General features: G+C 45.9%; 3 protein-coding genes, 1 long non-coding RNA gene and 1 pseudogene across 4 annotated transcripts in view; all 5 read right to left on the minus strand.

Moving 5' to 3' along the window:
* Window positions 1–3,300: 3,300 nt before the first annotated feature.
* LOC119448746 (oocyte zinc finger protein XlCOF15) lies at window positions 3,301–7,527 on the minus strand. The gene is made up of 3 exons (XM_037711969.2): window positions 7,519–7,527; window positions 7,182–7,359; window positions 3,301–4,801 (listed from the first exon to the last, which is right to left on the minus strand). The coding sequence occupies exons 1-3, from the start codon at window positions 7,525–7,527 to the stop codon at window positions 4,485–4,487; spliced, it is 504 nt and encodes a 167-aa protein (XP_037567897.2). The 3' UTR covers window positions 3,301–4,484.
* An 83-nt stretch (window positions 7,528–7,610) lies between these two features.
* On the minus strand, window positions 7,611–16,164 carry LOC125944735 (uncharacterized). Its single transcript, XR_007466417.1, has 2 exons — window positions 15,542–16,164; window positions 7,611–11,559 (listed from the first exon to the last, which is right to left on the minus strand). It is a non-coding gene; the product is annotated as an uncharacterized LOC125944735 (long non-coding RNA).
* Window positions 16,165–17,782: 1,618 nt separating this feature from the next.
* On the minus strand, window positions 17,783–22,243 carry LOC125944983 (uncharacterized; annotated as a pseudogene).
* A 2,667-nt stretch (window positions 22,244–24,910) lies between these two features.
* On the minus strand, window positions 24,911–28,074 carry LOC125944734 (zinc finger protein 740-like). Its single transcript, XM_049665825.1, has 2 exons — window positions 26,903–28,074; window positions 24,911–25,261 (listed from the first exon to the last, which is right to left on the minus strand). The coding sequence occupies exons 1-2, from the start codon at window positions 27,057–27,059 to the stop codon at window positions 24,954–24,956; spliced, it is 465 nt and encodes a 154-aa protein (XP_049521782.1). The 5' UTR covers window positions 27,060–28,074; the 3' UTR covers window positions 24,911–24,953.
* Window positions 28,075–61,722: 33,648 nt separating this feature from the next.
* The window catches only part of LOC119448747 (cullin-3), a 12,086-nt gene continuing 1,719 nt past the window's right edge, over window positions 61,723–72,089 (minus strand). Inside the window, exons 2-3 of the mRNA XM_037711970.1 lie at window positions 62,528–64,124; window positions 61,723–62,478 (exon numbers count right to left, since the gene is read on the minus strand). Of these exons, the coding sequence (XP_037567898.1) occupies window positions 61,723–62,478; window positions 62,528–64,124 (2,353 nt within the window). The remainder of the gene's footprint in view (window positions 62,479–62,527; window positions 64,125–72,089) is intronic.

The following is a 72,089-nucleotide window of genomic DNA, read 5'->3' on the forward strand; positions in this document are numbered from 1 at the left end:
GTGTGCTTCATTTTCTGAAGTTGCACATCTGAGCAATTAGTGTGTTTTGAGGGAGGGTGTAAGAACCGCTTGCTAGGTGTGCCATTCTGATTGCCCCACTATACTGTCAGTACTTCCTGGTTGGTTCCCTCCGTTCAACTTGTCTTTCCAAGAAAATCTTTGAGCTTGACAACAAAGCGAACAGCTGTATCAACCAGATGCCACGGCATAATTTTTTTTTTTCCCCAGCAAGTTGTCTGTTCGGCTCTTGGCATGAATGAGACAGTCAGGACGAAACAAACCTCCCAAAGGCCCATTCAGGATGATGGACACTGTATACTGTGCCAGCGAAAACTTTACATACGCGAGAGAAGGGAGAAATAAAGTTCCCACTATTACACTTTGCAGTCTCAACCAGAAGCAGGAAAACCAGCCTAGCTGGTCACTCTCGTGAACTTTAGAATGGACCTTCTGTAGCTGCATAGGCTAATTAGTGAGGTTGTAACCCCAGAAATTTGAATTCGTATGCTCCGAGTTCAGAAGTTGGAACTCAGGATTAGATGGCCATAACACTGACACAATCTTGCCATGCAAACTTTGGATCTTAGTACATTATGCAGATGACTGCCACCACTGCATCGTGCACCTTTATAAGATTCATGCTGGTGCAGTTGCTACTTCAATCAACATATTTGCGCTTCCTAAATAGTGCTCACTGACTGCACCGTCTGTTGTAGCTGCAGTAAGCCCACCAAAAGTGATAGCAAAGCAACGGAAGATACTGAAGAAGTGCTGAGATGTTAGTGGAGGAGGAAAGTGAGATGAGAAAGCAAATCTTTGGTAAGCATTGCACCTCTGGCTACTATACAGCGACAATGTAAGCAGTGCCTCACTGCCCAAAAGCTGCATTGGTAGCCCCTCATGTGAACGGAAAGTGGTCGTGATACTGCCTTTGATGAGTTTGTGTAGTCACTGCGTAGCAGCTACTACTTCAGGGGTGGGACTGCCCAAAGTAATTTTGGAGCCATTTTTGGAGCAAGTAAAATTGCATTATGGAGCAGCTTGGCGCAGACAAAATTGCATTTTGGAGCAGCTTGGAGTAGAATAAATTTAATTCGGAGCAGTTTGGAGCAGGCCAATCTAACACCATTGGAATATGACAGTGCACTTCGAAACCGCGTTGAAACAGAATAAACCAGCACAAAGCGCACAGTAGAAGCACGCTTTGTACTAGAATATGAAAGAGTGGGTCGAGCAGCGGAACGGAACATGTTTTCCTGTAAAGCCGAAAACATAGGTGGAACTACAACCGAACTATATATTGTCACGCCAACGCTTATGGTGATAGTGTAAAATGCTCTAATTATGCCATCCAATCAACACGCTAACATAATTTCTGGGTCACCATTCGTCACCGCATACCCAGAGAGCCCCGCAATCAACCCTGGGCTGGTACAACGTAAAACTATTACAATCTGTCTTCATTGCGAGAGCAATTACATGGACACTCCAGACACATTTCTGCCGTCATTGTGATGTTCCTCATAAGTCCAGGGACATTAACATCGTCGTCGCATGCCGTATGCTGTACGTGCGAGTGAAAGAGTGCAAGGGTGAGCCGACGATAGCTTCCAAATCTCGCGCGCAAGGCACCGTGGGGGGAGGAGAGGGAGGGGGGGCGTTCTCCGACGGCTGCCGCGTATGGCGCCCTATCGCGCGAGCTCTATCTTGAAAACGATCTGCCATGGAGACAGAGTGCGAGTGCTCATAGCAACGTGCGCGCAGTGTTTTCACCGCTTAATTTGCGTTGAAGCAAGAGGCAACACTAAGGTCAATTCGCTCACTGCTGCTTCCGCGCTTCCTCACTCCAGCGTTTTGACAGCGAGTTTCTGCAATCATCGAGTAAGATGTGTTCATGTTTGCATGTGCGCGCATGACACCATGCTGTTAATTTAGTTAGTAAGCGAATGTTTGCAAGTTTATACGGATGATAAAACTACTATCCTTACTTCGTGTAGCTGTCAACTAATTTGCAATCGCAATCGATATTTCGCCTTTCGGGCGAAACTGCAACATTTTATTTTAAATCCACCACTAGCCCTTCGCGAAATGTAAAATGGCTCAGGCCTCACCCATGTGGGCATAAAGACAGATTGGAACATTTTAATACTGGCCCTGGGGACAGAGACGCCCGTCTACTGAACCCACTGCAGCGCGCGCCTCTCTAAAATGTAAAATCTCGTTCGCTCGCAGCGCTCTCAGCTAGGGAGCGCCGCACCGCTCAGCCCACTCAACCATAGTCTAGTACACTCTAAATACAGCCGCCCTGGCCATTGTGACAGCAGTGACAACAGCCCGGAGTGGCCGCGCGCGCCGGCCACTAGCCGTATCTGCTGAAAGTTCAGTGTTTTAAGCGCGAAAATCACGAGAAACTGTGTGGGAGGCGCCGATCGCACGGTCTGCGGAATGCGAACGGATGCGTTCTTTTTCGGGGAACGAATCTCTTGGCTGTTCACGGCCACTGCCGGAGTACACGCCCGAAGCGGTTCTAGCGCAGCGTGACGCAATTTCGGTCAATTTTCTCTGTTTGGCGCAGTTTGGCGAAGGAATATGCATTTGTATCAAAATGGCGCAATTTGCGCAGGAGTCCCACCCCTGCTACCTTTAGTCACAGAAGTTGAAGGCAAGCCATCAGCTGCCACTGCTCTGTGGTCATTGTGCCTCGCAGCTTTGCGACCTACTGATTCCTCTTGCTTTCAATGTCAATGAAGGGAGCGAAGTAGTAGCTACTGAAACCAGCAGGGACAAAATAATGCTAAAAAGCTTCTGCAAATCTGTATTAGCACACGACGCTAGGTGCTACGGCATTTGCAGCATCTGCGTTATGGCATCTGCATGAGACAACAGATGCTGACACTCTATCCATCTCAGTGGCTATACAACACCACAGTCGAATGATGCACTACACTACAGATAAAGGCATGTTGTGCACCTGTGCATCGTGGGTTGTTCCTGCACACCAATACAAACATGACAGCAAGATTTAAAAAAAGTTGAACAGAAATTGCAAGTCTCCACAGCACTTCGCAGAAGGCTGACAAAAAGGCTGCTCAACAGATTTTCTAATGCACTTCATTAATGCACTGAAAAGCACACAACGGCATCATGTTTCAACTAAATGCCCCCCCCCCCCATGCAACTGTGCACACTCACTCAGACTAGCTAGAAAACTGTCTCCAAATGAAAAAAAAAAAAAAAAGAAAACTGCACGTACAGTACAGACCACTTGTAATGTAACCGCTTATAGTGCAGGACCGGATATAATAGGGTCTTTTCAGACTGCCGTTCATTTTCCCATAGGACTCTATGGTTACGTGCATTGCTTATTGTGCAGTTGCGAGAGACGAAATAACGGTTATAATGCGGCTGCCTGGAAATTCAAAAGTCAACCAACACGGCAAACGCTTCCCTAAAGCCGCAGTAAACTCCGACGTAACGTGCGCGCGTCGTGCTCTGCGACGTCACAGTGGCGTCTGTACTTCAACGACACGACGCAACCGGCGTGTCTGGCACCGTTCGGCACGTTCCAACGTTGTTGGCGCATGAATAGCTCCATTCCTATTTTTCACTGCACGCGAAAGCGCGTCCACTGCAGTGACTCTCTGCGCATTATCAAGCAAGGTGTCACGCGTGCACAAGCAAACATGAAGACATCTCACTTGATGACCGCGGAAATTCATTCTCAAAACGTTGGAGTGAAGAAGCGCGGCAGCAGCAGCGAGCAAATTGACCATCGTGCTGAGTCTCGCATCAACGGGAATTGAGCCGCGAGAACACAGTGCACAGCGGACTGTGCCTCTGTCTCAGTTGGCTTTCAAGATACCGGTTGGCGCGCTCGGCCGCCAGGAGTAGAGCCTCCCCCCCCCGGAGCCTTGCGTGCGCGAGTTTGAGCCGCGATCATCGGCTCACCCTCGGACACGTTCACTCGCACATGGAGCATACTGCGCACGGTGACGATTTTATCGCCCTCGGACTTTATACAAAACCTCAAGGCAATAGCAACGGCAACGGCAGAAATGCGCCTGGATGTCCATATAATTGCTATCTCAATAAAATCGTTGTTTTGGTTATAGTGCGGTACCGCTTATAGTGCGGATATTCGCAACTCCGGCGACTTACATTATAAGCGGTCTACACCGTACCACCAGAAAAGGTGACAGCAGTTCAGTGGAAAGATGAGAAAAAGGACCTGACAGTTGATTTAATGTAGTTTCTCATCCATCAGGCAGTACACACTGGCATTACATCTCAGTGTTGGTGGCTGTAGCACACCATGCAGTTAATCAAAATGTCCCAGATAGTGAATGTAGGACAGCTGCAAATGAAGAAAGACCTCCTGTGCGCCAAGACATTTTGAGGGCAGTTTGAAAGCAAAGAAGTGCAGAGGAGCGCAAAGGCGTGGCCCGACTGTGAAGCACTACGCGAGAGGGCAGGCAAAAAGGTGCTCACGAGCACTCCTTGGCGTGCCTCGTGAGGTGCTTCTTGAGGTGCTGTCGCAACACAAATCGCTGTCCGCACACCTCGCAGCCGTAGTTGCGCACGCCTGTGTGCACCAGATTGTGCCGGTTCAGATTGCACTTGAGGCTGAACTTGCGGCCACAGATGGTGCAGGCAAATTCCTTTGGTGGCTGTGCCAGTGCCATTGACGACTGCAGTGTGCTTGCGACTATGACATCTGTGACAGGTGTGGAATTCAGGCCTGTCGATGATGACAAGGACTGCTCGCTGTTGGCACCAGTCAGGAAGTAGTCGAGAGAAGGGACTGCGTATCGAGCAAAGAAATCAACAAATGAGACCTTCTATGCAAGTGAGGTGTACATTTGTCATTAAAACACATGCACACAAACAAATCTCAATAAAACTTATTGTTGGGTGAGTTGGTTCATAATGTTTAGGAAAAAGATACTGCTCAAAAGACAGACAAGCATGAGAGCCAATACCCTCTTGTGTTTGTCCGTCTTTTGCGCAGTTTTTTTACTAAACACAAACGATTCGAACAGGCTATGCCCAGCTATAGTGATCGACTCTCAATGCTGCACACTGCAATTCATGAATGTGCTGGCGTTGAGAGTGCAGGCCATTGCCACTCTCCATTCTTGAGATGGTGTATTAGACAGCTGTTGCTTACCAGAACAAAATTTTAATCCTGACTCATCTCAACCTTGGCCTATCACACTTGGAAGGACACAACATTTCAGAGAGAGAGAGAGAGAAAGACGTTTATTAAATCATAAAAAATAGAAAATCGTACGTGTATGAAAAGGCAACCCCAGTGGTTTTTCCGGTGAGGTGCCTAGATTAAGTTAATGGTTTCGCTTCTTATAAGGTAGGTGAGCAAGCTGTCATATATAGCTTCAAAGGATTAATCATGTGCAAATGACGACATGTGCGAATTCTTTTTTTAAATGGCAACTGTACTTCTAGGCTGAAGTAAAAAATATATATCAGACTTCAGCGATTCCTCTTACTCTGAACGCGTGTTTTGCAACAGCAGTTACTCTTTCAACACTCTCACTCTCTCCCCTTTGTTCCATTGCCTCCAAACTTGTGCATAACTCCTGCAACTCTGCAAACCATCGGACTCGTAGGGATCGAGTGCCTTTCCAAGCTTCATCCTAAGGTCGCATGCGGCGACGACCTTTTGCCAAGCTCGTTCTCCGAGAACAGTCACCCCACCAGCAACATGGGGGACATGGCTAGTGCACCGGAGCTACTTAACTGAGCAAACCATGCTTCTCCCTCCTGGCGTTGAGTCACACGCCACTACAACGCGCCCTCATTGGCCTTTCCATTATAGCCCCTGGGTGCCCTCTCCGCCGAACTCTGTTCCACTGAGCACTTCTTCGGCACTTCGCCGCAGCAGATGCTCCACAGGCCCGCTACTCCGCAGGCCCACTGCAAGTTGGTTAAGCGGGACCTTTGCTCTTGCAACTTCTTGTGCTCAGTGGACCGCTGCCTGGCTGGCCTAATGTAGCAGCCGCGTGTACTCCATCAGTTTTTCGGTGAACCTTTTTGCACGCAACCATGACTGTCGTACTATGGTATATCCTAGGTTAATAAACCAGTGTTCGTTGGTGACCTGACTTCAAAAGCTTCTCTGCACCATGTTGGAGAGTCGATAAATGCGGCCATAGCGTCTGTTGTGTGCTGCAAAGTGGAGGAGTGTCACGCCCTTTTCTGACCATCACTCAAAGGGTAAGCTTTGTACAAACCTGTCTCTACATTACTGACGCCCCATGTTGGGCACCACCAACTCAATGCAACAGCAAAAACGACAACACCACACTGAAAACAACGATGATGCTGGTAAGGATGACTGCAACAGCACAATGGGGCCACAGTGATGATGGGAGCAAGATGACCATGATGGCATGGTGACAACATGACACTTTGTTACTGACATCTAAGACAGTGAAGGATTGCCTCAGCAAGAATAAACTTGAGCATGACAGCTCCATTGTGCGCCAACCATGCAGTGTGAGAGTACTGCATGCTGTTGCATTCAAAATACATATGCAGAGACAACCCCTCTTCAGATCACGTGTGCTACAGACCCCACACAAACTGTGTGGGCACTGCACAATGAGTATCATTTGTAATTTTCATTCTGTTTTTGTGAAAAGTCTGTTGCAATAGGGGCAACACCCAGTAAAAGCCCCCACCGTCCCTTCTATAAGTGGAGCAGGTAAGTGGAGTGAATTGCCTGGGGGAGAAAAAAAGAAAAAGAAAGAAGGCATCCAAATTCTGAATTATAAAATTTTTAGATACATTGAGGTTTTATAGACATAAAAACTAATTTATTCTAACAAATGTTTAATTCACAGATGTGTTTTTTGCTGTGAAAGCTTCATGCAGTTGAAGTTCAATGTTTGCTGCGTGCAATATAGTAGATTTCAATTGCCAGTGTTGCCAATGGGTATACATTAATGATCAAGCAATCACATGTCTCAAAATTCTGTTAAAACATTTTCATGAGTTTTCCAAATAAACTGCTGCAAGCATGGGCACTGTCGGTGATAAGGTTTCGATTGAGCCACAGTAGTGGGGATACTTAAAAATTTGCAGACGATCACTTCACCACCATTAAAATGTGCCTGTGTGACATAGCCAGCAGGAGAGGGCAAATGATTCCCAGCACTCACCGCTGTAAAATGGAAACTCTTGCTTGGGCAAAGCTCGATTGACTGCCCCTCCATTTCCTGTAAAATACACACCAATGAATACAGTGAACACGAGACAAGATATGAGAGAGAACAAGCAAGGTGACAGCAGCAAAATATGTAGCAAGGACAAGGCCACCTTAAAGTCATAAAAGCAGTGCTGGAGCGGGGGAAGAAGAATAGGAATTTATCGTAGTTTTGAGACTTTTTCGAGTAATGTGACATTATTCCAGAGGCTTCCCTGAAGGCAAAGACTGACTCCACTATAAGTAAATACAGCTGCCTTCCAATGTGTGCAACACATACACCATAGCTTAACTCCAAGCATGGTTGTTTGATCACATTAGTAACTTAATGAAGTAAATGACAATATTAGCTGATTACAAGGAAAACATTTATGGACACAAGCAGTGGCTTCAAAGTGATAACATTTATTTACAAGGCCAAACCTGTCAATACTCAAAGAACAAAGGAAAAAGAGATGGCAGATCAAAAACTAGCTATACTAACAATGGAAAAAGTCAATTTGCACTTTATCGTGACTTGCGTGTAACAAAAGTGAAATCTCTTCGGCAGATAACGTGACGGTGCATGCTCACACATGCAGATCTATTTATATGCAATTTCAGGCCGGTTCAACAATTTAATGAATGATATTGTTCTGTGTTGCAGTACTTTCTTCACACAAAAGCAATGATGCACAAGTACAACAATGTAATGAAAGAAATGCCTCCTTTCTTTTCTAACGTTTTTGTTACACTTGCATGAGCGGTAGTTAAGAGTTCATCTATGCTCTGGAACATACTATGTGGCCATAGGAAAGGGTACCATAAGGAAGAAGGTGGCTCAAATACACGCCCCATATCAGTTCAAATGTTTGATTTTAAGTATGGCATGTGCAGAATAGTGAAGTGCTGACAAAAATAGCCATTGCAAACGAGGTAATGAAGTCAAAATTTACCATGCTAAAAGTACACGAATATACAATGGTAGCGCAAGGTTCAGCTTACACAGATCTTAACAAAGGCAGGTCAGGTTCATGAAGGAAGCACAAAGATTTAGATATGTTCATGTATTGTGAATGATGAAGCAAATAAGAGCCCATGAAGTCTGATAATGAGATAAAATCAGCATGTTAGAGTCATCATTATTCAAGCACATTCAAGAGAACAATGCAAGGCTGCACTCGAAAAATCAGTCACATGTCAGAAACTAGAGAACAGAAGCAAATGTCATCGACAAAATTCTCATTAGTCAACTTCACAGGCTGAACATGTCACCTGTGCAACATTCCAAAGCAAATGCGCAGTGCACTTAGGAACCACTTGGCTGAACCAAATTTCCACTTGCAATGAGATGCACTACAGCAAAGAACAACTGAACAAGGATTCTCTGCAAGAAGTCCCAAACCCATGTGAATAAACAAAAGCTGACATTTATCTGCACTTAAAAATTTCCAAATATTTAAAATTACGCTTGCTATATCCATTTACCAACATCAACAAAGACTGCACACTGACGAAAATAAGTGCCCTTCTATATTCCTCACATAATTATTGCAGCTAAAGAACTGCTGGTAAATGAAACAAATACTTCAATCCTTTGTGATTCTGGTGGAGATCTTACCGTAATGTCAAACCAACTTTTAACGACCCATACAACCCGTGAAAAATTGTTCACCGTGCAGTACAACCTAGCTAAAATGCACCTCACTAATGCTTTCATGATCACAAGGTCACTGAAGCCTCATTTCAACATGTTCAGGTAATACGTCTTCCTCTATTTCTGTCAGCCTGTGAGCTTATGAACAATGCATTGGAGAGGTGCTACTATATACAGTATTTTAAAACTTGCGTGAAATAAAACTTTTTTTTCACTGTCAATTTTACACATGGGTTCGTCGCACACCAAGGGCAAGAAAACAATATCTTAGTGATCACTGAAAAAAAGCATCCCATTTCTTGCATCAGTACGGCGACATTGAAATTGCTCCTGCATTTTTTTTTTCACAATGGTGCCACACGTGTACATAATGTTTAAAAAAATTAGAAAAAATATTCCAAGAAATTATCGCACATAAAAATAATTAATGGAAACATGCCTTCACACATAAAGCCTGCCAGTGAATAAGCATATCATGTGGTAATGCAGCATCAGTGGGTCCAGTGCCAGGACAGACTCAATGGCATTTTTGGGGGAATAAGAAAAACACTTTAGCAATTGTTGGGGATTCCCTACACTTTGTGAATAACTTTAAGGTGAGAGTAACTGTTTAGAGCCAATAATGGTAAGTGCAAAACATTTCGACAAGGTGCAACAAATGTGTGATCAATTAACCGCACTTGAAAGATAAGGCTGAACATTTTACTTGTCGACTAAGACAGCTCATGATCAAAGAGTTGAAGGCACTAACTACCAAAGCTGTTGAGAGCAACGAAATTAGACCTAATTAGGCAGTGCCAGTATGTGCTTGGAGTTCACTATATGTGGCTTTCAGTTTAACATAGGCAATGCATTGCTGCAACATGCGTGTTGAAGAAGAGGAAATGGGATCCGGCACCAAAAAAAAAAGTCCGGCCAGGCAATGACTGCAATGAAGGCTCAGTTAATAAGGTTCCGAGGCTGGTTGCAATAGTACCTCAGAACTCCGCTGAACTACAGTGAAACCTTGCTATAACGAAGTTGCATTGGACACAAAATTACCAGTGTTATATCAGATATTCTACAACAAGCATGCTGCGACTATATTTCATATTGGGGATGTTTGCAGTTTTGGCAGTTCAACCAGAGGAATACATAACTGTACCTGCATTTGTTATAATATTTCACTACATTCGTTAAGCAGTAGGCACAGTGGGTGTTGACAGAGACTTCAGAGAATGAAGTTCACAGGTATCTAGAAAATTTTCTGCCCACGCATCATTTGCGGCAATGGGCATCAGAAATTGCACAATGATTACCAACAAGCTCACAATTATGTTAGCTACGGCTATTTATATCTTAACTAGTTTTCACGTGGGCATGTTGTTTGACTGCATTCAGGGCCAAGCAGTACTCAAGGAATTCTAAAATGGCATTCTGCTGCTAAGCACAAGGTTGCATGTTCAATTTCAGGCCCCTTTATGAAGAGGGTGATATGCAAAAACACTCATTGACAGTGCTTTGGATGTGTACTAAAGAACCCCAAGTGGCCGAAGTTAATCCTCTACTACAGCATCTCTCATAAACCACGAGTTATTTTGGGACATTAAACCCCACAAAGAAGCTAGGATCAGTCACATTATGTCTCTAAATGCGTGACAAAACACAAGAGGTCGTAGTGCATTATTTTCTTCAAAAGCATTCATATTGCGACACGGCTGCTAATGTGTGGTGGGGCACCGCGGTATCCCGCCACACATTTTGGAAACAGACAAGTGGGAAATGAATGTCTTGGGGGCTCATCGTAAATAGACATGCATTCAGCACTGGCCAGCTTCAATTCCAGATGACATATGTGTGCTAAAATTACTACTGATATACTGATTCGTAAAGCTACTTTAATTGACTTACTGGCAATTGTCACATAATTCCTGATGTCTGCAGATGCAAATAATGAATTCAGTAGAGCAAACAATGGTGCTAGATAGTGTGACATCGTAATTGCACTATGTAGGACTTTCAAAACCCACATTAAGACAAAGGAGCACATATTTATCACGTTCGTGTGAGTTCCTTCATCATAGTGCATGTTTTTTCACATGTTTCACAATATAATGCATTGACAACAAAAGTGCCAGTTTATCTCTACTGCACTGCTTTTAGGTATTTATTATTGTCAGGTGTAGCTTAGATTCCTGCTACTGGGCACTACCACGAGAATAGGCATGTCATCGAGAGCATAGGGCACTATCACAAGGAACATCATTGAGAGCATAGAAGAGAATCACGTGTGTGGCTCTGTCACAGGTGATTGCAAGGGGTGTGTCAAGAGCTTGGTGAATGAATTAGGCTCGGCCGAGTTAACACTGACTTGCACGCAACACTGCACTTGTCCAGTTGGTCTCTCCAGATAAAGGGGGGTGGGGGGGCAATCATTCTGTAGCCAGTGGTGCCCCCATAATTGGTACCTCTGCTCTGCTCTTTTCAAATGCCTCGCGATCACGAGCATGCAGAGTTTGGAGGTGCTTATCACGATGATGCTTGTGTAGGAATCTCCGGCCACACCAGGTGCACACAAACGGCTTCTTTCCAGTGTGAATGAGCACATGCTTTCGCAGGTTGCTCACACTGCTATACGTCTTGCCACAGGTTGAGCAAGTCCTGTTGTTAATTGGCACCGTCTGTCGCGGCTGTGGCCACCGAAGCCCACGGGGTAAAGCTGCATGTGAGAAGCAATTTGTTTCTGGTTAGTGCACATGCTAACCCGCAACTTTTCAGGCTAACAAAATTCGTTGACGGGCAATTGGTTCTAGGCTGCCCACCTGCAAAAATTCTTAATGGCTACATACCACACCTACTCACACCAAGACTAGTTAGAATTCAAGGCCAATACCCAAAAACTAGAGGGCGCAGAAAAGTTTCCTTTAATGAAAGATGGTTGGTAAAAATATTGATAGCAAACTAGACAAGCACTTAGCCGTATTTACGGTAACTTGAATCATTATTGATGTGTCATAGCAGGGCACATGGGATGCTCATCCAGCCTATTTTTCAAATAATATAGCTTGAGTGTGGACCAGAATGATGGTCAGTAGGATATGACAGAGCATGTTGGGAAAAAGGATAAAAGTGGAGCCTTTGTTCGTGTTGTCTCCTAGGCTGTTCCCACTGGCGTAGTAAAGCACCTGTAGCTGTTATCCCCAAAGCATGCTTTACGATCATTTTATGATAGCAGAGGCATATAGACATAGTTTGCACTTCACTTTTATGCTGTTTGCATTTCCTACATACAAGCAATGGGAAACAAAAATGATGCATTATGAAAGTTGAAAAACTGGAATTTTGAAACTGAATGGGACAAGGTGGGGGAGGAATGTCGCTTACGGATGCAACTCGAGGCAAAGGGAGAGAGCATTTCTGTTAGTAGTTCCGCTAGCCTTCTAGTGGTATGATAGATAACAGGGCATTCAATTTCTCCTATCTTCTCCAATGACAAACCGATTTGAAAAATTATTTCGTTAAAATGATCCCTGGACGGCATTTTAGAATTTTCATTGTATAACTAAAATTTGCAATGAGGTCTGATGAGGGGCCCTCTTTAATGGTGGCAAGGGCTGTATAGCGCTTATCAGAACAGCCTAAAAGATTATGCAATAGCATGAGCTTTGCACACATACCGACACTCTTGCCTATTTCACAGGTGCACTCCAGTATACTGACTGTTTGGCTGGTCGCAGGATATTAAATAGTTGGATAGGAGTAGTTCTATTGTCAAGCTCATGATTCGTTGGCGTCTGTGTCATCAGTCAATTCCTTATACTGATCACCTAACAACTTCTGGTTGCATTTTCCTTCCACAGCACTTTAGGTCCGTTCGATTCACCTGAATTGCCTGACCCCGTTCATGAGGTACTGTTCCCTGGCATTTGTTTCACGAGTGCAGCAATGGCACCCTTCGAATCATGCATTCGTTTCAAAACGTGCAGAAGTGCAGGGCCGGTTCTGTGTAATTCTGCACAATTTTTCTGCACCCTCCGTACTGATGGGGCTGACCTGGTACAAAATGCAGGTGCAAAGCACTTGCGCAGCAGATTATGCAGCACGTGGGTGCGAGCGCCATGTAAACCCTGCTGCATTTATGCAGAATGGACATGTTGTTTACATGTTGTCACGCACATGTACACGTTTATATATGCCATAGCCCGAAATTAAGCTTTCCTGCTGATCAAACCAATGTAATTTCAGATTGAACATGTCTCTGCTGAACTGTAAGTGCTGGTGGTTTTCATATATATTTATTGCCCTGTAAAACTACAGAAAAAAAAAAATATTGTGCATGTTTGCCAGCGAAGGCATGACGAGTCCAGTCCAATATATGCTCATGGCATACGCTGCTATAAGAAATATGCCGTTGGATCATCTGTAATGTAGGCACATTTGCTTTCTGCTGTTTTCAAGACCAAGTACTTCAAAAGTGAACTATACCTGTGGTTTTGAACTGTGGTTCCAACCCATCACTGAGCCTCTAAACTTAATCAGCCAGCACAGATTAGGCAAACATAAAGGCTGCACCGCATCTGCACTGTGACATTTGTTTTGGGTGTCACATTGTTTCTGCACCGCTGAAATTGAGCAGCACACTTTCTGAACTACTCGCGCTCCACTGTGAATTGGTCCACAGTGGTGCAGGTGAAACGAATAAACCTATCGTCCGTAGGTCTGTTAAGTACGTTTCATAGGTGCCGTTCATTTGTTGGGAGATTAGCAGTCAGTTGTCTCAAGTAGCACTATCTAGGATGCCATTGGTCTTGTCAGTGTGTGGTTGATGTGGCTGGTTGGGCTAGGTCGTGGTAGCACTTCCTCAGTTACCAAGTTACTGTAGCGTTTCCAATGCTTGCCTTGGTGGTGACATTAAGTTGTAGCAACTGATTGACTACACAAACCATATAAATAAACTGCACTCTTCAAACGAAACCCTCTAGTCTATGTTGACTCCAGGGCTTTATAAAGAGTAAACTTTTTTTTTTAAGGGGGGGGGGGGGGGGAGGATATCTCAGCTTAGATTGAAGTAAATATGGTATATCAACAAGCTTCCACAAAAGTGCAACACAAAGAGGCTTTAAAACTAAGCGTCAAGAATAGGTACATTTTTGGTTTTAAAAATATCATCAAATACATGTTATCCATCATAAATTCGTCGAAGAAGTACACGAGGGAAATGTTTGAAGCTCTGCGTTCAGCAAGTTTGGAAAGCGTGAAGGCCGAAGATAGTGCTGCCGAAGTGTTTTCTATTAATTTCTAATTACTTGTCAGCGGATGGAATGAAAGACATGTTCAAAAAAAAAAATGTTAAACATAACTCGTGCCAGCTACTCACAATAAAGAAGTCATTGGTTAAAAGTTAAACTTAGTCAATAGTAGGACTTTGAAGACTGCAAAGTGGGTTTAATATTGGGCATATGTTAGTGAAATCACTCCAACACATGCACAGAAATGAATGTACGGCTGTTGCTAGCAATATGGTAGCCTTTCTATTTGAAAAAGGTGCAAATACCATCTGAATGAATGGCTTCCACAGGGCGCTAGCTATAGTTGTGAATGTTTTCTCATCAGGATGAATGTTCTCTCATCATCAGGAAGTACTTCCACTCAGCAGTAGTATTTCCTGATGGAGCATCAAGCATTTTAGTGTGGGCATGAATGGTGCGATACCAAGATCTCCACATTCGTTTTTTCGCACTGAAGTTTATACATGGATAAGCACCAACTTGCTGAGTTTAACCTTCTAAGCTAAGACACTACAAAGGCTACTTTTAACAGTTTCGCAATGGCACAGCCCATCCAATGTATGAGAGGGCAAGGGCATTGGGCGCACATTAAGGACAGTTTACACCATTTCAGCCTTCATAATAGGGAGAACCGAACCCAATGGCTCCTTGGTGATCTTTAGACAAGAAAACAACAAACTTGAAATAAAGCAACTTTGTTATAATGGAGCGCCTTCCATATGCACTGGCGGGCTGGATTAGATGCAAATGGCAAAAAACAACGTTGAACACTTCTTGCACATAATTAAAATTTGTGATGCAGCATCCTGATGAAACCAGTCGCTAAACACTGTTGTATCCTGGCGTCTCCAAATCAGTCACGCCAGTGTCGCACATGGGCGAGTGTAGGATAAGCAACATGCAGCATAGGTTATTCCCTCCTTTTCCAGTTTAATTCTGGCCTGATTTAAATGCTTGAATCAAGAGGTGATTATTTTTCACATGTAAAGAAAATTGGCAGTGTCTATTCTCTCGGCAGCCGGGTGAATGTCTGAAACGAATTTCTCCCGGCACTCACCTCTTATTGGCTCTCGGAAGGTTAGGTTAGGGCATGCCTGCAGGCTCTTGGGCACACCTGCAGGCAGTTTTTCCCGGCCGTTTGTCGCGTGACTTTCGAGAGCCAATAGGAAGCGAGTGCCGGGGAGAAATTCATTTCAGAAGTTCTCCCGGCTACTACTACTCCCATAATCACAATACTTTCCAAGAGTGTATATGCGAGTGCATACGTTCAAAGACAGCATATAACAGCAATGACGATAAAAGAAACAGTTTAGGTTTTGTCTACACTTTTAGGAACAAAATTCAAACGAGAAGTACAATAAACAAGACATGCCCAGTAAACCATCAGTACGACAGCAAGCAGACAAACTCAACTGCAATCTCACGCGACCACAGTTTGCATACACCCATCAGCAACTAGCAGCAGAACAGTACATAAGCAGCTAAGTATATGCGTGACGAGAAGACGCATTGCGTCCTCGGCGTTCGATCTATACGCTCGACAGACGATCGCACGAACTATTCTATTTAAGTGACAGCACGCAAAACGAAGACTGCCGATTATGGAACACCAATAGGAACACCGTTTAGAGTTTTGCGGGAGCAGTACGAGGCAGATGACGTTGTCAGTACTGATATATTTTCTTTTTCTGAGACAGCGTTTATCTTCCAGCAAAGACCAGCGCCCGTTCGTGCTGACATTGTCGACGGAGTGACACATTCTTTAGAGCACAGGTTGTGAAGCACTGATCCCACATTGGTCACACGATGACTGGATGCTACGCCGTTAGTAAGCGCGCCACACAGCAAATGAAAATCACACATCAATATAAGGGCATTTTATGAACGCAATCACAATGAAAAGCATCACTTCCAAACATTTTCTAAAGCCGCTAGCCGATCCCAATGTTGCTGGTCGGCTAAGTTGTCGGCGGCTAAGAGACGTTAAGAAAGCAAGAAATATTATAAAAAAGTGGCAAAATAAACGTAGAAAACAAACAAATTAGAACCGTTCTTTTTAGCCTAAAAAAATTTAAGACGATACTACATGCAGCTAAAAGTTTGAGTTTGTTGTAAACAAAAGTGGCGCTGTCATCGCAAGCGATGCAAGGTTGTAGGAAAGACATACAAGGACCGTAAATTAAATTAAATTATGGGGTTTTACGTGCCAAAACCAGTTCTGATTATGAGGCACGCCGTAGTGGGGGACTCCGGAAATTTGGACCACCTGGGGTTCTTCAACGTGCACCTAAATCGGGTGTTTTCGCATTTCGCCCCCATCGATATGCGGCCGCCGTGGCCGGGATCCGATCCCGCGACCTCGTGCTCAGCAGCCCAACACCATAGCCACTGAGCAACCACGGCGGGTGGCGAAGGACCGTAACGAAGGCTTGCAGCGTGGAGGAAGAAAAATACTTCCTTCCTCCACGGCTTGCAGACTGTCTGCTGGTGCTGTCTGCTGACCCGTAGATGCATAGCCTCCTCGATAAACTTAATCGAGAAAGTTCTGGTTGACCCAGGTGGCACTACGAGATAGAATGAAAGAGAGTGAGTCAAACAAAAGGAAGAAATGGAAATATTTAGGTTACTCTAGCTTCAACAACAATAACAACAAATTCGCAGCTAAGGTGCGAAGCCCGGAATTTGTGTGGTATACAGCACTTGCGTCCCACCGAAGGATTTGTCATATTAATTAATTACATATTAGTTAAATAATTCTTTAAGTAATTAATCAGTGAGTCACTGATCAAACGTTATGTACGTGATAAGTATGCGCAATTGAGATAGATTATGGAATTAAAATACCATGGAAGGCCGGGCATGGCTGGCAAAAAAGGCCAGCGGAGCCAGCACACAAAATTCCTGCGCGCAATCTTCCGCGGTAATGTTTAAACGGACATTCTCTTCCTCCACTGCGCTGCGCACAGCCCCGTCCCTCGGCTGAAGAAGGCGTTACGATAATGTGGCGAGTTGGGCATGTTGGTACATTATTACGAGAATTGCAGCGTAATAAAATACAAGGACGACACAAAGAACGCGACGTCTTCCGTCGTGCGAAAGGCCGTGGAGGGATGGGAGGCGACGTTTAGCTGCGGCACCAAATGCGTATCTTGCGACCAGGCGCAAGGGCAACTGGCGACTTAATCTCCCACGTGAAAGGAGGAAAGCGGGAAGGCAGCGCGGGAGGGAGGGGGCGCGGCTTCTACTCTGCCAGCAACTGTGTACTTGTACTTTGCGCGGCTGCGGCTGTCGCGCGCACCGTATCTTGAAAGCTATCTCCGCACGGCCGCTCAGTTTTCGTTTAAGCGATAGATCGCACGAACTGTTGCTCGCTGCTACTGCGCTTGCTCACGCCAGCGTTCTGACAGTGGTTGTCTGTGGTCATCGAGTGTGATCTACTCATGTTTGCTTGTGCGTGCTGACACCATTTGTTAGTTCAGTTAGTAAGCGAATGTGTCCGAGTTTATGCAGCTGATAAAACTACTATCTTTACTTCATATAGCTCTACTAATTTGCTATCACAATTGATGCTTTGCCTTTCGGGCGAAACTGCAACTTTTTTCCTTTCTCCATGCAAAGGCCACAACGATCATCATCATCATTGATTTCCCTGATGCGGACGGGCACAGAGGACGAAAACGCAGTTATCGCAGCCTGTGTGCGATGCGCACTAGAAAATTACTACACAGCAGTGCCGGCGAAAGACGGAAAAAATTACTGATGCAATTAGAGAATTGCTTATTAAATTCTGACGCAGACTTAGGACCTCGGTAGGGCAGGTCGCCATGAGTGCGTTCGTTTTGCAACACGCAGGTTATTTTCTTTATTTGTGTAGTCGTGTATGGTTTCAAAACACGAAATATTTTACAGTTGAGCAGAGCGGTCTATTTTAACTCAGCAATTCTTGTACATATTGGTTTAGAACCTGAAATTACTTTTCATATATAGAGATCAAGAAGTTCTGTCACTTTTCCTGCGTAGAAATGGTATAAATGTGATTTTACATACTTTCAATTGAATGCGTGTAATAAATGTTAGCTTTCAGCGCTTGCAGATTCCACTCAATGCATTGTCCCAAGCCAATGTTGGTCAGGGCAGTGCACAACAGCCTACAATGCAAACAGTTTTTTGATGTTGTATTATGGATGGAACTGAGGTGAATTTAGCCTACTTTTTTTCCTTTTGTGCTTGGCAAGCAAAAAAGAGGGTTTAATGCACCAAGGCTACAGCTTGGCAGAAGGACAGATAAAATCATTTGAGGATACATGACACTTTATTTACAAACATTGTAAACCATGATTTTTGCATCACAGCCATGATATTCAGCATCATTTTTTTACATTGTGTTTATTTTAAACATGGAGCACTTTCCTGTGCAGTGGCTTGCAGGCGAGCTTCTTGCGGTAAGCTGCCCTGTCTGTCACAGTAGTGCCGACGTTGGCTAAGAGTGGCCTTATGAACTTATCGAACACTACAGATAGTGTGCTTGCGGGGTGGTCATCCCTTGCTGGGCAAACGAAAAGGGAGCACTACTCAAGTCGAGGCAATAACAGTTCAGCTAGCTGCTGACGCACGTTGCTCTTTTTAACGTGCGGCAGGGCAATGTTAACAGCCTTCTTAATGGTCACAAGGACAGTGACAAATTACGACATTAGGAAAGTTAGCCCACCCCTTGACTGCAAACTAATAAACCCCATCAACGCCGGAGTGGATCCTTTCGAATGGTGGAGGAAAGGGCAGAAGCTGCATGTTCTCCGCTCCTCAACTGCTCTCGCCACAAACCCTGCTATATAGCTATATAAGCGATGCTGGCATTTGCTATGGTTGATGGTGGCCGCTGTAATGAAATAGAATATACCCATATTAGTATATGGAGCTATGCATTCTGCAATGTATTGCCATTTCTGAGAGGACAAAAACAGACAGCTTTTGGCACTAACCTATTAAAAAGGTGAGCAGAGCAAATTTTAGACAGCACGTAGAGACAAAGCTGGTGCATAAAGCAAATATGACAATTATCATGTCACCACTCAACGTGCATTCCCTCAAAGTTTCGAAATTTTGGGCATTGATACCAGTCAGTTGTTAGAAAGCACAGAAAGAAAGAAAGAAAGTAGAGCTCAGAACTTCTGACTATCGTAGTGGCGTATAAACAATCCACGAGCGCTTATCGTAATTCCGATGGAGTTTTCATCACACAGCAAATAATTTATTAGCAGGATAACATTAGCTACGCAGAACCACTCGCGTCTACCAGGAACACATGCAACATAGCAAAACAAAGCCCAGGAAGATGTTCTCGCTTCAAGCGCAAGAAAGCAGAGCTCAGAACTTCTGATTAGCATAGTGGCGTATAAAACAATGCACGAGTGCTTATCGTAATTATGTTGTTCGAGCCAGAGAGAGCTTCGTTGTAAAGTAGCTGCCCAGTACTTTAAAAATTGCCTGAAAGGCACCAAAATGCCTATTTGAGTGTTGTCATATAGCGCGATAACTTTTGTAAAAAAATAAAAAAACATTCAGCACGAAGGCATGCAATCTGGACGAAATGTTGCGTGGTAAAAGCCTTGGTTGCCCCAATTGGCTTTTAACCGACCACTAAAGCTGCATGCAATAGCAATCCGTAACTGTTTAACAACATACCTAAATTTCTTTCTAGCTGCAGGAAGGAGTCTAAAGAAATTTACTGCCTATCCACGGTTCTTCAGCGTGAAAACGTCGCATTATTCACCTGCCGTGTATTATAAACAGTTGCACGCATGATAATTCACCCATATTTCGTACAGTGTAGACCGCTTATAACGTAAGTCGCCGGAGTCGTGAATATCTGCACTATAAGCAGTACCGCACTATAACCAAAACAACGATTTTCAAGCCCTGCACGTATGCAAAACATGTAGACCAAGCAGCCGCGCATATCCGAAATCAAAGCGTGTGACTGGGAGTTTTGCATCCGTTTAAATTTACGAACGTTGAAAGGTTAATGTCCAAGTACCCACGATTTTCGCATGAAGCAGACAAAGTAATACTTTTTAAAAAAATGTCTCAGTTTCGCCCGAAAGACAAAGCATCAATTGCGATAGCAAATTAGTAGAGAGCTATAAGGAGTAGGGATAGTAGTTTTATCAGCTGCATAAACTTGACACATTCGCTTACTAACTGAATTAACAAGCGTGGTGTCAACGCGCACAAGCAAACATGAATAGACTCGATGACTGCAGACAACCACTGTCAAAACGCGGGCGTGGGGAAACGTGGCCGCCGCAGCGAGCGAAGGTTCGTGCGGTCCATCGCTGCAACCGAAACTGAGCTGCGTAAGCACAGCGCATATAAAGGTGAGAGCCGTGTGGAGATCGCTTTCAAGATACGGTGCGCGCGACAACACCGACAGCCGGCACAGGCGCGAACGCATTTGTTGGCAGAGTAGAAGCCGCCCCCACCCCCTCCCTCCCGCGCTGCCTTCCGGATTTTGCTCCTTTCGCGTGGGAGATTGCGTCGCCAGTTCCCCTTGCGCCCGGTTGCAAGATACACATTTGGTGTCGCAGCGCAGCGTCGCCCCTCCTCCCTCCTCCCTCCCATACGCGTTTGCTCTGCGCTGTGCGTTCGCGCTTTCACTCGCACATACGGCGCGCGGCGTTGATCTCCTCTCCCATCGGTGGGCGCACCTCGTTGAGAAGCGTGCTCGCTACCGCCCTTGTCGGCGAGATTTCCCCGCGGAAGCCGCATTATAACCGGTATTTCGTCTCACGCGGCTGCACTGTAAGCGGTATGCGTATACATGGAGTGCTATGGGAAAATTAACGGGATTCTGAAATAGAGCATTGCACGGGCCGATTTTTTCAGCCCGGGCCCGTTTTTACGTTGGGCTGCCCGCCCGAGCCCGACCACAAGTTTTATGGCGAGACCCGGGCCCGGCCCGGGCCCGGCCCGGGCCCGAAAATAATCTACGTTACCCGCCCGGCCCCCCCACCTTATTACCTCAGGCCCGAGCCCGGCTCGAAACCTGCCCGAGACCGAAAAAGACATGTTTTTCAGAGTCGAGACGCGCGAGGCTAACTCGCTGCACGTTACATGCACACCACCAGAAAGGCCGAGCCCGGCCCGGGTCAAAAATCACATGCTGTGCCCGAGCCCGAGAAGAAACTGCCCTACCCGACCCGGCCCGGCCCTCGGCCCGGGCCCGGGCAAGCCCGAGCCCGTGCAGTGGTCTAGTCTAAAAAGACCGTACTATATCCGGTCCTGCACTATAAGCGGTTGCGTTATAAGCGGTCTATACTGTACTTGTTCCAAATGTTCTTGCTGTTCAGTTTGGTTTACCTTAGGGCATTTATTTTTGCAGTAGTCAAGCGGTGCATCACATTCATGCAGAAAAAGAATGCATCAGTTCTAAAGCTTTATGTATTTCATGCATTTGCTTGTCGAACTAGCAGTGTGATCTTTCCTAGTGTATATGAGCACAAAAATGTTCTCATTTGTGATCCTAATAATACTTAAGCTGTTGACACGCATTGTAGTTAGGCAGACATACATTTTATGGACCGTACCAATATTTAATTAACATGCTGCTTAAGCACCCTAGAACAAACAGTGCCGATTTTAATGTGTTCTGCAGTCACAAATGATTACAATATATATGTCACAGCATTTTGCATTTCATATTGTAAAATTGTGTTTTTTCAATTTATGATGTAGTCAAAATTTCTGTTCCAGACATGCAGTAAAGAGAACGGCACCAGTGTAAAGCAACACACTCCACGCACTAAAGAGAAGCTACTGCCTGCTACAAGGCCATCGTGTGGACTTTTGCTGCTTCTAGGAGGTAAATAAACAACACCGGGTTCAGAAATAAATATGCTTGATATTGCTGTAGTGGCTTGCTAGTATTGAGATACATGTCATTTGTTTGTAGCAGATGATATGAATGTTTGTTTATATTTATGGTTTAGCATAACTGGTTCAAACAAAAGAAAACACTACATGAGTTTGGCTAATCTGTGCTGTATCTCATGTGTTACTGTTCTGCCTCAACAGAGTCTGCACCAAGCACATCTTGGTCCTCATCACAGGAGCCACCATCTCCACCAACAGGAAGGGGCTAGAACCGAATTCGCAAGGCTTTTACACTACGAACAAAGTGGACTCAGAAGTATTTGGATGAGATATCAAGTCTATGGAGGACTGTGTCAAGATTGAAAAGAGCCTCAGCCATCATTCCACCAGCACGGATATTGGCTGAGTCATCCAGGTGCCTCAAAAAAAAAAAAAAGAAATTCTTCATGTTCAGATGTGCCTGCAACCTCTTAACAAGCATGGACGACGATGGTCAAAGAGTTCCGTCAGTTCGCCCTTCCTTAATCCGCTTCCTGGCCTTGTCTTTGTGGCAAGTACAAATTTTTTTCTATGAATGCAAAGTTTTTGCATTCCCCATTCTTGTTAGAGATCATTCTTCCTTATCGGAACATAAAGTTCAACTGATCCTTTGCTCATACTTAATACCTGTCATTGTCTAGTAGCATAACATATCTGTAGCAGTATTTTCTACTGTACGTTGTGATGTTCAATTGCTCTCCTGAAATAGCGGATGCGGCATCGGCATGTGTCTTAACCTTTGTACCGTGTGCTATGTAGCATTTGACTTTTGTTAACGTTTTTGGCCTTCAATGCTTGCAGAGCAGAGTGGCTTCCTTCTTGAATGCAAGCTTTCTCCTTCCCATGTTTAATTCCTAGTCTCCTTCAGGATTACTATTCTTGCTCGATAGGCTTGGTTCTTGCGCAAGCTACACTGAAGTGATTGATTGCAGAATCTGGTTTTGTTGCTGTCCCACTTGGTCGTGGTCGTCGTGTTACGTTTCTCGGATGTGGGGGCCTGGTCAGTTGCACTGGGAAGCAGTCTCTCGAGGTAAGCACCTGCTCATGCAGTCAGCACAGTGACATAGACTCCCAATTTACACGCACTGAGATTGGTGCTCCCCGTTCCGTCCTTTCATGCTGCAGCCATGTGCAAATTTTTCTTGTGGCTTTTGTTGGCCGCGATTTGGCGTGAACAGAGACCAGCATACATGCTTACATGGTCCGAAGTGTATGAAGTTGATAGCCACATGGGTGGAAAGACCTACAAAAGTAGCTGCCGAAGGTGATGCCCAAGAAATTGACAGTGTCCATATTAAGAGAAAGTGGGGCACCAAGTGTGAGCTACACATTAGCAGCCCGAAAGACAGAGAAACGTGCAGGTTGGAAAGAAGTTAACATTAAAATGCCGGGTAGTCCATGTCGCCGTGTTGGCTGCGGCCAGCCCCTAGAGCTGCTTCAGTGGAATTCAACACAAAGCCATCGAGCACCCGGTTGGCCCACCTTGAATTTAAGAGTGAATGAATAAATCCAAGACAATGATATTGTTTTTGTTATCAGGAAAACTCGACCTCAAGACCCCTCCTGAAATGTAATGACAATGTGAACGGAGCACTGAAGGCTGAAGGTACACGTTGGACTGGTGGGGCTCGACGCATGGGGGGGGGGTTGAAAACCCGAACCTCCCCCCCCCATCGGTGCGCCACTGGCGACAGCAGATGTCTCCATCACCCGATTGCTTCGCAATGAAAGTTGATCATCTTCAACGGCGACAGTCGGTGCAAACAGGTGGGACACTGTCCAATCTGCTTGCATTTCTAGTTGTCGCTTGTTACCAGACTGTCACGTGCGCCGACGAAAGTGAGCAGTTCACGAGCTCGTGTTTATGGTTTCCGCGTATGTCGACATGCAAATTTTATTGCTGCTATTGTACGAGACTATGATATGTCAATATGATACGAGAATGATATGTGATGACATTCATGCCATGACATATCATTTATGCTCGTCATATACTCTTGTCATGGTATGCCAATTTTGGTACATACCAAGTTAACGAAACGACCATGAGAGCATAAAGACGTAGGCGGCTAGATAGATAGATAGATACTGTCAAAGTAGCAAATGTTCGCCAAGAAATGCTTCGCATTTAGAAGACCTCATGTGCTCCAAGACATTCTGAGAGCAGTTTGAAAGCAAAGAAGTGCAGAGGAGGGCAAAGGCGTGGCCCAACTGTGAAGTACTACGTGTGAGGGCAGGCAAAAAAAAAAAGAACACACACCGCCCAAGCACTCCTTACAGATGGTTAACCAGCGAAGCTGAAACGTGCGGCCCCGGTGTTTAGCAGTGGGTTAATCCCCACGCTGTATTGAAGCATTGCTCAATTATTGGTTACATGTTTGTGTTTCTAGTGGAACGCAAGCGCCAATGGCGGGCAGATGCTGCTAACCACGACACCGAGCTAACTCGAGATATCGAATGCATGCGACAACGGCGGGCCGAGGAGGAGGCGTTGCGGGCAGAGCAGCGTCAACATGGCAATAGCGGGAACACGTTCGCCGGGGCCAACGCCCGCTTTAGGCGGGAGTTGCTCGAGCGGCACTTTGGCTTCGGCTGCGACAAAACATCCACATTGAAATCGCAAAGTGGAACGCAAGCACCAATGGCGGGCAGGTGGATGCTGCAAACCTCGACGCCGAGCTAACTCGAGATATCGAACGCATGCAACAACGGCGAGCTGAGGAGCCGGCGTTGTGGGCAGAGCAGGTACGATGCAGAGAACGACGTCACTAACAGCGCTGCCAATGAAGCGTGTGCTTGGGTGCGACGTAGAGAACGACGTAACTGACGCCGCAGTCATTGGAGACGTTTAGAGAAACATGGGACAAACGGTTTTTCGTTTCGCCTAGCCATGTACAGCTTTCACTGCAAAAGGTGCTCACGGGCACTCCCTGGCATGCCACATGAGGTGCTTCTTGAGGTGCTGTCGCAACACAAATCGCTGTCCGCACAGCTCGCAGCCGAAGTTGCGCACGCCTGTGTGCACCAGATTGTGCCGGTTCAGATTGCACATGAGGCTGAACTTGCGGCCACAGATGGTGCAGGCAAATTCCTTTCGTGGCTGTGCCAGTGCCATTGACGCCTGCTGTGTGCTTGCGACTGTGACAGGTGTGGAATTCGGGCCTGTCGATGATGACAGGGAGTGCTCATTGTTGGCACCAGTCAGGAGGTCGTTGAGAGAAGGGACTGCATATTGAGCAAAGAAATCAACAAATGAGACCTTCTATGCAAGTGAAGTGCATATTTGTCATTAAAACATATGCACACAAGATTAAATTCTGACTCATCTCAACCTTGGCCTATCACACTAAACGTTGGCTACAAGTTGGGTAGCCCGCTACAAGTTAGTCATGTGGGACCTTTGCTCTTGCACCTTCCTGTGCTCAGTGGACCGCTACCTGGCTGGCCTAACGTAGCAGCTGCGTGTACTCTATCAGTTTTTCGGTGAGCCTTTTTGCCCGCAACCATGACTGTCGTACTATGGTGTATCCTGGGTTAATAAACCAGTGTTCGTTAGTGACCTGACTCCAAAGGCTTCTCTGCACAGTGTTGGGGAGTTGACAAACGCTGCCCTAGAGCTCCTGCATTGTCCAGGAGGCGCTGAAAAAATGGTAAAAAAATGATGCTAAAGAGCGCTCTCTGCCCTGGGCTGGGTAGTACCAAGCTTGGGTGTCTGCTTCGGAAACCAAGTTTACAATATGGACCCGCCACTTTCGCTTGTGTTGTGCCATGGCCTGCAGCAAATATCGGGCGCCGAATATTTTCTCAGCAGTGGCACGCTGCGTAAAGGCAAGAAATTATGCAACGCCAAGTACGTATACGCTGCTTAAGATATAAGCGGTGAAGTTACATCCCACGGCACATGGTGCGTCCACTTTCGTAAAAATAGGCTACGGCCAGCTCACAGCGTGGTCGGCGTGGTCTGTGACAAGTGACGAGTCTTTTCGCACTCACAACAGGGCAGAAAAAAGTGCGGGCTAGAAAACTCAGGCTAGAAACGTGCTTCGCCACAGCAAGGGCGCACTATACTACGCAACCTGGTACTACCCAGCCAACTTTTCTTGCCGCCACCAGGCGCCGCTACTATACCTCAAACTCCAGTGCAAGAGGCCCTTTTCTGACCATCAAACCTGGATTGATTGCCTCAACGAGAAGAAACTTGATGAATGATAGCTGCATTCTATGCCAACTTTGCAGTGTGAGAGTATTGCATGCTGTTGCATTCAAAATACATATGCAGAGACAACCCCTCTTGAGATCATGTGTGCTACAAACCCCCCCATGAACTGTGTGGGCATTGCACAATGAGCATCATTTGTCATTTTCATTCTGTTTTTGTGAAAAGTCTGTTGCAATCGGGGCAACACCCAGCGAAAGCCCCCACCGTCCCTTCTATAAGCGGAGCAGGTAAGTGGAGCGGGGGGAAAGAAAGAAGGAATCCAAATATTGAATTATAAAATTTTCATAAACATTGATGTTTTATAGACATAAAAAATAACTTAATCTGACAAATTATTTCACAGATTTTTTTTGCAGTGAAAGCTTCACGCAGTTCAAGTTCAATGTTTGCTGCGTGCAATAGATGTAGGTTTCAATTGCCAGTGTTGCTAATGGCTATACATTAATAATCAAGTGAAAACGTGTCTCAAAATTCTGTTAAAACATTTTCATGAGTTTTCCAAATAAACTGCTGCAGGCTTGGACACTATTCAATTGAGCCACAATAGTGGGGATTCTTAAAAATTTGCAGACGATCACTTCACCACCATTAAAATGTGCTTGTGTGAAATAGCCAGCAGGAGTGGGCAAATGATTCCCAGCACTCACCGCTGTAAAATGGAAACTCTTGTGTGGGCAAAACACGATTGACTGCCCCTCCATTTCCTGTAAAACACACACCAATGAATACAGTGAATGCGAGACAAGATATGAGAGAAAACAAGCAAGGTGACAGCAGCAAAAGATGTAGCAAGGACAAGGCCATCTTAAAGTCATAAAAGCAATGCTGGAGCGGGGGAAGAAGAATGGGAATTTATCTTAGTTTTGAGACTTTTTCGAATAATGTGACACAATTCCAGAGGTTTCCCTGAAGGCAAATACCGACTCCACTACAAGTAAATACAGCTGCCTTCCAATGTGAGCAACACATACACCATAGCTTAACTCCAAGCACGGTTGTTTGATCACATTAGTAACTTAATGAAGTAAATGACAATGTTAGCTGATTACAAGGAAAACATTTATGGACACGAGCAGTGGCTTCAAAGTGATAACATTTATTTACAAGGCGAAACCTGTCAATACTCAAAGAACAAAGGAAAAAGAGATGGCAGATCAAAAACTAGCTATACTAACAATGGAAAAAGTAAATTTGCACTTTATCGTGACTTCGGTGTAACAAAAGTGAAAGCTCTTTGGCAGATAATGTGACAGTGCATGCTCACACATGCAGATCTATTTATATGCAATTTCAGGCCGGTTCAACAATTTAATGGATGATATTGTTCTGTGTTGCAGTACTTTCTTCACACCAAAGCAATCATGCACAAGTACAACAATTTAATGAAAGAAATACCTCCTTTTCTTTCTAATGTTTTTGTTACACTTGCATGAGCGGTAGTTAAGAGTTCATCTGTGCTCTGGAACATACTATGTGGCCATAGGAAAAGGTACCATAAGGAAGAAGGTGGCTCATCAAATACACACCACATATCAGTCCAAATGTTTGATTCTAAGTATGGCATGTGCAGAATAGTGAAGTGCTGACAAAAATAGCCATTGCAAACGAGGTAATGAAGTCAAAATTTCCCATGCTAAAAGTACACAAATCTACAATGGTAGTGCAAGATTCAGCTTACACAGACCTTAACAAAGGCAGGTCAGGTTCATGAAGGAAGCACAAAGATTTACATATGTTCATGTATTGTGATAGATGAAGCAAATAAGAGCTCATGAAGTCTGATAATGCGATAAAATCAGCATGTTAGAGTCATCATCATTCAAGCACATTCAAGAGAACAATGTAAGGCCACTCTGGCACAATCAGTCACAAGTCAGAAACTAGAGAACAGAAGCAAATGACATCAACAAAATTCTCATTAGTCAACTTCACAGGCCGAACATGTCACCTGTGCAACATTCCACAGCAAATGCGCAATGCACTTAGGAACCACTTGGCTGAATCAAATTACCACTTGCAATGAGATGCACTACAGCAAACAACAACTGAACAAGGATTCTGAACAAGGAACAAGAGCTCAAACACTGTTACTGCTAATTAAGCTTTTTTTTTTATAGTCCAAAACCCGTGTCAATAAACAAAGCTGACGATCATCTACACTGAAGAATTTCCAAATATTTAAAATTACGCTGGCTATATCCATTTACCAACATCAACAATGACGAAAATAACTGCCCTTTCATATTCCTCAGATAGTTATTGCAGCTAGAAAACTGCTGGTAAATGAAACAAATATTTCAATCCTTTGTGATTCTGGTGGAGATCTTACCGTAATGTCAAACCCACTTTTAACGACCCATACAACCTGTGAAAAATTGTTTGCTGTGCAGTAGAAACTAGCTAAAATTCACCTCACTAATGCTTTCAGCAAAAGCAAGAGAACTGCATCTTAGTGATCACTGAAAAGAAGCTTCCCATTTCTTGCAGTAGTACGGCGACATTGAAATTGCACCTGCATTTTCTTTCTCAATGGTGCCACAGCTGTACATAGTGTAAAAAAAAAATTTTAAAAATTGTCGCACATAAAAATAATTAATGGAAACATGCCTTCACACACAAAGCCTGCCAGTGAATAAACATATCATGTGGTAATGCAGCATCAGTGGGTCCAGTGCCAGGACAGACTCAATGGCATTTTGGGGGGAATAAGAAAAACACTTTAGTAATTGTTGGGGATTCCCTACACTTTGTGAATAACTTTAAGGTGAGAGTAACTGTTTAGAGCCAATAATGGTAAGTGCAAAGCATTTTGACAAGGCACAACATATGTGTGATCGATTAACCGCACTTGAAAGATAAGGCTGAGCATTTTGCTTGTCGACTAAGACAGCTCATGATCAAAGAGTTGAAGACACTAACTACCAATGCTGTTGACAGCAATGAAATTAGACCTAATTAGGCAGTGCCAGTATGTGCTTGGAGTTCACTATATGTGGCTTTCAGTTTAACACAGGCAATGTATTGGCTGGAACATGCGTGTTGAAGAAGAGGAAATGGGATACAGGATCAAAAAACAAAAAGTCCGGCCAGGCAATGACTGCAATGAAGGCTCAGTTAATAAGGTTCCGAGGCTGGTTGCAATAGTACCTCAGAACTCCGCTGAACTACAGTGAAACCTTGCTATAACGAAGTTGCATTGGACACAAAATTACCAGTGTTATATCAGATATTCTACAACAAGCATGCTGCGACTATATTTCATATTGGGGATGTTTGCAGTTTTGGCAGTTCAACCAGAGGAATACATAACTGTACCTGCATTTGTTATAATATTTCACTACATTCGTTAAGCAGTAGGCACAGTGGGTGTTGACAGAGACTTCAGAGAATGAAGTTCACAGGTATCTAAAAATTTTCTGCCCACGCATCATTTGCGGGAATGGGCATCAGAAATTGCACAATGATTACCAACAAGCTCACAATTATGTTAACTATGGCTATTTATATCTTAACTAGTCCTCACATGGGCATGTTGTTTGCGTGCACTCAGGGCCAAGCAGTACTCAAGGAATTCTGAAATGGCATTCTGCTGCTAAGCACAAGGTTGCATGTTCAATTTCAGGCCCCTTTATGAAGAGGGTGATATGCAAAAACACTCATTAACAGTGCTTTGGATGTGTACTAAAGAACCCCAAGTGACCGAAGTTAACTTGGAGACCTTTCTACTACAGCATCTCTCATAGACCACGAGTTATTTTGGGACATTAAACCCCATGAAGAAGCTAGGATCAGTCACATTATGTCTCTAAATGCGTGACAAAACACAAGAGGTCGTAGTACATTATTTTCTTCAAAAGCATTCATATCGCGACACGGCTGCTAATGTGTGGTGGGGCACCGCGGTATCTCGCCACACATTTTGGGAACAGACAAGTGGGAAATGAATGTCTTGGGGGCTCATTGTAAATAGACATGCATTCAGCACTGGCCAGCTTCAATTCCAGATGACATATGTGTGCTAAAGTTACTACTGATATACTGATTCATAAAGCTACTTTAATTGACTTACTGGCAATTGTAACATAATTCCTGATGTCTGCAGATGCAAATAATGAATTCAGTAGAGCAAAGAATGGCGCTAGATAGTGTGACATCGTAATTGCACTATGTAGGACTTTCAAAACACACATTAAGACAAAGGAGCACATATTTATCATGTTCGTGTGAGTTCCTTCATCCTAGTGCATGTTTTTTCACATGTTTCACAATATAATGCATTGACAACAAAAGTGCCAGTTTATCTCTACTGCACTGCTTTCAGGTATTTATTATTGTCAGGTGTAGCTTAGATTCCTGCTACTGGGCACTGCCACGAGTATAGGCATGTCATCGACAGCATAGGGCACTATCACAAGGAACATCATTGAGAGCATAGAAGGGAATCACGTGTGTGGCTCTGTCACAGGTGATTGCAAGGGGTGTGTCAAGAGCTTGGTGAATGAATTAGGCTCAGCCGAGTTAACACTGACTTGCACGCAACACTGCACTTGTCCAGTTGGTCTCTCCAGATAAAGGGGGTTGGGGGGGGGGCAATCATTCTGTAGCCAGTGGTGCCCCCATAATTGGTACCTCTGCTCTGCTCTTTTCAAATGCCTCGCGATCACGAGCATGCAGAGTTTGGAGGTGCTTATCACGATGATGCTTGTGTAGGACTCTCCGGCCACACCAGGTGCACACAAACGGCTTCTTTCCAGTGTGAATGAGCACATGCTTTCGCAGGTTGCTCACACTGCTATACGTCTTGCCACAGGTTGAGCAAGTCCTGTTGCTAATTGGCACCGTCTGTCGCGGCTGTGGCCACCGAAGCCCACGGGGTAAAGCTGCATGTGAGAAGCAATTTGTTTCTGGTTAGTGCACATGCTAACCCGCAACTTTTCAGGCTAACAAAATTCGTTGATGGGCAATTGGTTCTAGGCTGCCCACCTGCAAAAATTCTTAATGGCTACATACCATACCTACTCACACCAAGACTAGTTAGAATTCAAGGCCAATACCCAAAAACTAGAGGGCGCAGAAAAGTTTCCTTTAATGAAAGATGGTTGGTAAAAATATTGATAGCAAACTAGACAAGCACTTAGCCGTATTTACGGTAACTTGAATCATTATTGATGCGTCATAGCAGGGCACATGGGATGCTCATCCAGCCTATTTTTCAAATAATATAGCTTGAGTGTGGACCAGAATGATGGTCAGTAGGATATGACAGAGCATGTTGGCAAAAAGGATAAAAGTGGAGCCTTTGTTCGTGTTGTCTCCTAGGCTGTTCTCACTGGCGTAGTAAAGCACCTGTAGCTGTTATCCCCAAAGCATGCTTTACGATCATTTTATGATAGCAGAGGCATATAGACATAGTTCGCACTTCACTTTTATGCTGTTTGCATTTCCTACATACAAGCAATGGGAAACAAAAATGATGCATTATGAAAGTTGAAAAACTGGAATTTTGAAACTGAATGGGACAAGGCGGGAGAGGAATGTCGCTTACGGATGCAACTCGAGGCAAAGGGAGAGACCGTTTCTGTTAGTAGTTCCGCTAGCCTTCTAGTGGTATGATAACAGGGCATTCAATTTCTCCTATCTCCTCCAATGACAAACCGATATGAAAAATTATTTCTTTAATATGATCCCTGGACGGCATTTTAGAATTTCCATTGTATAACTAAAATTTGCAATGAGGCCTGATGAGGGGCCCTCTTTAAGGATGGTAAGGGCAGCGTAGCGCTCATCAGAACAGCCCACAAGTTTATGCAATAGCATGAGCTTTGCACACATACCGACACTCTTGCCTATTTCACAGGTGCACTCCAGTATACTGACTGTTTGACTGGTTGCAGGATATTAAATAGTTGGATAGGAGTAGTTCTATTGTCAAGCTCATGATTCGTTGGCATCTGTGTCATCAGTCAATTCCTCATACTGATCATCTAACAACTTCTGGTTGCATTTTTCTTCCACAGCACTTTAGGTCCGTTCGATTCACCTGAATTGCCTGACCCCGTTCATGAGGTACTGTTCCCTGGCATTTGTTTCACGAGTGCAGCAATGGCAACCTTCGAATCATGCCATTCATTTCAAAACGTGCAGAAGTGCAGGGCCGGTTCTGTGTAATTCTGCACAATTTTTCTGCACCCTCCGTAGTGATGGGGCTGACCTGGTACAAGTATGCAGGTGCAAAGCACTTGCGCAGCAGACGATGCAGCACGTGGGTGCGAGCGCCATGTAAACCCTGCTGCATTTATGCAGAATGGGCATGTTGTTTACATGTTGTCACGCACATGTACACGTTTATATATGCCATAGCCCGAAATTAAGCTTTCCTGCTGATCAAACCAATGTAATTTCAGATTGAACATGTCTCTGCTGAACTGTAAGTGCTGGTGGTTTTCGTATATATTTATTGCCCTGTAAAACTGCGGAAAAAAAAATATTGTGCATGTTTGCCAGCGAAGGCATGACGAGTCCAGTCCATCTCTAATGTAGGAACATTTGCTTTCTGCTGTTTTCAAGACCAAGTACTTCAAAAGTGTTCCATACCTGTGGTTTTGTTTGTTTCTGCACTGCTGAAATTGAGCTGGACACTTTCTGAATTACTCGCACTCCACTGTGAACTGGTCCACAGTGGTGCAGGTGAAACTAATAAACGTATCGTCCGTAGGTCTCTTAAGTGCGTTTCATAGGTGCTGTTTAATTATTGGGAGATTAGCAGTCAGTTGTCTCAAGTAGCACTATCTATGGTGCCATTGGTCTTGCAGTGTGTGCTTGATGCAGCTGGTTGGGCTAGCTCGTGCTTGCACTCGCTCAGTTACAGAGTTACTGTAGCGTTTCCAATGTTTGCCTTGGTGGTGACATTAAGTTGTAGCAACTGATTGACTACACAAACCATACAGATAAACCTCACTCTTCAAACCAAGCCCTCAAGTATATGTTGACTCCAGGGCTTCAGAGAGAGTAAAATTTTTTTGGGGGGGTTGTGGGGGAGATATCTCAGCTTAGATTTAAGTAAATATGGTATGTCACATCAACAAGCTTCCACAAAAGTGAAACAAAAGGAGGCTTTAAAACTAAGCATGAAGAATAGGTACATTTTTGGCTTTAAACAATATCATAAAATATATGCTATCCATCATAAATTTACTGCAGTGGTAGACAAGGGAAATGTTTGAAACTCTGCATTCATAAAGTTTGGAAAGCATGAAGGTCCGAGATAATGGTGCACAAGTGATTTCATTTTATAACTACTTGGCACTGGATGGAGTGAGTCAGGCTGGAAAGAAAAATGTTAAACATAACTTGTGCCAGCTACTCACAATAAATAAGTCATTGGTTAAAAGTTAAACTTCGTCAATAGTAGGACTTTGAAGACTGCAAAGTGGGTTTAAAATTGGGCATATGTTAGTAAAACTACTCCAACACAGGCATTGAAATGAATGTACGGCTGTTGCTAGTAACTCGATAGCCTATTTAAAGGTGAGAAAGGTGTAAATACCATCTGAATGGCTTCCACAGGGCGCTAGCTGTACTTGTGAATGTATTATCATCAGGATGCATTTACTACCACTCAGCAGTAGTACTTCCCGATGGAGCATCAAGCATTTTAGTGTGGGCATCGATGGTGTAATACCCGTCTTATGCTCAGAAGCTCCACTACAGTTTTTTCACACTGAAGTTTACACATGGATATGCACCAACTTGCAGAGTTTAACCGTCTTCTAAGCTAAGACGCTACTGAAGGAACTGTCGGCTGGCAAAAATTACTTTTGTTTTAACAGTTTTGCATTAACACAACCCATTCAATGTAAGAGGGGGCAAGGGCAATGGGTGCCCCATTGAGGTCAGCTTACACTTCAGCTTTCATACTAAGGAGAGCCGAACCGAATTGCGGCTTTGTGATCTTTAGACAAGAAAACTAACTTGAAATAAAGCAACTTTGTTGTATTGAGCGCCTTCCATATGCAATGGCGGGCTGGATTAGAATACAAATAGCAAAAACAACAATGATGTAGAACACCTCTCGTGTATAATTAAAATTTGTGATGCAGCATCCTGATGAAACCAGTCGCTAAAGATTGTTCCAGCTTAGTGTCTCCAAATCAGTTATGCCAGTGTCACACATGGGCAAGTGTAGGATGAGCAATATGCAGCATGTTGTTCCCTCCTGTTCAAGTTTCATTCTGGCCTGACTTAAATGCCTGAATCAAGAGGTGATCATTTTTTACATGTGAAGAAAATAGGCAGTGTCTATTCTCCCGGCAGCTGGGTGAATTTCTGAAGCGAATTTCTCCCAGCACTCACTTCCTATTGGCTCTCGGAAGGTTAAGTAAGTTAGAGCCCACCTGCTGGAAGTTTTTCCGAGCAATTTGTCACGTGACTTCCGAGCGCCAATAGGAGATGAGTGCCGGGAGAATTGACTCTGCCAAGAAATTACCTGCTACTAACATAATCAACCCGTTAAACATTACTTTCCAAGTGTGCATATGCGAGTGCATACGTTCAAACACAGCATATAACAGCAATTACAATAAAAGAAACAGTTTAGGTCTTGTCTTCACTTTTAGGAACAAAATTCAAAACGAGAACCATAAACAAGACATGCCCAGAATTGTCAGTTCACCGTCACTACGGCAGCAAGCGGACAAACGTACCTGCGATCTCATAAGACCACAGTTTGCATACACCCACCAGCAACTAGCAGCAGAACAGTACATAAGCAGGTAAGTATATGCGAGACGAGAAGACGCATTGCGTCCTCGGCGTTCGATCTATGAACGCTCGACGGACGATCGAACGCACTACTCTAAAGTGACAGTAGGCAAAACGATGACTGCCGATTATGGAACACCAATCAGAACAAAGTTTACAGTTTTGCGAGAACAGTACGAAGCAGATGACGTTATCAGTACTGAGATATTTTCTTTTTCAGAGAGAGCGTTTATCTTCCCGCAAAGACCAGCGCCTGTTCGTGCCGACATGTCGACGGAGTGACACATTCGTTAGAGCACACGTTGTGAAGCACTGATCCCACATTTGTCACACGATGACTGGACGCTACGCCGTTAGTAAGCGCGCCGCACAGGAAAAGAAAATCACACATCAATTTAGGGACATTCTATGAAAGTAATCACAACGAAAAGCTTTACCCCGGTACAGTGGCTAGCCACTGTAACCCCGGATCACCCGCTTCCATGGAGGAAGGAAACCCGTTTTTCTTTCCTCCATGCCCGCTTCACTTTTTAAAATGTTCCCGATTCCAATGTTGCTGGTCGGGTAGGCTGTCGGCGGCTAAGAGGTGCTAATAAAGATTAGAAAAAAAAGTGCCAGAAACAAAAATGTAGATCACAAATAAAATATAAAATTTTTTCTTGCCTAAAATAAAGTTAATTCGATACTACATGCCGCTAAAGGTTTGATTTGTTGTAAACAAAAGTGGCGCTGTCATCGCAGGCGATGCAAGGTGCACTTGAAAAAGACAAACCCATTTGTTGAATCAGTTGAATCGTTGGCTCCTGCTCCTGTGTGCGTTGGCTCCTGTGTGCTGGGTTTACCACTCACTACCAGCACCGAGCGTCTCATGCAACTAGGCATGCACAACACCCTGTCAGAGGTGATCGAGGCCCAACGAGTGGCCCAAATAATACGACTCTCATCATCGCGAGCGGGGAGACGTATCCTAGAATCCGTTGGATGCGGTCACCAGGAAATCATGGAGCGCAACGCGACCCTATCACCAATGGTCAGAGATACGTTCAAGGTAGATCCCCTGCCACGTAACGTCCACCCTCAATACAATGTAGGGCGCCGGGTAGCCCGGGCTCGTTCCCTATTAAAAGTGGCTGCGGCCACTCCGAATCTTGCATGTTTCGTTGACGCCGCCCAGTACGGGCGTTCTGATCACTATGTCGCAGTTTCGGTTGATTCCAATGGCTCTCTCATTAACTCAGCATCCGTGCGGAAGGTTTCTGCAACAGTAGCCGAGCAGGTTGCTGTAGCTATAGCACTGAAGGACCCTCTACGTACCCATATCTTCACAGACTCTAGGTCTGCAGCCCGAGCGTTCGCCTCCGGCTCGATATCAAAGGAGGCGGCGGCCATCCTCGGCACCGAGGGGGCTGCTGGTTTTCATATCATAAAATGGTTCCCGGCCCATATGGGAATCAATGTGCACTCTGAGGTTGTTAACGCCAATGAGTTAGCCCATGACTGCGCGCGAGGTATAACACACCGCGGTGGTTCCGGTAGACTCACGGGCGGCGACTTAGGACTGTACAGGGATTCGCTCCTCACCTTCCATGAAATCTTGGCACATTATCAACTTGCTCGGCGGGCCTTTCCGCTACCACATCCTAAACTCACTAGACCACAATCATCGGCCTTTCGCATGCTCCAAACGGGGTCGTTCCCCTCCAGGGGCCGATTCAGTCACTTCGCGCCTAATGTAGATCCCCACTGTCCAGACTGTGGGGAGGCGTACTGCTCTTTATCTCATATGATCTGGCAATGCCCTGCGTTACGCAGCTCATCGTTTACCACTCTAACGGACTGGGAGGCAGCCCTTAAGAGCGGCGACCTCTCAGAGCAACTACGGGCTGTCCAGAGGGCCTGCGACAGGGCGGAGGACCACGATCTTCCGACCCCGACGTGGGTGCGGCCCGCGACGGCTACGGGAACTCCCTGAAAAGGGAGGTACCCTAAAGCGGTTCCTCAGGACCACAAATAAAGTTCTTTGTCTGTCTGTCTGTCTGCTCTCACCTTGTTCTCGTGTGTCCCGTGCATAATAGCACAACCACTCATGAAATAGGCAGTGGGAGACATGGCTTGGGGACGAGGGAAATGAGAGACAAGTGGTTCCTGGGCCAAGCCCAGCGAGCCGCTCGCGTCAGTGGAGCTCTGGACTAAGGGTCCAACCACGCTCGCCTAACTTTCTTTTTGAAATAAAGTTTCTTTCCTTACCTAGGCAAGCAACTGACTGCTGACCCACAGCCTCCTCGATAAATTTTATCGAAGAGGCTATGGCTGACCCAGAAATGGTGGCTAGAGCTGAAATATACTACGAGAGAGAAAGAAAACGCGTAAAATAAAGGAAGAAAGGGAAATATTTCTTTTTTATAGGTTGCTCTATCTTCAACAACAATAACAAAATTCGCAGCTTGGGTGCGAAGCTCGGAATATTGTGTGGTAGACAGCACTTGCGTCCTACCAAAGGCTTTGTCATATTTATTAATTAATTACATATTGGCTAAATAATCAGTTTAATATAATTAATTAGTCAGTCAAACAATAGAGAGTTTTAGATTAGGGGGATGCAAGCGTAGGGGCCCCCCAGCGCTTGGGGCCCTTACAAAGTTGGTTCTTTATTCTATGCCCTTACGCTTGCGTCCCCCTAATCTAAAACTCTCTATTATGTAGGTGATAAAGACTATGGTAGGCAGAAAAGGCCAGCGGAGCCAGCATGGGCCGTATTCTGAAACGTTCGCCTAGGCGAAATTTCTTTTTTCGCTTTCAGGCGTGCGCTGATTGGCTGTTTTAGTAAAATTGGATTAGCTGATTGGGTGGTTGAGCCCGACGTCATTCAATTTTGCTCAACTAGCCAATCAGTGCGCACGCCTGAAAGCGAAAAAAGAAATTTCGCCTAGGCGAACGTTTCAGAATACGGCCCCATGAGAAGGCTCTGCGCACAATCTTCCGGGGTAAAGTTCAAACGCTCCCGTATTCTCAAACGATCCTCGTCTCGAAACTCTTCCTCCACTCCACCGAGCCGCGCACAGCTCCGTCCCTCGGCTGCCTCGGCTGAAGAAGACCTTGCTCCATGCGATGCCCCAAGAATTGCCGTTAAGCGTCAATGCACGGCCTCCGAGATTTGCGCGTGCCGGCTGGTTACCAGCTGGCGCGCGCAAATCTAGGAGGCAATGGTCAATGAAGCGCAGTGGCCACTTCTGTCGAGGGGCGGCACTGTCATCCACTGCGGGAAATGGGCAGGAAAATCTTATCAAGCCTTTTACCGCGGTAAGATCGTGACCGTTCTGCTATGGCTTGTTTGAACAAAAGCGCAATTTAAACGCAATATTCATACTTAATGTCCTTTTAGGATTGACCATCCCCGAATGATTCTAAGCATTCAAAGCACGTCCACCGGACGTCTGAGAAAATATTTGACTTACGGTTTACGTCACATGGGCGTTAAATAGCGATTCAGATTAATCAGCTGTTGACATTACTACAACGTCGACTGTTGACATACCAGGCACCTATAGCTACTCTTGAAGTCAATCCGTAAAAATCGGTGCCGAATGCCCAGGATAGGGAGAAATCATTTGAAGGCGAAAGCGTTATGTCTCGTTTTGAGGTGACCTTGAAAAAGTGGTTTCAGAAATCGGAAAAGTATGTCCAAAAATCGATAACTCCTTAATGTAATTACAAACCCCATAATGTATATATATACACACATATAAATCGATAGGTAATTAGAGGAGGAATATAAATATCGATAAATGATCATGATATTCATAGACTCATAAATTAATTATAATAATTAGTATGACAAAGCGGAAAAAAGGGTCAAAAAATCCGAAAAGTTGCCAAGAACTGAGAAATAATGGTAGTAATGGGTGTAAGTATGGTTATTATGATAATGATAAAAATGGATATACAGAGAGGTGAATGAGGTGAATTAAGAGTGAATTGATGGTGAATTAAAGGGGTTTAGTTGGGTGATCGGAATCATACGAAAGGTAATGATGAGATAGAGTGAGCTAAGATAATGAAGAGTAAATGAAAGTGAATTAAGAGTGAATGAAGGTGTGTCAAGTGGTGATAGGGTGTATCAAGAGTGAAGAAAATTGGAAATTTGGAGTAATAGAGCAAACCAAATGTGATGGAAGTAAAACCGAGATGGGGATAGAGTGAATGTAGGTGAACAAAGCAGTGATAGTGTGAATCAAGAGTGAATAAAGTGTGAATTAAGAGGGAATCAAGTGGTTATGGAGTGGGGGAGTGATTTGCAAAAAATATGTGAGATTTGCGGGTCCAAGTGAAAGTGACTCAGCGAAAAAAAGTACTGAGTCACGGTTCGAGTTTGAGGAATCATAGGACGGGTGACTTGCAAAAAAAATGATAGAGTGAATGATCGACGGGCTAAATCACCTAATCTACGCGGACGACATAACCATCTGGTGCTCCGTGGGGTCGGATGGCTTCATCGAATCCGCCCTCCAGGAGGCGATTGAAACTGCCGAGTCCTACCTCGAACACACCGGTCTCAAGTGCTCCCCCACCAAGTCGGAGCTGTTGCTGTACTTGCCCAAACGCCGTGGCGCCAAGCCCAAAGGCTGGAAACCTCCGGCCGAACGCAACATCACACTCCGCATAAGAGACGGTCATAAAGTTCCCAGGGTAGACTCTATCAGGGTCCTGGGCATGATCATCGAGTCCCGCAGAACCAACACCCTGGTATACGGTGCAGAAACTAATGACTAAGACTGAAAATGCCATACGACTCGTACGTAGAGTGGCCAACCGGCACCACGGCCTGAAAGAAGACAACCTACTGCGTCTTGTACATGCGTTTGTTCTCTGCCACTTTACCTATGTCGCCGCCATACACAACTGGCTACGTGCGGAGCGCGACAAACTCAACGCCCTTATTCGAAAGGTTGTGAAACGAGCCCTCGGCCTCCCTATCACCACTTCCACGTACAAACTCCTCGAGCTCGGCGTGCACAACACGCTAGAAGAGATCGCCGAGGCTCAGGAGCGAACGCAGATGATCCGACTCACGACCACCAAGGCGGGCCGCCACATTCTGCGCGAGCTCGGCTTTTTCTCCTCGATGACCAGGGATCCCCCAGATTTGACGCCGGTCCCCCGCGAGATCCGAGACCTTATTACGATCGCTCCCATTCCGCGAAATATGCATCCCGACCTAAACAGAGGCAGGCGCCTTGTGCGAGCGACCGCCCTTCTCAGGCGCATAGACATGAAAACGGACGATGTTCGTTCGTGGACGCCGCTGCCTATCGCAACAACCGAGCCTTCGCCGCGGTCGCATCCTCGAAGCGGACCCTCAACTCCGCCACGATCCTCACTCGAGAGCCCGAAGTAGCGGAGCAAGTAGCCATAGCCCTAGCTGTGCTCGACAGCAAACGGGATGTCATCTACAGCGACTCTAGACCGGCCATCAAAGCCTTCGAACGCGGCGTCGTCTGGGACCAGGCGTTACGCATCCTCCGCAGCGCGGATCAGAGTACCCTCAAGCACCACAATCTGGTTCCCCGCCCATCTCGGCCGGGTGCCGGGTGCCCCGCCAAACCTCAACGAGATCGCCCACGACGCAGCGCGTGCGCTTACTGACCGCGCGCTCCCAGGGGCAACCCCACCTCGCCGAGATAGAGACCAACCGGGATGCACCCATTACGTATAATGAAATCACAAAACACTTCTACCTTGGACGCCGCATGCTTCCGCCCCCACACCCCAAACTTAACTGACGCAAGCGCTAACCCTACGCTTATTACAAACAGACACGTACCCAAACCCCGCCAAACTCCACGTTCTCTATCCTCTCTATGCTTACGCGTACCCCAGCGACATGTGCCCCTCGTGCGTACACACGGCGACACTCGCACACATGCTCTGGGAGTGTAGAAACGCTCATCCCGACTCTACCTCGGACAAGTGGGAGAAGTCCTTCAGAAGCTCCGTTCTCGCCGACCAGCAATGGGCCGTCCAGCAGGCCCACGAAGCGGCCGCCAGGTATTCCCTGTCGGTCCCTACGTGGGAGACGCCCGCTACGCCCTAAGCCAACGCCTCCTATTGCCTAAGCGCGTCCTGCAGGAGTCAGGACCCAAATAAAGTTTGTACAGTCCACTCCAGAGTGAATGATTTGCAAGAATGGCTGTAAATTGTGGTTTCAGACTGACGATTACTCAGCAAAAATGAGTGCTTAGTCACCGTCCGAGTTTGGTGAAATAAGGATGAGTTGCAAAATTTACTTTGCAAAATATGGGTTCGTAGTGAAGATGACTCAGCAAAAAAAAGTGGCGCTCGTGTCATTGAGTTAGCGGCGCTCGGGCGTTTGCCTTCAAGTTGTCTTCGTTGTAGCACGGGACCCCTACTAATTTTTTTCTTCAAGTGACGTGACAAAAAGTAAATACGGAAGCTAAATGAAATAGCAAAAATTTTTGCATAGGTTCATGAAAGTAGATTTCAGAAGCAATTCTTTGCTTTTTCTAAGTGTTTGGAACTAATTGAGACAAGCAGGTTGCATGAATCAATAAAGAGAAGCACCTGCAGTCGCCATGTATTTTATTTTAAGAACTGTTGTTGCTTACGAATTTACGATATACTGAATGTTTATATGTGAGCTTCTTCCCCGCTTACAAGAATGCGTACATGTACTTGATTTTACATTCATATGTGCTCGTCGATATGATACATCAAACACAAATGAATGCTGATAATACTTTGATATTTCTTTCTGTATGCGACGTCGTCTTCTTTTACTAATGTCTTGTAGTTATCTCGATGTCCTCTTCCGCCAGTTTTGTGTGGCGTGTAAAAGTTTTCTGGACGTGAAGCAGTTCGTAACGCTGCGATTATTATGCGTCCATGTTGTCATCTCGTGGAAAGGGAGCACATTTATCGCAGGAACATAATGCAGGCCGAAACTTTTGTACTACGCAAGCAGGGCACGTTGAAACGTTTTACGCACAACCTCAGTGTTCGCATCAGAGGTTCCGTGAATGTTGCGTGGACATTCATGGTTGTCTGGGAACGTGCGCTTCACGAAAGAAGCATTGCCACTGTATGGTCGCTGGCTGCGTTGCAGCTACCTATATCAACGAGCCGTCCATACAACAATGCTGGAGTACGATCGTCATCCATTTCCTATCGGCGGGTCAGTTAATGTACGCGTGCGGAACGATTCGAGATAGAACACTGCAAGAGGCATAACTCCCAGCTCCATCGAGCCAAATAGCAAGTCAATGAATGCAAGGCACCAACGTGGCTCCGCTCGGGAGACAAAATGCCAACAAAACGAAGCAATCAAATGCAGAAACGAACCGCCCCTCGGCCCCTCGGCCGCGCGCCCTCTGGCGGCATTCATCAGGAGCGAACGGAGGGGATACGCATGCCAACGACACCTGGTGGCGCGGCCTGAAATCTATTGCTGCTTCGTCGTCGCTTTTCGTGGGACCAGGCTTTTGTGCTTCGCTCCCTCGCGTTGGCCGCGGCGTGGAAGCCCGGGAGGGGCTTTTGTGCACGCGCCGTTCCATTAGCAGTAGGTCTCGCCGCTCGCCACTCGGCGTGGTGCGTGCGTGTGTGGGCGCTTCCACCCCTATATGATTGTATATCTGCACACGTCTAGAGGTTCCTGCTTTTCGAGTGAATGTGGACGGGTCTTCACGGCAGCCTAGTGCTGCTCCGATGAGCCGAATAGATCGATGTGTCGAGCTCAGAGGCAAGCCGGAAAAAAGCGTAGATGATATAGGAGGCAGGAAGGTCTGTCAATCGTTATAAGTGTATGGCGCAAGAAATGGTGTTAATAGCGTTGTTTCTTCGGTCACCTTACAACCATCCCGACAGGCTGTTACGTGAGATCGGAAGAGGGCGAAAATACGTACCGAAGACGCTATAAATGTGATAAGCTGTTAGCACTGGCGTTGGTGCTGTTAACACTTCTGCGTGATTTGCTTTCCCGGCTTGCTCTCTGCCTCGTCATTTACCCGCACTTGCGTTATGGGCCAATCTGAGGCAATGTGCAATTAAGAAAAACTTCCAAAGGCATCAGGTGCTGTTACCGCAGCATGTGCGTTGAGTATACCGATTCGCATGTATGTTGCCCCATTGTCTGCGTATGACGCTAGATATGAAGGGGACGGTAAATTATAATTGCTCCCAGTAATAGACACGTGTGTGTCTTACGCGCCAAGCACTCTGATGTGCATGAATTTGTCAATTAATACATTTGCTCAGTATTCATGGTCCACTCAGCCCAGTTCATCTTGAAATGAACGTCAACGCTTATTTCCTAGTTTGTGCCACTCGGCAGCAAGAAGACTTGTTTTTTTTTGTGTTCTTTTTAAACTGAAATTTGGTTACCTGAAACTCATTTGCAGAGGATGCGACTGAGTGATGACGAACGGCTAAAAAATGGCTCGTCATCCCGACTCTGCGAAAGTAGATTTCAGCTGAAGCTGTTGAAAGCCACCACTAGAACTGCTGAGGTGGTATGCAATGCTAATTGCTCAATTCCTCCTCCGGCGCATTATTTAGCCACATGAGAATGTGGACGGGCGGACTTCCCCTGTTCAGGAATTCCACGGCAAAATGATTAGCGGCAGCACGCCGCCGCTGGTTGTATTGCCACTTCTTTTCCCTTTGCCACTCCTCGTATTCACGCTGCTCCTCGGGAGTCCTAACTATGCGTTGCCTACACATAGCGGTGCTGTAACGACAATGAAATCACTTGCTAGGCTGGTTCTTTTATATACGCAAGGCTAGTGACGTCACTCCCCACGTCGCAAGCTGCTGTCGCCGCGGCAGCTTGTGCAACAGTAATCTTTACCGGAAAACGTATGCGGGGAGTGCTACGTGCTTAGCATTGTTAGCAGGAACGCCTTATCATCAATTATGTGGTTTAGATGCTTATTTTGTGCTTCTTCTTTATTGAATCGAATGATGTGCTGTGTGTTGTATGTGTGGTACCAAAGAATGTATGCACTTTTCGCTTCAGTCACTGATGTTTTTTTCCCCCCAACCAACTAGAGGCTAACAGCTCTTCTGTAAAATATTATTTAAAGTGAACGGTATATTGTGCTGAGGGATATTTTGAAGCCGAGTTTTCATGTGTTCCGGGGACAATAAACAGATTTTGGATCCTCTCATTAGACAGACAGAAAGAAGAACTTTAGCGGTTGCTGTGTAACCGAAACATGCGGCGTTGATGTCGTCGCCTTCGCCACATACTAGCTCCAAAATTTACAAAGATCATCACAACCAAAGCAAACAAAGAAGCAAGCATTAAAAAAAAAAAAGAACACTTGAACGAAACTAGAGAGTTGGTTTACATAAAGAGGAGGCAAGGTAACGCGAACTCTAACGTGAACAAATCAGCTACACTGAGTTCTTTATGGCACATACTATTGCTGTTGTTAGATTTCTTGCCGCCCACGGTGCTAAGTTGAAGAACTGCCGTACCGTGTCACGAGGCTGTTTCACGCCGTCTTGGAACGAAGACGAATTTGTATATGCTAGTAAAGTGACCATTTAACAAACATTTCGCATCACTTTAGCGAAACTTCAAGGCCTATGTGTAATGCGACGACTCTTTGTTCCCGTCTATAGTGTTCCTATTATGTAATGTGCCGACTGGCCGATCCTTGCGTTAAAATAGGTTGAATGCCGGTGAAGGCCGGGAAGAATTGCAACCGCCTTGTTCTATTCATGCTCACGGTCGTTAAGATGCCAGGGCGGGGCTCGGCAGTCGGATACCTGCGAGGTAGTTACGGTACATTGAGCCAAAAGATAGTCACTCCATCCCCCCCATCAGCCAGTATCACTAGTCAACCACCAGCACTTATCTAATGCAACTCCTGTAAAGCGTGCACCGTTACACAATGGATAGTTGCGAGGAGAAGCCCGCTTTACGAAGCCAAGCGCGAAGACATTGATATGGGTGGTGTTTATTAAATCTGCAAAATTCAACAATTTACACGGCTATGAAGTGATTTGCTGAGAAAGAAATCGGCTTTAAAAGTGGGCACCGCCATCTTCTCGGTAACACCTTCTCGCGGCGATGCGCGCAACGTCCTACATGCCACAGAGGCCACGACTTCCACAGTCTGTTCGGTGCCCGAAACCTCATGCAAGTTACTAAGCGCTAAAACTCCACATTGCCGCAAGGCCGTCACACTGGGATCCCCGGTGGCGGTTGCGAGCAAAGTTATGTCTTTTTTCCCGCCAGATGACGAGGCTGAAACAGAGAATGAAGACTGCTGATCGGTTAATGCTGCTATCCCGCTTTAAGTACCAGCACTTCTGGAAGGTCTCGCTGCGGATCTCGCTGAGTGAATACCTTCGCAATCTATTAGGGTATGCTTAGTTGTCTCCGGATTTTCGTATGTATGTATGTATGTATGTATGTATGTATGTATGTATGTATGTATGTATGTATGTATGTATGTATGTATGTATGTATGTATGTATGTATGTATGTATGTATGTATGTATGTATGTATGTATGTATGTATGTATGTATGTATGTATGTATGTATGTATGTATGTATGTATGTATGTATGTATGTATGTATGTATGTATGTATGTATGTATTGTATGTATGTATGTATGTATGTATGTATGTATGTATTGTATGTATGTATGTATGTATGTATGTATGTATGTATGTAGCCATTTTCCCACCTACCTGGGTCACTAGGTATGTGGGTCGAATGGGTTAGCTGATTGGGCTGTTGGGCTGAGAGAACAGGGTTCAAAGCCATCCGTCGGACCAACTTGGGTCACTAAGTGGCAGTGTGTACCCACATATGTGCCGCTCTTCAACGAACCTCTTTCACGTCGACATAACTGTAGAAGCGGGGCTGGGTAGGTACCGCTGCTCGAAGAGACTCTTGAAGCACTGGGGTATGTGCCACTCGGTGTGTGCCGGTATATTCAGTGAACCTCTTTGATGCCAACTTGGGTCACTGCATGGGTATGTGCCAGTAGGTGTGCGTTGCTCTTAAATGACGTCTTTGAGGCCAATTTGGGTAACTAGGGGTGTGCCACTGGGAATGTGCTTCCCTACAATGAGAAAAAAAAAAAAGATACCTTAAACTTCTCGCATGCTGAGCGGATTCGAGCCCACGTCACAAGGGTTCCTCGAGGACGGCAACCCGATGCTGTAACATGCAGCGCCACAAATTGCGCTGGCTATTCGCCGCTTTTCAATTAACGCCTTTCCCGTCAACGTTTTCGGGAACTGCGCCATGAATGCACTAGGTATGTGCCGCTCTTCAATGAACTCTCGCCAGCTTGTGTCACTGAGTATATGCGCCACGGGGTGTGCGGCAAGCGAGGGAACAATTCTCAGCGTTCGCAGGCACCAGTGCGCCAAGCTCCTAGTCTCGGAGGCCACGCGTGGACTTCCTGACAGAGACACTAGATGGCGCAGCCTGTCCAGAAAGAAGCGCAAGAGAGGAGCCCGGTTGCCGCATGACGCGTTTCCGAGCGTTCGCACGGACCGGCGCGCCATGCATTTCGGAGGCTATGCATAGGCTTCGCGGCGGCGGCTTTAGCCTGGCACTGCGTGTTCTTATGGAAGAGTGAAAGAGGAGTCCCCGCATCAGTACACGCCTCATGCATAACTCGTATCTACGGAGGCAATAGACGAGAAAACCATTGCCAGACAGCGCTAATGCGCCTCCTGACAGCGCCTTCTTTCTTTCTTTCCTTCTTTCTTTCTTTCTTTCTTGCTCTGTTGCTGCCTTTCTTTCTTTCTTTCTTGTCCCTGGCTCATACTCACATATCCCATGTGGGTATGCGCCACACGTGACTTTATTATCGTTAATCGTGACGTAACTGACGAGCATGTGATGTCATTGATGTCATGGCCTATCAGTCGTGTTAGTCATCCGTTTTGACACTTGTGCTAAGGCACAAATGGCGGGAAACCACCACGCACATGGAGCCAAACCACTTCGCGTATAGAGCCGGAATTGTTGTACACGCCGGTCGGTCTACGGACACGATCTCCTGGAATCTAGCCATTAACAGCTTCGCTGTAAACCTTATCGCATATCGCTTTCCGATTAGTTCCACTATTTGACGAGCCTTCCATGTCATATACGCGTATAGTTCCTAGGCACAAAATGCGTCCATTTCAAACCGTCCCCTTTGGATGCCACATGCCGTTGGCAAACTGTTGATCTACATTACGCGAATGTGCCCAAAGCTGCACGGTACAGTTTGAACGCTACGTCTAAACTATTTAAAGGCACAAACTATCGTGTTTTCACGTTTTCACTAAATTAGAAGTGCTGATACATCTAAATGCGCTCAACAGCAACGCGTTCTTCATTTCTTACAGACGCCACGCGAACGTGCGGCGGACACTTCTTCCTGCAGCTGTTTCGTCGGCAACGTGTAATAATTGTTCATCCCATAAAAGCGCCGGGATCGAGTAATCTGTCCTGTTCATCGCGTAAGAAATTTAATTACGTCGAAGTGCCGGCAAAGGCGAGAACAACGGACGCTTGGAAAGCTCATTTACTCTCTTTGTACGGATCTCCGTTAAAGAGCTCTCATTTCATTCGGACTCGACGCAATTAACGAGTTGAGCGCGGCGGCGAGGACGCGCAAGCGCGCAATCCATTATAAAACATGCTTCATTACACGCTTCTACGAAGAGTGTTATTAATACGTTGTACGTGAACCCCCTCTCCTGTGTTTGAGTGCGTATATATGTAGGTGAGCGTTCTCAGTAAGACAGCGAAATAGCACGACGCTGATCTCAATCTCCCCCCCTCCCCCCTTTTCATTATAAACCAGCGTCTTGAGGATCTGGTTCGAGAATCCTCTCGCGCCAGCGCAGACAGAGGAAATTGGGGACATCTTTTAAATTGCCGCGACGACGTCGTCGTACTCGGTTTTTCTTAGCTTCGGCGCAATCTTTTCTTTATTTCTCGCTCTCTTTTCATTTCTCTTTTTTTTTTTTTACTTTAAACGTAAGCCACTGTCCTGGAGCGCCCGGAGAGGGAGTGGAACCGTCGGCGCTCAGAAAGCAAAGAATCGGACCGGAGGCCGACTCCTCGACGACGAGGATTCAATTAAACGAGAGGAGACGACCAAAGTGAGTCGGAATGACGCACTTGGCGAGAGTGCCTGGTTTCCTCCCTCCCCACATACCCCGTCATCGCCTTTCTTTTCCCCCCATTTCCCGACAGGCAGCATTCCCCCTTTCCCAACCTCCAATCTCTCCCTATTTTCTTTTCTCGCTCGCTTGGCGCGGCGTTCCTTATTCTAGCTTCCGCCGCGGCGGCATCGTATCGGGCTCTAACTTCTCTTTTCCACATATATATTCTCGGCTGTTTTGTGTGGCCATTAACTTTTTCTTTGGGGCTATAGTCCACTTGTCTTCATACGTCGTCTATAGTGCATCTCAAAATCCGGTCTCCGACGTCGCTCCACAAAAAGGAAAAAAAAAAAGAGAAAAAGAAAGAAAGTGAGAAAAGCAGAACTGCCGCCGGTTGCGGAGCTCTTAATTGAAGAGCGACGTCTCGCGCGGCGCCGAGCGACCGACGAGAGAATTTTCGGCGACGATGAATAATTGACCCTACTCTCGATTGGTTGGCTCGCTAGGAAAAACCCGATTATATTCGGCTGCAGGAACGCCGGCGAGAGGAACTGAGCGAGAAAAAAAAATGACGAAAGCGGAATGTGAAGGAAATATAGTGAGTGAGAGAAAAAAAGAACAAGGGAGCAGCTTCAGACCGGGAAAGAGTGCACATAAGGCAAGCATAGAGACGATCGAAAGCGGAGATGATACGAAAATAGGGGAAAGAAGGGGTATGAGGGAGGGGGTGAGAGGGGGAGTCGAAGGCGGGCGAGAGATTAGATTAAACGGGAGCGCGGGAACGGTGGTGGTTCGTCGTTGATGTACCGCAGTTGCGGCTCGCCCACATACGTACAGACACGCACACACATTCCATTTATAAGCGGTGGCCGCGGCCTCCGCCACGAGAGACATGCCTCTGGAGTAGAGCACGCCAAGAAACAAAAAGAGGAAAGGAACACGTGATTACGGCGCGGAAGGGTATACGGAGCGGCACCGGACTCTCTCCGGGACGCCCGCCCTCACGGCGCGCGATTGGTCGGCTCCACTTCGTGACGTCACAGAAAGAAGGCGGGGCGACGGCTCGATCTTGCTGGCGCGCGCGCTTGCGAGCCCATTTTGGGGATATCTCTGTCTGCGGCGACAGCGGCGGCTTTTTCGAGCGATTCGCGCGCAAAGCGCGGCTATAAATGCTAATAATAATAATAATAGCAAAAAAGGAGACGATGATGGAAAGATGCCGAGAGCCGACGGCGCGGTTTGAGCGGGGAATGGGAGAGCCGAGCAGATGTAATGCCCGCTTTGCTTTCCTTTTTTAGACTGGGCTGCTTTTATTTCGGCTGTGTGCGTGGGGGTCGTGTGTAGTAGCCTCTTTTGCACTCCTCCGGAAGTTTTTTGTTGGTCCGTGCGCACTCTATTAGAAAAGGGTTCTTTTCCCAGTGGATCAAAGTTTTGGCTCCTCAATTATTATTATTTTTTTCTTCGGGAGAGACGGATCAGAATGTATGGAAACGCGGTCGACTTTGGCTGCAGGCGCTTGTCGACTGGTCAATTGAGGTTCGCTTGGTTCCGAGAACGATATGAAACCATTATAAACACGGGTGCTCGCGTGACGTGATAGAGAGAAAAGGGAGGAAGCTGGTGTCTTTTTCTCATAGTGCTGTTGGTTAGGCAAACGAATAAGCTTTCTTGCTGCAGTAGTCTTGTGTCTTTAGAAATACTCAGAGAAGAAGCTTACGCGCTCGTTTGTTTAACGATTTCTTCTTCTTTTTTTTTGCTCGCTATGCCTAGAGCACCACTCTTACGCTTATCGCCATTTCAGTAACCCAAGTTTAGGGCGAGGGCACAATTGGTGTGCTTACACGAGAAGTGTCACGTGGGATCACCAGTGTCTTTGCAAAGGCAGTAAACAGCGCCATATGAGGAAACCCGAAGTAGTAGAAGAAGACGAAGAAAAAAAATGTTTCAGAGAGCTGCGATTAAACCCAATAAAGCACTGCCTGAGCCAAACAAGAAATAGGTTCATAGAAAGATGGAGACTTGAAATGATCCACAGAGGTCGAACTATTGGAACAATAATAACAATTAAAAAGAAAAAGCCCCGATTGGCGCTTTAGAGACGTGTGTGGATGACCCTTACGCGCCGGGCTTAGGTTGTTCGTGTCGAACGAGAGATGCCTCCGGAGCCTATAGATTGCGACGAGGTTTCGAATCGTCTTCGGCAGGGCGGCAACTGCTTTCCTTAGCAGTGTTGATATACCGTATGTCCCTGAAGGCAAGTGCCCTTTTCGAAACATTGGTTTCGAAGACGTGCCTTGTTCGATCACTGCAAGAACCAGGTGAGTGCACGCGGACGCTATGCAAGTTCCTCGCCATATATAAGTACTTCAACAGCGTCAGCCTGCCGAAGTGCATCGCCGCTTTAATTTTCTTTTCCTAATGAGCATAATATAACACTCGGAAGCAGTGAATCACGACGACAGTAATCGATCTTTTTTTGTTTTAGATCGGCTCTTGTTTTCGTCGCTCTATATATTTTAGGGGTTAACTCTAGGTTTCCGTATCATCATCACCGCCGCTTAGCATATAGAAGACTCAGAGTAAGGCAGCGACATTTGCATTATGTGTTAACCAATGCATGAATGACTTTATACAACATCACTTCTTCGACGATTGGCGACTGTTCCTGACACAAATAAGAAAAGAAAAAAATTCTTATGACGAAATTTGATATCGGGAATGCATGTATAACCTCTTACAGCATTTCGTATTTCGAAATACCCGTGTGTCTTCTCCAGCATGTTTCTGTTGTCCAGACGACGATGACGTACTGCTACCACGTGACTGTCCCGTGCACATTACACATATAGACGGCACGTCGAGCAAGTGAACTCGGCTTACGGGACCCACATTGACATTTTTTTTCAGTGCACCATAAAGCAGTGTGCACACTAGCTACAATGTCTCTTCGAGAACAATGGCATAATTGATGAATATTGACATGCAGAGTACCATTACAGCATAATGAGAAATGCACAATGATGTGGTTTGAAATGCTCTTTATATGTCGGCCCAATCAAACCATGCAGTCGCGCGCGGCGCTTTGCATCAGAGAAACCACCCCCTTTATTCACAAATATTGATTAACTTTCGATATATGAGTCAAACTTGCATAATCTTATTCCGAGGCGCTGAAGACTCTCGCACTGGAAGAGTCGCGGGGATCACTGGGGTGATGCTTCGTGCATTCCCCTGTGAATCTTCATATTTGCAGTGTAAGTTAAATGTCGTCCTATTCAGACATCTTAGTTTTTTTTAACGAAAATAATTGTATCAACAGCTCTAAGCTCACGAATAAATTAAATATTTACTGCAGGCATTTCAAGTTAAAGAACGAAATGTTTTCGCCATTACCGACGGAACGCGGCGCATCTAGCGTCCCCGTCAAACATAGTGTCTTCAACAAAATGATTTTGTGTATGTAGCCACGCATTGAGTTCGTAGAGGGTTAAATTTACCCGAAGCTTAACGTCAGTGTTCTTTTTTTCCTTGTCTCTACTGTAGATAACTTTAAAGAAAGAAGAAAAATCACCATACCATTCCCCTCTCGAGAAAATGGGGGTAAGCGAAGCTTGTGTGTGTATCTGACCTTTCTTTCTTTCTTTCTTTCTTTCTTTCTTTCTTTCTTTCTTTCTTTCTTTCTTTCTTTCTTTCTTTCTTTCTTTCTTTCTTTCTTTCTTTCTTTCTTTCTTTCTTTCTTTCTTTCTTTCTTTCGTTCTCTCTTTCTTGCTTTTCTTTCTTTCTGTTTGTCACTGGTATGTGCCATTGAGCTTGGACCCTTTCTGCACTATAACCCGGATCGGCCCACTTTGCAGCGTGACACCATCACCACCACCGCCCTTGTGAGCATATAAAGCTTCGCTTAGAAAAAAGTCGTGCACACGAAAGTGTACACTTATACTGAAGGGACTCTAGCGTCTACACCAAGGGTGGGAAGGTTAAAGAACTGAAAGACGTCCGTGTGGTGGCGCTGCTGCGTACATATCCACGCCAAGATGCAACACCTCACAGAAACGTCTTTTCCAATTGGCCCAACGGGCCTCCACTTCACCTGGTTGGTCCTGTGTATTCATACTGCGTAAAACTAGTAACGTAGAGCTCATTTAAGGCGAGAATAGGCCGAGCACGAGGTAATAGACAGCGAGAAGGAAAAAAAAATATGTATAGATAGGAGGGAGCGAGCGTAACTGGCAGAAAAAAAGAGCAAGCCTAAGGGAAAACGCTTTTCTTTCTTTAGTGGCTTGGCGACAACAGATCCTCGCATACTTCACGAAGACGGTCGTCGACGCGGACACTTTTTCCTCACAAAAGCGAAATCTGAAAGCTAACCCCCTCCCCCTCCCCCCTTTCTTCACCGCTCCAGTTTCCTTCTTGCCCCTATCATAACAAACGCGCTACAGTCGCGGCTGTCGACAGAACAGCGCTGCTCGCGCATTTTGTCGCGAGCTCTGTACATACGTGGCCAAGTGGGTCCGCGCGTGCATACATGCGTCGGCGCATGTGTAAGAGGAGGGAAAAATCCGCGACCGCGGCTACAACGTACAAATGGCATTGTGCCATCAGTGGCGGGTGCGCTTGGAAAAACAACTTAGCGAGCGGCCCCGCTCGCCTTTTCCCCATTATATATTAAACGTGCACGCGTTGGGACCGCGAGCGTCGCGAAAAGGGCGGCGGAAATCTGCGGCCGGGGCAATTGAAAGGGAGACCGGTGGAAGGAGGGAGAGCCCAGAGCGGATTAGGAAGGAAATAGATACGTCAAAAGCTGTTAGCTTTGGCCCGACCGCGAAGCCCTCCTTACAGCGCGGGGCGTGGCGGTTGTGTATGCTGTACACGGGAGGGGAAGCCGGGGAGGTGTGAGGGAGGCTTTCCGCGGCTAATCTCACGGAGATTAGCCAGATAAGCGACGGCTAATCTCTCTCTCTCTCTTCCTCCGGCGTGGCCGAGCTTTCCCGCGCTTTGGCACGGTGGACCGCGGCAGCCTGCGGTTGAGGGGGGGAACTCAACGAGCGGTTTTGTGGTGAGCACAACGGACGAGTGCTGCGCAGGCCGCGAAAATACTGGGATTCGTTTATTGGTCGCGGATGATTGAACTGTGTGGCCGGAAAGGGCCTCAAGGGGCTGCGCTTCTCGGGTTCGCGCTACTGTGTCGAACTCCGGTCCGAAGTTTGTGCGAGGCTCGCGGCGGAGATCTTTGTGAATGGAGAATGTCGAAACTCAGATATCGGCAGATATTGCGCCGATATCGGTGTGGCTGATATTGCCCTCACAATCGAAGATAACAGTGAAGAGGAAGAATCGAAAGAAATAGAGAGAAACGAATTGTACATGTGCTGCGACTGCTTTGCGTTTGGCGGTCCACACACGTTGCTTAGAAGCCTGCTTTCGAGGTACACGAAGAAAACATTGGCTTCACTCTTTATGTTCAAATGGCCACGGCAAGTGCCCGCAATCACTGCGGTGCCTATTGTGTCTGTACATGGCACTAAGATGGAGATGCGGATGTTAAGCATATTTTGCGGAAGTTTCGGCCAGCCTCGCAAATAACATCATATATACATCGCCACTTGTTCAACGATTTATGGGCTGCTATACCGCAGATAAAGATGAGAAAAAAGTTGAAACTATTGGTAAACGTCAGCGCATTTGGACGGTCACACAAGGCCTCGCAAGAAAATTAATACAAAAAGCAACAAAAGTGGATGAATACGAGAGCCTTTGGAACAACGACTATGGCCACCTTCGCTGCCCAGCTGCAACATTGGGAAGCTAAGTCTCTTAAATGAATAGCATATTGAAGCAATTACTTTCGACACCGTTGAGCTATAAAGGTCCTTGCGCTTCTTGTTCGGTCTTTCACATGACGTGATAGCTTTTTTACTAGTTAAGCGCTCTCGATCATTATAATGGCCAGCACTGTTCGATTTCTGCCCGCTATACAAGACGGAGGCATCTGCCACTACACTCCAACCTAAATGCGTGCAAATTTCCTCTAGTCTCATCACACCACTTTATTGTTTTACTACCCTTGATGCACTTCCCTTCCTTGTCGCCCATTCTGTTAATCTAACAATCCACCGGTTATATTCGCTCTCGGCATTACATTATCTGCCCCATTTCACTTCCTTTTAATCTCAGCTAGAATATCAGCTACTCCAGTTTGCTCCCTAATGCATACCGCCGCATTTCTCTCGTTTAATGTTAACCCTGTCATTTCTTCTTCCGCGCTCGCTGAGCGGTTCTCAAGGTCTTCTCAAGCTTCTTTGTTATCTTCTGAGTTTCGGACCCATAGATTAATACCAAAGTAACGCCTTTATTGCGTATTTTTTTTAGAAATACGGTAAGTTGCCGTTCATGACAATACTCGATTATTGCTTGCAAGTCATGCCCGCGGCGTTTCAGAACAGGCCAATGCTATCCGGAAACCGGCGGTTGCCGAGATATTCCCCGTTTATCCTCTCACCTAATTCATCACAATACTAAAATTTTGAATACTTCTTCCATGCACGCATGATATGGCCTTCTTACCCTATAGCCTTCTATGCTCTTTATTTTTCCGCTTTCCTTCTGAAGAATTGTGGTAGGCGTGGAGCCATCTTCGATATTGTCGCTTTCTGACTGTGTTCCCCGACATTTGATTGCGAAATAAAAAAAAAATTGATTTGACCTGATTTTCTAAGATATTCCGTATGCTTCATCTGTCCTATGAGTACATAATGCCTACATGCTGGTACCTCTACTGAATCAAGCGGCTTATCGTAATTCATGAAGGTCATATGTAAGGGTTGATTATATTCCGCAGATTTCACAGTTGTCTAATTGATGATCCGTATGTGATCAGTTATGGTGCGTGTACTCTATAGAAAAGAAAGGCGCACGGCGTGCCGTCGGTATAGAATTGAGGGCTGCAAAAGTTGGCGAGCGGCAACATTTACATTCAGCTAAGCCAGGTTTTAGAGACCAGCGGCTCTCCGTGGAACCAGAAGAACAATAGTCACGTGGGCAAGCGCCTCGAGGTCCTAGCGTTTCTCGTGACTGAGCTCCAAATCAGCGCTGATTGCTGCGGAGACACGGCGCAAATTTCAAAGGTGTCATGTGACCGATATGGTGCAGAAGGCGCTGGCTATAGTATGTCCATGCCGACATCGCTGCGTCTATACCGCTCTGGTGCGAACGCACCGGACCGACACCCGACTTGTGCAGAGATGCTCCGCGTCGAGGAGTTATACGCGTGCATGCGTCTGAACAGGTGTGCCTGCGGAGATGAAACCTTGTCCTTGCCGATCACGGTAGCATGTCGCCTTTTGTAGAACGCATAAACACCCGATTATGCATGCGCTAAGCCCCCACCGCTACGGATTTTTAAGATATCCCTCTCGGCACTTGGCTAACAACTCCGGCCAATGTACTTCAGGGCAGCTTGAACGCAGTCATGATCGTCGAATGAAAACATGGTACACAGATTTTTTTTTCTCGAAAGACACCGCAACCTGTTTACACGCAGAACACTACAGCTACAGAGTGTACTCCGTGGAGCCGATGATTGGATAAAATAAGCCTATAAGGAATGTATAGACGGCACTGTTCGGCTTGCTGTATAGCAGCCTCACGTCTATATATTTTTTGTCTGTATCTTTCGAGCGCAGAGTTTCTGAGCTTTCTCAGCTTCTGAGCGTACTGGGAACCGGCAATCCGTATACGGTAAGAAGTTTAAGGACAATCTTAAACTCTTCATTGTCGCATAGATTCTACGCAGTGCTGGCTGCTACGAGGAGAGGACCGGGGAATTATGCATGTGGGCCGCGTCTGAAAGTGGTAGCCGTCACGAAGTAAGAATTCGAGAAACTGGCACGTGATGCTCGCGCCAAAAAGTATCAAAGCGCTCAAAACGGCACGAGAGAAGTATGCGCACGGTCGTGGACTAATGGTTAGAGCACCGGGCATGCTGTATACGCTCGAAGACAGATTCGCTCTCGGTCAGGCATTTCGGTTTATTGAAGAGCCCCAAGACTAGGCGAGACAGGAAACGACCTACCGAAATGTTTCTGGAATGAGGCAAAGAATACTTCGCATTAAGCACAGTAGCTAGAGGCTTCAGGTTGAATACTTCTTATCTGCCATGACTGCGTGACTGCCGCTTGCTCGCAGGCTTTGCCTCTGAAACTGAGCAGCGGAGCAACGATTTCGCTGTCCTTGCTTCGCAGCCGCACAGCATGTAACAAATCGCGCTTATTGTCTCGCGTCATATACCTGTGCAAATCTGTGCACGAAGCTACGATGCCAGGTATTACGTTATGAAAAGCGGCAGTAGAGAGAGAGAGAGAGAGAGAGAGAGAGAGAGAGAGAGAGAGAAACGGGATGGGAAAGGCAGCGAGGTTAACCGAAAAGATGCAGTAGGATACCTACCATCTCTATAATGTATAAGTACGTGCACAGTAATAAGAAGTCTTGAAGCGAACCATTAAGTTCGCTCGATATATTTGGTACATGCACGCTGTGAATAAGCCTTTCAACGTTGCTTTGATAAAAAGAACTGTCCATGACATCGCACCGGGTGAACAGCGTCAAATGATGGCGTGCCTGAAAAAAAAAATGGGAAAGAAAGAGAGAGAGAGAAAAAAGAAGGATGACAAGAAACAAAGGAGCATACAGTGACATGGAGTCTGATGAGGATAAAAAAAAAAACAAGAAAAAAAAAACACATAGTGTGATGAGCACATGAGTGCGCGAAAACACCGCTAAGGCCGTCCCTACGAAGTGATTGAAAGAGGGAGTGAGACCAACCAGAGATGAACGCGTGGATAAAGAAAATACGCGAACGTGGCCGAAGTAATAGGTCTCGAATAGGTTGAAGGAAAGACGATTTGTATGTAGCTGTAGCGGCGAAAGAGAAGGACGAAAGATAGAAAAAAAAAGAAAGACAAGGCACTAACAAAACGTATATATACATATACCTATATAGCGATAGCATAAAAGGCTCGTGGCGCCTGGCGCACTAGACATCCCTCTTCAATGCATGTTTCTCTGCCCGCTCTCCAGCCTCTGCGCGGCCCCTTTCCGTCCTCCCCTCTCCCTCCGCAGTCCTTTTTCGTTGCGCCGCCCTGACTGCGGCACGATATACAGTCTATGACGCGCAAAAAGGATGCGATATCCCCTTATATATAGAATGGCAGCTCAATTTCGTTGCCGAGAATGTGTCTCCCACAGCAGCCACCGCGCGAGCCCGAAGGAAAAAAAAAAAGGAAATAAAAAAAAAATCACGACCACCCAAGGAGAAGATAACAGCGACACTATGAAGCCTGAATAAGATAGGAGAATCTTGGAGAGGAAAATGTCTCCGTTATAGGATAGGCATTCGTGGTGCGGGAGGAGAAATATAAAAAAAAAAACGAAAAAAGAAAAAACGATACGGCAGGATAGAGGAAAAGATAAAGAAAGGAAAACCAGCGCGAAGGAGGAGAGGAGGCAGGAGGGAGGAAAGTGATGAAAAATGGGAGGACACCGAAGCGGCTTTGGGAACGTATAAGCGCCCACGGTTCGCTGGGAAAAGCAGAGAGATCGAATCCTATCTCGGGCTGCAGCAGCAGCACGGGCGCCACAGATATACGCACTGCGCCTATACAGAGGACGCGATGCGGCGCTGTATCGATTCTGCGCTCTCTCGCGGTGGGCACGCGAGGACGCGATGCTGAAATCCAATGACGTTCCTGCGTGTAATCGCAGGATAGAAAAAAAAAAACACCAAGGAATAAGCAACCACGAAGAAGCCAGGCGTGCCCAGAGGCGGTATGCACGTGAAACCATGCGCTGAGGAAGGGAGAATACTGATCGAACACCTACAATGGTCGGTCTTAATCTCGACTGCAGTATAGACGCCCATATACCAATGGGTAAGCGCAATTCACTGGTACGGTGTTACGCGGCTAGCTGATTTAATAACGCGCCGATACATTGAGTCGGTGGCGAGACCACATGTACCTACCTATATTAAAGGGACTTACCTATATACAAGGGGACTTGCAAGACACGCGCAATGCCGGAGTGTTCGTGATGCAAGCCGTGTCGTTGAAAGAGATGGTCCCGATAACACCGCTTTGAGACATTTCTATCGACGCCATTGGATACATTGTATACTACGCATTACCTAGTATAACGTGTACATTGGCGCGAACTGTTACATAGCGACGTCGTCATGTAATATCTCTGGGACAGGGCGATGATAGTGCTACTATTGCTGTCTTCATTTGATGAAGAAACACGGTTGCCGTAATATGCCAAGCTTGTCGAGGTTTTAAGAAGATTTCCAAGCAGTACATGGCCGTTATTTCACTGCTATTACGAAAAGAACGACTTTGATTTTTGCTTAGCACCCCTTCCCCAATCCCACCTGTTTGTTTTTTTCTCTCGCAGTTATTTTTTCTCACTTGTCATGCTTGTTTATGTACTTTTTCAACATACTGCAATAGGTTAAAGTGCTATGATAAGTCCGCTTTATCGTCCTTCGTATTTCTTTATCCCACCACAATTTTCGTTCTGTATAGCTAGAGGACTGTGATCTAAAAACAGATGAATTTTCCACATTGCAAGTGCGAGAAAAAATCCAAGGACTAAATTTATTTAACTGATTAACGATATGCCTTTTTGCCCTGGACAATATTTGACGCTACTGAGGTCGCGGCGAAGAACACATCGCTGTGTGCAATCAGTTACTGCTTTCAGCACCCAAACCAATTACATTCAATAATAAAATTTCCCTCGAACCATCTTTGAATGGAATAGTTTACCCCTGATAACAGTAAGTAGCGCCGACACTATTTCTCAAATTAGATGTTGACTTCTTACTCTTAAGAGCCCTTGTATCGAACAGAGCGTTTTCGTGGATTCAACTTTACCCAAGTATTCCAGAATGTTCAATCACTCACCACTCAATTTCTATTCAGATGATGATGATGATGGTGATGATTGTGGTGATCATCACCATCAGCTCGGTTTCTCCAGCAGTGAGGTGGTTGATTCAAGTGGAAACTTTAGCTTGAGGGGCCCCTATCTAAATACACGGGGAAGGAGAAATCGCGTTTCCCGGCAACCATTGCACCGAATTTCATCAGGAAGGTCCCTTTAGAAACGGGGCTGTGACAAATTGTCGCCTAGCCTGCTCTTTATTCTAGCATTTTTTGTACAGGTACATCTTATTCGTTTTTCTCATCCTCAAAACATCTCTGTCTATACATCGTACCACTACTGATGCCTGTAACGGATCCGGTCGTATAATTATCTTCCCTGATTTTCCCCCACCAATACTCTAATCGTCTCTTGCTTATCTCGACTGCTAACCGGTTGACGCTTCCGTCCACTTTAAATCCAAGCGCTTCTGGAAGGCGTACGTTGCCTACAGGTCTCACTGGGTGAATCCCTTCTCTATGCCTTCGCATTCTATGTTCCGTGTGGTCTCCGAATTTTCGCTGCAGTATACGCATACCTCAGCTTGCTGCGAATATTTGCTCCGGCATGTTTTTGTCCAATTAGGCAACAAGCTCGAGCCTCAGATAGCAAGGCACTGTCCTTTGTGCTATCGTACAGATTTTTCCTTCCAATTTATTTCTTCTCATTCTTGTAAATCTTTATGGTCCTTTTTTTTGTTTCCACTAATTGCGTCCAATTCACTGTCTCCGTTTCTCTCACTTCCTTTTTTGATGACTCTTGGTTGTCTATTTGCACTTTCAATTATCCTGTCAGAACAGTTGATGGCAGCGCCGCCCTTCGACAGAATTGTTCACTGATCTTCACTTAGGTCCCACGGCAATTCTTAAAACCATAGCGTCTTTTTCAATCGACGGGCGGCGCTGTGCTCGACTCGGTTGAGGGGAGGAAGAGCTTCGTGTAAAGGATAGTTTAAGAATACGGGGGTTCGTTTATAATTCTCATAGTATACTTGCTTGCTTTTTAGCTTTGTATAAGTATTTCATTTTGATTTGCTATTTTCATTGTTATTAATTAGTGCATTTTCTACTTAATCAATGCTCTTCCGGCATGAGCCCTTTTCAAGCCTGCAGTATTGTTAAATAAATAAATAAATAAATAAATAAATAAATAAATAAATAAATAAATAAATAAATAAATAAATAAATAAATAAATAAATAAATAAATAAATAAATGAGGATAGGCGTTGGGTCGAGGCAACAGGAGCGAACCTTTGCTAATGGGAATGGTAGCTCACCTCCTCGAACTATTGGTCTCGACGTTTTACTTGCCCTTCTGTCTCGGCAACTACTTTATTTCCTTACTAATGCTGACTACTCATCTCCTACAACGTACTATATTATATATATAATATATATATATATATATATATATATATATATATATATATACATACACAATCCGGGCCGATCTACATGGTCTGGGAGGGAGGACAGTTAACGTCAGGACCCTACACCTCTGCTCGGAGGCTATCCGGATCACTAGGCGAGACATGTGGTCGAGGAAGCGGAGAAGAACGGGAACAGCTCGTACTTGGACAGCGAAATGAAATTACACGCATCACATGTCTCGTTGCACAGCATTTAATTGAAACGTTTCACGAAAGCTTCTCTTCACGTTGATTCCACCAAGCACGTCGGATCTGCCGTCATTTTGTCTCTCTCTTCATGCTATAAGGAAGTGTAGTTTATTACGCAGATTCGGCTCAATCAGTGAAAGACCTCCGTAATGATCGCCTTTCGCAGTTAAGTGTTGATGTTCCCGTGCACGGTGTGAATTTTCCGGATACCCCGTTTGCCTTCGACAGAACGCAGCCTGCGGCGATGTATTCATTACCGCGTTTACCGCTATGGAACGACGAACGTTTGTGTGAGACAAGCAAAATAATACTGCCAAACAGTTGGGCTGGAGCGCGAATAAGACGAGTGCAAGCGCAGCCCGCCGCTTTCCGCGTTGTTCTGTTCGGCAATCGAGTTATTTGCGAATTTGAATGTCACAGTACAAATTTATCTTTTGACGGGTACTCGCAACCTTTTTTTTTCTTTTCTCTTTTTTCGTGTGTAATATCCGCTATGCCGGATCTGAGAGGAGGAGGAGGAGGTCTAATTTAACTATCATTGCAAGCAAACGAAAGACGATACTAGGCCGAGTCGGTTAACGACGCTAACAGCAAGCGCGCCGTTACTTACGCTACGATACGCAAGAGTATAAACAGCTACGGAATCACGTGTATACGCGGCACGGTCGTCTAAATGTAAAGCAACATTGGCTTAACGCTATGTACTGTGTTGAGCCGTATGAGAAAAGCCGACTGGGCAGGCAGAGCGACTTGTAGTTGGTATACCGACGACAGAAACAGAATACCATAGAGAAGTGAATCTCGTTTTCGAAAATGGGTCTTTTCTTCAATTTTTTTTCTAGGAAGGAACGGATTTCCTTGCTAAGACGTGGCAGAAGGGCTGGAGTCACACTTTGCTCTCTATTCGTGGTACGAGTTGTTCCCGCTGAGCTGCGGCAAATGATAGCACATGTCACTGCTGTTGTTTTATGGCATGTAGACGTACACCACTGGGTCCTCGGTATCCCTCTCAAGATACTCTCTTTCTATAAGGGCATCGACCCTCTTCTTGAACGCAGCGGGAGTGGGAGTGTACCTGGCTTTCAGCACGTTCGTCACTTCGACGAGAAGGTCGTCGTGCGACAATGTTTTGCGTGCCTTCATTATCCTCACGATGGCCGCTTCCAGTTCATACCTTCGCTCTTCCTGCATGTTGCCCACGTTGCCCACGTTGCCCTCATTGCCCGCGTTACCATCGTTCTTTGGCGAGGAATCTTTTTTGCCCGACGTCGTCTGAATTTTGACCTTCTGCATACCGGACGTGAAGGCTTCGTTGACGGCGAAAATGTGGCCCTTGTCAATCTCCTTCGTGTTGGGTGTCTTGGTAAGCACTGGCTCGGAGGCGGTTGCCGCGTACAGCGAATGTAGGGCGCGAGTCAGGTTTGTTTCGGGGATGTCCGTCTCAGAGGCGATGTCCTCGTACGATATCTTGTCGCGGCCGTTGAACAGCATCAGCACGCACATCTGGTACGTCGACACCTGGATGGTGTAGGTACGCGGCTGGGGCTTGTCTGGCGTTTGCGACGAACATGGCTCGTTCTTCCACGGCCCGTAGAACACGGCGCTCATGTCTGCCCAGCCTAGTTGTGGTTGCAGGGTCAGTCGTCGGCCGTCGTGCCTCGCCAGGTAGAACCGCTTGAACGTCTCGAAAGCGCAGCGCGGTGCGGCGGGAATGTTGCTTTGCTGCGTGGCAGGCAAGCAGGGGCCAGAAGCCCGTCGTAAGCACGCGCACGTTCAGGTCGACTCCTTCCAAGTCCATTCCGCAAGAAGATATTACGGCCTTGAAATCCAGAATCATGTTATCGGAGAAATTAATGTCCTTGAACATGGCTTCCATCTTAGAGGTGAACATGCCGCCACACTCGTTCTTGAGCTTAGCGACCATGCTTCTCTCTGCGTCGATCGAGGCGCTTTTGTTGAGCAGCAGCCGCTTGGCCAGGTGCTGCTTGTAGTAGCGATCGAAAAGATCTTTCTCCTGCAAGAACCGAAACGTCGCGATAGCCGTGTCCAGCAACTGGTCAATCTCCGGCTCTGTCATGCCCTTAATTCCTTTTCGTAACATGTCGTCTACAAACTGAGACAGAAGCTCAGGTGACTTGCGGGTCAGGCCAAGTATATATTCAAAGTCGGCGGTGATCATCTGCTTGGCCAGCTGCTCATCGTTGAAAGAGTGCTTTAGAAAATGGTCAAAGCGATCTTTCAGCTCTATAACTTTCGGTATCAGGCTCACCGAGTCCCCGCTCTCGCTCACGATTGATTTTCCTACGTCGCGCAGGTACTTGCTCGTACAGTCAAGCAATGCCTTGAGGCCACCCTGCACGCATTTGAGGAGCCTAAATGTGCACGCCAGTTCCTCGGTCATCCCGTGCTTGAGCATATGCACAACTCCGGAGTCCTCCATCTCCAGGATGGCCTTTATGTACTTCCCAACGAGTTCGTTCTCTACTACCTGCACGACAGAAGCCACGGTCGAGTCATCCAGGCACTGCCTCGCCCGCTCCGACTCTTCGGTGATATGCTGCTGGATTTTGGCGATGTACTCGAGAACGTCCATCGTTTCGATATAATGATGGGCGCGTAAAGCGTAGAATTCCGCTGACTCTTTCAGAAACGGCTGCTCGAAAACTTCCTTGTAGACGGACCTCGAATCGAGTTCCAAGCTTACGAGCATTTCGCACGCCTCCTTCATGGAAAGCCTGTCGACTGGCTTACCTTCGCGCTCCGTCTTCACCAAGCCGAGCAGGCTTCCGCGGATGTGGTCCCGGACATCAGCGTTGCGCGCCACCTCGTCCCTGAAGAGCGAGACACCCAATTTGCTCACGCTGTCAACGTTGTTCTGAGGCACGTATATGCGGTCCATGTAGGTCACGACGTCGCCAATCATTGCCATGCTTGTCTGGTGGTCCTTCCAGGCCCGAATTAGCGTCTGCAGGAAGTCGTCGTCAACTTTAGCCAAGACTAGGGCACGTACTTTGGTGGTCAGGTGTTCCGTCACGGCTTCGCGCAGTCCGTGGTAGAGGAGCGCCCCTTCGTTCCGCATCACCATGGCGTGTGCGTGTCGGTACAGCTTATCGAAGCGCAGGCTGGTGCTTCGCTTCTCCTGTATCTCGCTGAAGGCTCTCCGCAGCTCCAGCCAGATGTCCTCGGTGCAGCATTCTTCCATCTGCGGCGGCGCACGTTGGAGGACACGCACGACCTTGGCATTTTTCTTGGCGGAGAGCCAGGCCATGGCGTCCAGCTGTCTTCTGGGCCCACTTCTCGCGCTAACCTTGTCGTCGTCTTTCTTCTGGGCCAGGGAACCGTTGCTGTTGTTGATGTCGATTCCTTTTCTGCTTGGGCAAAAAAAAAAAAAGAAAAGAGAAAAGAACGGAAGCTGCGGCAAGCTTGCGTCCAGCAAATAGCCATGTACTCTTACATCTAAGAAAAAAAGAATGTAGAAAAATAGGTGTTTCGTCCGAATTGCTAAGCCATGACAGAGATAGTGTAGGTGTTATTACGCTCAGTAAGAGTCCATGTATCGTAATGTACGAGTTGTCGCTGACATTCGAATTGACAAGCGAAGGACTAGTCGACCAATTTTTGAATTAAGCACGGCTTGACGCGCACGTCGATGAAACTTCGGATTTTGTCTTTATTGAAAAAATTCCGCAGTGACGCTTAAGAGTGCTTACGCGTGGGAGTGCGAAAGCACTATAATACCGTTTGTAGACCTCGGAACGTCATGACACCCGCCGCAGTGGCTCAGTCACCTAAGGCGTTGCGCTACTGAGCACGAGATCGCGGGATCGAATCCCGGCCGCGGCGGCCGCGTTTCGATGGAGACGAAATGCAAAAACGCCCCTGCGCTTGCGTTGTAGTGCACGTTAAAGAACCTCAGGTGGTCAAAACTAATCCGGAGTCCTCCACTACGGCGTGCCTCATAATCATAACTGGTTTTGGCACGTAAAACCCCAGAAAGTAGGAGAAGGAACGTTATGAACGCGCTCATTTTATACATTCAAGACGTGACGCCATCTCCTCCCCATTGTCTCCGTCACGTGTCCAGTGACACACGCACTATAGGCCACATCTTTAGTCAGCGATATGGGTAAGACGTGACGTGTGTAATCACACGCGCACTAGGCACACCTTTAATAATCCAGAACCGCGAAGCCGCCGTGGCGTCGGGGATGCGTGTTCCTCTCGCACCCCGGTTTCGATTCCCACCCAGACCAAAATGTACCAAATTTTCTTTTCAAAGTTAGTTTACATTGTTTACAGGAACCGACCTGAGAAATGTGACGTAAATCCGAGCATTTTCTGACGTGTTTTTACTCTTTGCGGCGTCGGCCATATTTGGTATCATCTTTCGGTCACGCCGACGCTGACGGATTTTCGCGTAAAGGGGCATATAATGCTATCGCATTAAAGAATGCACCGATTGCCTTAAGCATTGCCTATACGGGGGCCTTTGTTGTTCTTGTCTTCGTGAGCAGTTCCCAAGGAGTATCGATGGCCTGGTCCGTCTTAATCCTAGACGAATACGGCGAGCTTCGCCCACAATAGGGAAACACCTTCCTGGTTGTAATGTGGCGAGGTTCAATCCAACCTCGAGGCATTCTGTCAGTGATGCGCTCGCGGATTGCCTCGTGTCGAGAACAATTCGACTTCACATGTATTGCAGTCACTTGTTGCTGGCATGTTGTGCACATCCCTAGGTTTGGCTCGTGACAAACGTTGTATTTGTGGCCAGTCTTCTCGCAAGCACTTGGGTTCCTCGTGCCAGTTGCCTCGACATTTCCGGGAAAGGAACATCGCACTGCGATTCCCTCTCCTCTCTTGCTCTGCAAAGCGCAGGTTGGAGGGTGGCTTTAGTATATATCGGTGGGTGAAGATGGGCTGGGTACGGCATATGCTGTGTTCTTGGGGTAGCCCGTCGCTCGCTGTCGACCCATTCATTACCTATTACTCCGACATGTGCCGGTACTCGCTTTACTCGGAGTTCTTCGGATGACCCATCGCCTTCTTCGGGCGATCCATTGCAAAGGACTGAGAGAAAACCACCACAGAGAGACCCATGTTATACAACGTAATACCCCTGACACACGGACAAAATTGAAGTACTTTGCAGGAAACCACTTTTGTTACTCCGAAGGACCCTTTGCAGAAAGGTTTTGCGCCGATGACACACGGCACCGCACTAACTCCTTTAGGTGGTTCCTCAGATAAACACCGAAAAAAAAAAAAAAAAACACGCGTTGCGTGTTCAAGCAGCAAGAGAGAAAAAATTCACAAAAAGCTGCCAATGTAGATTACATTATTGATTGTAGAACCCAAAAACATTTTCCCCCCATTTTTGATGGCTTATAATGCGCATATTCGGAATTCAACAAGGCGGCGCTATAGCGACGTGGTGCGAGCGTCTGAGAGTATAGCTAGGGTAAATTTTTACTGTTTGACAAATTACATTACCGCTAAAGATTAACAGATTTTCCAAGGCAAAAAAAATACTTACGGGGCACTGTATATATGTAACACGTTTTCGTTTATTGATGAGTTGTGCACGCTGTATGCGAGAGTACGCCTTTCCGCTTGAACAGTATAGATGCCCGATCTTCTTTCCCGCAGAGGAACTTTGCCGGCAGGGAGATACTCCTTTGTCGTGTGTCACTGCGCTTGAACGCCTTTCCGGTAGATGTCCCCTTACCCAAAGGACTTTTAGGGAGCCTACATGCAAGCGCCGTTTTAAAACAGCGCTTGCATGTAGGCTCCCTAGGCTCCCTAAGGACTTTAGAGTGCTCGTGTGTCAGGGGTATACAAAACGCGTATCTTTCTCATTGGTAGAATCGGTTGCGACGCGCATCGTGACGCGCTGGAATCACGATGCGCGTCGTCATCATCAGCTATAGCTTATCTTATAAGCTATAGCCAGGCGCGTCACACAGCAGCAATTCACTCATACAAAAATGCCCGCGCGCATCTTATAGCTTAATCATCAGCTATAAGATGCGCGCGGGCATTTTTATATAAGTGAATTGTTGCTGTGTGACGCGCCTGCATGGCGTGTAGCGTAAGAGATACTTTTAATGCGTTCGCATTCTTATAGGGTATTTCACGCATTTTCCGGCGGCTGACTGTCTATGTAGCTATCTATGTCTCTAAAGGTATTCCAGCCTACATGGATCATTGGGCAGTCCATGTTCGAACGGGCAGTGCAGTGGGCTGAGGTAAGAGGGTTCGAAAACATTAACCACGGTCGGGCCAACTTGGGTGGCTGAGTATGTGGCAATGTGTATATATATGCAGCTCTTCGCTATATATATATATATATATATATATATATATATATATATATATATATATATATATATATATATAACTTTCCTGGAATACACACATAGATATTGTTGCAGCCAATGCCTTAAGGAAATTGTTCTTCTTAAGGTGTATACGCTCAAGTTAGCTACCCCTCAAGTGCGAATTCTTGCCTACGAATCCATTATCCGTCCTATGTTAGAGTATGCCGTAGTAATTTGGGACCCTTTCACTAAATCCAACATTGAAAAGTTAGAAAGAATACAGAAAAAGGCTCTAAGATTCATTTACAACTCATATGGTCGCAGCTCTATTAGTGAATTAATAAAAAAGGATATTTTCCTACCAGTTACTGATAGAAACAGGGCTTGTAGACTCAAGTTCCGTTATCAATTGGTAAATGGTTATTACAGAATTAACACATCACATATACTGACTTCATATACAGGATACGCAACTAGAAACCGACATTCACAAGCAATTATGCCTTTAAAACAGTGTCAATTCTTTCAAATATTCTTTTTTTCCTCGTACAATAAACGATTGGAATAACCTCTCCAACGAAGCTGTAACCCAAAAATCTTTGGTGTCCTTTGAAGAGCGTTTATTTTAAATGTGCGTGTCCTTGTAATTCTAACTTGTTATTGTATGTTCTCTCTTTTTTTCTCCTAAATGTATGTTTCCTACAAAATGTACCACTCTGCTGTGGTCTACTAGACCGCAGTATTAATAAATAAATAAATAAATAAATAAATAAAGAAAGAAACACACACACACACACACACACACACACACATATATATATATATATATATATATAGATGCGGGACAGGGTATGTACCGCGTGTGAGCTCCCGAAATAGGCCACTCCACCGATACTGCAGCAACGGATACTGCATCGACTGGACAGTGCTGTGACTGGTCTCTTGAGCGCTTGTTAAAATGATTGGCTGACACGGCGCACTGCAGCTTATTTAAAAACCAGCCCCCACGTGAAAGAGTACATAAACCATGCCGATGGGAAGATGCGATAGGGGTGATAGGAAGAAAGGAGCCGTGTGTCTCCGTTTCTCCGCCGACTTGAAGCGCTTCCCTGTACAAACGATTACGACTTGGACTCTAAAGGCACACAAGTTAGGAACAATGGCTTTACTGCGCCTTACCGCCGTTAACCTGTGAGAAGTTCCCGAAGATTGTCATATCAGAAGTGCCCCCCCCCCCCCTCCAATCTTACATCTTGTGCATATCTGACTAAAGTTTCCTTCTTCTTCTTCATCCTATATATTGCTTGAACGGTGATTGGTCACACGAATCTGCGAATGTTTGCTCCAACCAATAGCGCGCGAAACGGTGGAAGACTTGAGCATATACTGTTGCGCCAGATATGACGTCACTGCTTCGCGTTATATTCGAAACTGAAGCTTTGTTTTTCTATACCGACGGCCGTATGGTTAGGCACTGGCAGCAATACTATATAGTTCGTTCGACCTGCTCACGCGTTGTTTGTCAATGCACGCTTCAAGAAGTGATCAATTTGCCCCTTCTCAGTCTCCACCTGCATACCATTTCGCTCGTAATAAATGTATCTCTTTCTTTTGCTCGGTGACCTCAGCTCGAAAATTCGCACACCTCGGAAGTAAACAATCTGAACAATCCTGCAGATCGGGCGCATTGCAATCCGGGCATTTTTTTTTGCCGTTACTGAGTCACGATATTGTTTTGCCGTCGCGCCTAACACACGCGGAAACGAGGTCCTTATAAACAACACCGCCCTTGCCAAACGTTTCTGTCTGCGCTCAAAGAAAATGAGGTTTACGTGGAACGAGCTTTCAGCACGGTAAATCGATAGTGTACCTATACATGGGGGGGGGGGGGGGGGGGGTGCCTGTTTAAGCAGCGGGAATAAAAGTCGTGTTTCTGACCGTTGTCCTCGCTTGCCATATTCGGGGGTGAGGGGTGGACGAGCAGCAGCTACAGGCGCACCGATTTATTGCTCGAAGGAGAAAAAAAATTTACAAAAAAAAAAAAATAGGAAGCTGCTTGGTCGATGCACAAACCCATTTTGCAGTCGCGACCAGAACCCCGTTCGCTGGCGGTATGTCGCGTGCAGGGATTATACCCCGGCGGGCGGGCTTCTCTGTGGACGAGCTCAGCGCACGACACGCACCATTTTCTGTGTGCACTGACGTTTTTGGCTGGATTTTGATGTCATCGAGAGAGTCCCGCGCTTTTCTTTTCTTTTTTTTTTAGCTTACGATCGAAGGTTTTGCCAAGAAGTTGCGCTCCGCACCTTATATGCCTGTTGACTTTGATGTGTTTCCCTTTTATACGCTCTCCCGGAAATATTATGTTTTGATGTATAGGGGATCGGTTCAAGCCTTGTGCTGCTCGTAGATTTAGAGTTTCACTCTGCCTTTAGAGAATGCGCTCGCTACAAAACCAAAGGAACGCCGCAAATGTTCACTGTTTCTTTCAGGTTTGGATGCATAATTCTTTCCTCGGGAAATGCACCTATATGACTAAATGGATGACCGTTCGGGGCACGGGCGCGGGAACTAACCGCACGGCGAGAGAGAAAGAGAGAAAGGGTGAGAGAGAACGATCGCGAACCTTTGCTTGTTTTAGCTTTCTTACCCCCCCCCCCCCCCCCCCCCCCCCCTCTAGAAGCTTACGCCCAAGCTTATGAGAATAAGACCCGACAAAATGCGGATCGGAGATTGAAAAAAAAAAAAAAAAAGGAACGAAGAAGATTGAGAATGCGTGGCGTCATGTGTAGCGGAAGAGGATGCGGTCAGGTCTCTTTTCTTCCTCCTTCGAGCGGTGACCTATTCGAAATTCAATTTCCTCTCAGACGCCGCATCGTCGCATCGTGCGCACGTGATCCGGGCGCGACGGGTCAAATAATCTGACCAATGGCGTGCGTCTATTCCTCGACAATGAAGTATAGTGCGTATATGCTGTGGCGAGATCTTGGAAGGGGAGAAAAGACATTCATGATATGTATTCGCATGCCATATTTTTTTTCTTTTTCGCCCGTAGAAAGTAACTTGGCTCAGTTCAGTTTATTCGTTTATTTATAATAATAATAATAATAATAATAATAATAATAATAATAATAATAATAATAATAATAATAATAATAATAATAATAATAATAATAATAATAATAATAATAATAATAATAATAATAATAATAATAATAATCATTTATTTGAGAGTGCGACACACATCTGGATCCTTGGTTACATGTGCGCTCGAATCCATTCCGAGACGAAAAATGAGAAAAAACAATACAAATAGACACCAAGTTAGGACATATTCGCATTAACGAAGTTAGTACAACTGAATACAAATTTATAGAATGTACATATTTATCACGAAAATTCTGCGGCGGGTATTCGATTGCTATTTCCGGATCTACGTTGTCCGCGGGAAAGCTCTGAATGGCGCAGTAGGAAATACAAAGTTCAAATTCACGTGATTCCGAAATCACAGAACTGAAGATATATTGACCGAGCGAAATGAAGGAGCAAACGCTGTTGCATTAAATGACCTGTACATACGGGACGCTGACGCTCTTCACCAACTTCGCTCCAGATCGGGCCACGATCAAGGAATTATTGTCTGATTTTCCCGGAAATCTCTTCGCAATTCATGACTTTCCAAGCGCAAAGTTCTGAGCGCGAATAAGTGAGCTCTCACAATTACTAAAAAAGATAAGCAAAACAAAAAACAGGGACCTACTTCGGGGAACAAACAAATGGGACTCTGAAATTGATCAGAGATTGGACCTCAAAAAATATTTTGCTGCTCAGTGCTTCTAAAACAAAACCTTCATGTTTCATCAAGTAATAGACAGCGCCAGAATATACACAGGACCAAACGACGAGTAACGAGACAGACACAGGGCGCCGTTACTCGTCGTTTGGTCCTGTGTATATTCTGGCGCTGTCTATTACTTGATGATGAAGAACCAACTAGCCCAAAAACACGTCCTTACCAGTTCATGTTTCAGCCACGCACTAAGGTCTTCGAACCTCGCAACCTTTCACTTAGTCATACTGAAGTAGAATTTGATTGACAGATCTAGCCATTTTTTTTTGTAAACATGGCTTGGGTGAAACCTACTAGATACATAATGGAGCCGTTATTCCGTACCACTGGTCTGTTGCGCCGACACTATACTATATAAACTCTTTGTCGCCCGATTGGTATGTTACTGATGATGATGTGGATAGTGGCGTGTACCGTGACGGGCCAAAGTGCCTGAAATACCAGCTTGGAGTGACGATTGTGTTGTGGCCACAACAAGAGGAAAATTAGTGATGATGATAATGGAAGAAGACCACGTGCTACGGACAAGGAAGCGGTGTGCAGAGCGCGCAGAGCGTGAGAGCGAGCGGAAGGGGTGCCCCAGGGGGCTGTTCTGTCTCCTGTCCTATTTAACCTGTTGATGAGTTCAATTCCACTGCGCCGGGAAGTTCATCTCTATGTCTATGCAGACGACATCGCATTTTTCGCGACAACAAGAGACATCATTCCTCCTTTACATGTCCTTGCAAACGAACCTATGTATTCTAGGGAAGTGGCTTCACACCCTTCACCTGTCACTAAACGTAAACCAAAGTGCAGTCCTTGTCTTTCCGCTTTCCGGGCCGATACATTTATCATTAGTATATGATCAGAGAACCATCCCACAGGTAGAGTCGCTTAAGTACCTCGATATCACATATGATGAAAAACTTAATTGGCGTTCTCACATAGAAAATGTTAGGGACACGAGCTGTAGGTTTATTACGTAGAATCAGTAACCATCGTTCTGGTATGTGAAGTGACACAACAATTGTGATCTACCGTATGTATGTACGACCGATTCCAGAATTTGGCTGTGTTTTGTTTTCCGGAAGTGCAAAATATGAAATAAGACCACTTGTTCTTTTAGAAAGAGAAGCTCTTCGATTATGTTTAAGTCTGCCTAATTTCGTTGCTAATAACGTGTT

The sequence above is a fragment of the Dermacentor silvarum genome, chromosome 4 (genome assembly GCF_013339745.2).
Source record: "Dermacentor silvarum isolate Dsil-2018 chromosome 4, BIME_Dsil_1.4, whole genome shotgun sequence".
NCBI classification, from domain to species: Eukaryota; Metazoa; Arthropoda; class Arachnida; order Ixodida; family Ixodidae; genus Dermacentor; species Dermacentor silvarum.

Coding starts and splice junctions, on each gene's coding strand:
- LOC119448746 (XM_037711969.2), bottom strand. Junction 4,802..7,181: donor AGAGTTTCCATTTTACAGCG/GTGAGTGCTGGG, acceptor CTCGATACGCAG/TCCCTTCTCTCGACTACTTC.
- LOC125944734 (XM_049665825.1), bottom strand. CDS start 27,059: ATGGCCTTGTCCTTGCTACATCTTTTGCTGCTGTCACCTTGCTTGTTT. Junction 25,262..26,902: donor AGAGTTTCCATTTTACAGCG/GTGAGTGCTGGG, acceptor CTCAATATGCAG/TCCCTTCTCTCAACGACCTC.